This window comes from Arvicola amphibius, chromosome 1 (genome assembly GCF_903992535.2).
Source record: "Arvicola amphibius chromosome 1, mArvAmp1.2, whole genome shotgun sequence".
Lineage (NCBI taxonomy): Eukaryota > Metazoa > Chordata > Mammalia > Rodentia > Cricetidae > Arvicola > Arvicola amphibius.
Genome location: NC_052047.1, coordinates 192255911 through 192326231, shown reverse-complemented (window position 1 = coordinate 192326231; position 70321 = coordinate 192255911). Strand labels below are relative to the sequence as shown.

At 47.9% G+C, this 70321-nt stretch overlaps 1 protein-coding gene across 4 annotated transcripts; it reads left to right on the top strand.

The window, feature by feature from the left end:
• Positions 1-16523: 16523 nt before the first annotated feature.
• Positions 16524-65857, top strand: Xpnpep1 (X-prolyl aminopeptidase 1). Of its 4 annotated transcripts, none has more exons than XM_038331432.2 (22): positions 16524-16652; positions 20903-21029; positions 23266-23354; positions 30395-30519; positions 42271-42334; positions 43454-43558; positions 44682-44774; positions 45054-45197; positions 46832-46927; positions 49118-49199; positions 51087-51297; positions 52472-52561; positions 53496-53546; positions 54681-54739; positions 54827-54904; positions 56650-56721; positions 57961-58021; positions 59253-59322; positions 60135-60308; positions 60887-60963; positions 61738-61836; positions 65323-65857. In XM_038331432.2, the coding sequence occupies exons 4-22, from the start codon at positions 30403-30405 to the stop codon at positions 65449-65451; spliced, it is 1872 nt and encodes a 623-aa protein (XP_038187360.1). In that variant the 5' UTR covers positions 16524-16652; positions 20903-21029; positions 23266-23354; positions 30395-30402; the 3' UTR covers positions 65452-65857. The 4 variants fall into 4 exon arrangements, with proteins under 4 accessions (XP_038187360.1, XP_038187370.1, XP_038187355.1 ...); XM_038331437.2 differs by having other exon boundaries at positions 16575-16652; positions 20899-21029; XM_038331427.2 differs by lacking the exon at positions 20903-21029 and having other exon boundaries at positions 16544-16652.
• Positions 65858-70321: the final 4464 nt, after the last annotated feature.

The following is a 70321-nucleotide window of genomic DNA, read 5'->3' as shown; positions in this document are numbered from 1 at the left end:
GCTGAGCCGCTGGTGACTGACATAGCAACTTAAGATTTGTCTCATGTGATCAGAGAACACTGCAGATGCTCGATAAAGACAGATCCAGACAGGAAAAAGCCTGTAAACAGGATACAATGTCTTTAAAAAATGTACATAGGCTTATAAAAGAAAATAGGTATAGACAGTCATAGAAAAAATAGTTTAAACATAATATAAAGTCTTTAAGGAAAAATAATATAAAAAGGATAAGCTGCATGAAGATGAAAAGGACTCCTGGGAACCATACTAGTACCTGTGGATTCAGAACAAGGGATAGAGGGATGTGGCCCACCGACCCTGTGTGAGAACATACAGGCATGGGATGTTGGCACAGAACGCAATGTCACTGGGATAGCAGGGACATTTCACCAGAATGCTAAAGAAGAGAAGTCACACAAGGGTTGGGATGGAAGTACCGCTGTGGGTTCATTATGAGGAGAGTGTGCAAAGGTCCTGAGGCACAAATGAAGGTGAGGCTAGAGCCTAGAGAGGGCACATGGTTAGGTGGAAGGTGGGTCGGAGCCTTGTCCGGCACAACTGTGTAAGGTGAGCCATGGTTTAGATGGATATTTCCCAAAGGTCTCTGCATAAGAGCTCGGTTCTTGGGTTGTCAGAATGGGTATGTGTATCTATGTGTGTGTGCGTGCACCTGCGTGCGCGCATGCACACATGCATGCCGTGGGTCTTTCAGATGTGGTATTTACAAGACTGAGACCTTCAACATTCCATCATGGATTAGGGAGGAGCTCATAAGGCCCCATGAAGTGCTGCTTCCACGGAATTCCAAATCCATGAGGTCACCCAATTTTGTACTTGAACCCCTGGAACCAGAGCCAAAATAAAACTCTTTTTATTTCCTGAGTGTCCTCTAGCAGGTATGTTGTTACGGTGGTAGAAAACTGACTGAAGCAAGGTTTTAGACACCGAAATCCTGTCTCCAGATTTACTTAGCTGTATATATTTAAAATAAATGACTAAAGTTATTATTATTATTATTAGTAGTAGTATTAGTATTAGTATTAGTATGTAATTCTGGTGCGTGTGTGGAGGTCAGGGAACAAGGCTGTAGGATCAGTTTTTCCCCTGTAGGTTTTTCTTGGTTCTAAGAATAAAATTTAAATTTCCAGGCTTTTGAGGTAAGAACCTTTCCCACTGAGCTATCTTGCTGTCTCACATGATTTTAAAAATTATTTCAGATGTATGGGTGTTGCCTGGGTGTATGTCTGTATAGCACATGCATGCCTGGTTCCCATAGAGGCCAGAGAGGAGGTCAGAGCTGAAACTGGAGTTACACATGCTTGTGAGCTGCCATGTGGGTGCTGGAACTCAAAACTGGGTCTCCTGGAAGAGCAACAAGTGCTCTTAGCCATGAAACCATCTCCCCAGCACCACCCCCAATGGTGTCTTGTTATAACTGAGCAACTAACATACCTGTTATTTCACCTAGTTACCCTTTACGTGTGTGGTAAAAATGTCTAAAGCAAGTTGGCTGGTGCCACACACCTTTAATCCCAGCACTCAAGAGGCAGAGGCAGGTGAATTTAGAAAAGTTTCTGTAGCCCGATAAGCCTCTCTGCTGATGCAACAATCCAAATCAGACCAAATCAAACTGAATTAGAAAAATCCCATTTTAATGGACACAACGCTCCTGGATGATTTTCCAGCTCCCCAGAGAAGAGATGGGAAAAGAATACTGGAAAACCACGTGTCTGTTTTCTGGGGGGCAGATTAAGTACCCTGTTGGAGTGGTCTTGCGCATCTCTGGGAGAGGGATCTGGTGAACTTTCTGTTCTGCACCAGGGTTTGGAGAGAGGTGGGGGAGGGGTCTTGGAGTGGAACAGCCACCCGAATAGATTTCTGTGGTCTACAGAGCGAGTTCCAGGATAGACTTCAAAGCTACAGAGAAACCCTATCTTGAAAAACAAAAACAAAAGTCAAAAACAAACAAACAAACAAACAAACACCAAACCAAATCTATTCATTCAGAAAATCTATAGTAGGCAGTACATTGTATGTATTGTCCTTGTGGTTGGGAGGCTTGGGGGCGTGACCTTGCTAGAGGAAGTATGTCACTGGCGTGGGCTTTGGGGTTTCAGAACCTCACATCAGTCCCAGGGTGCTCTCCCTGTGTGTAGTTGGAGGTGTGAGTTCTCAGGTGTCCTGCTGCCGTGCCTAGTCCGCCCCCCTTCCTGTCTGTGCCGAGATGCAGTCACATCCCTTTGGAACCAGAAGGCCCAAACAGACGCTTCCTTCTGTAACCTGCCTTGGTCACGGTATTTTATCACAGCAATAGAACTGTCTCTAAGACAGTCCCCAGGCTGCAGATTGCATCTTTGATTTACTCATCCCAAAGACCTGCTTTGCAATACCTTTGACATACATTTCCCTATTTTCCTTCCTACCTGCTCCCCACCCTGCCCCCATAACTGCCATTGTATTGCTTCTATGTGTCTTTTTCTTCCAGATTCTGGACATTAATGAGTATGTAGTATTTTCTTTCATGTCTGGCCATGTCCTTTGAGTTCATCTATGTCGCCGCAAATGGAAAAATGTCCTTTTAAAAGACTGAATGATGTTATACTATGTGTGTACATAGTGCCACAATTCCTTTTTCCATTTATCTGTCAGTATTTCCTTAACTTATATTGAAAGTTTAAGACCAGATTCAGTTGCCGGATGGATGAGAAAACATTTTTTACATGTGTATGTGTGCATGTGCATATGCACATTCATGTGTGGGTGTACCTGTGTGTGTGCATGTGCACATTCATGTGTAGATGTACCCATGTGTGTGCACGTTCACGTGTGTGTGTGCATGTGTGCACATTCACGTGAGGGTGCACCTGTGTGTCCACGTGAGTGTGCATGTTCACATGTGGGTGCACCCGTGTGTGGAGGTGGGAACTGATGTGGAGAATCTTTCTTGGTCACTCTCCATCTTATTTATTGAGTTCGAGGCTTTCATTTGGACCCAGAACGCATCCTTATGACTAGTCTAGTTAGCTAGCTTGCTCTAGGGGTCCTTCATCTCTGTCTCTAGAGCACTGGGATTATTGGTCCGTCACCATGCGCACCTGTGGGTTCTGGGCATTTGAACTCTGGTTCTCAGGCTTTTGTGGCAAATGTGTTATCCACCGAATCATCTGCCCAGCCCCAAGAAAAATCTTCCCCACATTACTTTACACCCACATGATTTCTATTCCACTTAACTTCAAAGGAAGGAGCAATGACCTGATTGTGCTGAGGTCACACACAACAGCCGCTGCGTTTGTTTTGCTCTCTCTGTTTAGGCTGGGAGTTCCTCCCTGGCGAGAAGCCACTGGGGCCTCTTTGTGACAGAGCTGGGTGAAGCCTGGGACAGGTTGTTTTCACAGCTGTCCTGTGCTCCAAGCCCAGAGCTGTGGGTCCTGCACCTCACATACGCAGCTTCCTGGTGAAGAGAAAGAGTGTAGAGTGTAGGTCTGGCTTTGCTCTCCCACGTGTGTTGTGTGTTCCGATCTCATGCGCCCCCCAGTCTCACCCAGGGGCCTCTGAAGCTGGTTGGAATAGTGAGCCCACACTGCGGGAAAGGTGACTGCTTAGCATAATAGCAGGGCCTCCCGCCCCCGGGGTGAGGGGCACATCTACTCTGCTATGTGCAGGTGTGCCTTGCTTTCTACAATGAGGGCATTGACAGAGCCTCAGACTGATGGGACCACACACTGATCAGGGCCGTCACCTCATGTCATGGGAGAGCAAACTGCTTGTCTCATAAGTTTGGTGAAATAGACGGTCTCCAAAGACTCTTCCTGCTGTGACAGCATTTGATTTACAAAGATGGAAAGACTTGGGATTTTTAAAATGCCTTGTGGGAACAGAGTTCTTTCTGTAGCTAGTGCAAAGTGATTTTCTTTCTTTCTTTTTCTTTTTTCTTTTGGTTTTTCAAGACAGGATTTCTCTGTAGTTTTGGATCCTGTCCTGGAACTAGGTCTTGTAGACCAGACTGGTCTCAAACTCAAGCACCACCACCGAATTCTTTTCCTTGCTTCCCTGAGAGAAGAAATAAAGTTACCAAAGCATCCACAGACAGTAAGAAGCCGTTCAGGCATTATGGTGCTCTGAACTCTTCTCAGTGCGTGTGACCCCACTGAAGGCTCAGCCTTGGTCACTTCCTAGGACCAAAAGAAAGCTGAAGATGGGCAGCTTCCCTTTCGCACTCCCAGCCAGCAGCAATCTGGTGTGCACACTGCCCACAGCACTCTGCCTGCGGCACTCCACAGGATCCGGCGTCCTCAGGGGCTGTGGGCTAGCATGGCCTAGGTCACCGGCTAGCGATGGTGAGAGCTGATGTGCTTGCTGCACAGCAGAGCACGTTCTGGAAACACGGCCAGCTTCTTGCAGGAGAGGAGGCGAAGGGTTTCTGTTCAAAGAATGCACACTGTTCCCAGACCTTCCCTTGAGGGAACTTGGGCAACACGCTGTCTTTATTTCTCTGCAGAAGTCTTGCTGTGTCTGCTGCTCGTTCTGTGAATGTAGGCCAAAAGGAGAGCCCCCTCCCCCACTGTTTCTCTGTCAGGCCTGCAACCCAGGCAGAGATCTGTTGCTCATGGTGTTTGTCCAAATCTTTCTTCTTTCTGTCTCCCTTTCTCTTGTTTTCCTTTCTTCTCTCGGTCTCCCCCTCTCTTCCTAAGCTCCGTATGGTAGAGTACTGCAGTCAACACATGTCCCAGTCATCTGGGATAAGTGTCCTGAGTTCAGATCCTTTCAGGAAACGGTGGGCATAGAGGACAATGCACGATCCCATCCGGCAAACACTGGACTGAATTACTCCTCTCTAGCTGATTTTTCCTTTTGAAACAGAATCTCATAAAGCCCAGATCAGCCTCAGACTCACTGTGCAACTGTAGATGACCTTGACCTCATGATCGTTCTGCCTCCAACCTCTAAGGATAGAGTTGCAGAAATGCACCATCATGTCTGGGCGCTGTAAAATTTGAACACTAGCCTTAGGCTTGATGTCAGCGGATGTGTGTATAAAATCTCTGTTCTATGAATTGGCAAGCTATATTAGCCAAATTTTCATTTCTATGATGAAATATACAAAGCCATGTTTTTCAATAAAGAATAAGAGTTTTATTTTTCTTATAGTCCCAGAGGCTGGAGGACATGGTGATCTCTTCTCAGGTATCGTGAAGGCCTGTGGGTGATGGATCACATCAACAGGAGGGTGTGCAAGATTTGACTGTGTGGTGAGACAGCAAGCAAGAAAGTACAGACAGTCAGGATCCCTCTTATAGAAACTGGCTGTTATAAGAACTCCCCAGGGTCCCGGAGAGTCATCTGCATCCCTAGGAACACAGGTATATCCAATAAGCTATCAAATTTCTAAAGGTCGCACAACCTCTTAACACTTAACGAATAGCACACAATCTCTGAGCATCTCTGGGGGAATAAATTATACTCAAACCATAGCAGCAACTATTTATGCAAAGTCCTTTTAAAGAATGAGTTTTAAATTATGCGTATGTATTTGTGAATATGTATAACATATTACTGTGGTTGCAGCACCAGAGGTGGCCAGAAGAGGGCAATGGTTTTCCTGGAGCTGATTTTACAGACCATGGTTGGTGGCCATGTGGGTGCTGGGAATTGAACTCAGGTCCTCTGCAAGAGAGGTAAGTGCTCCTAAACACAGAGCTAACTCTCTAACCCCCAGCAAAATCTTAAAATGCCGCATAAAATGCATTCAATTCAACAGTTGGCTAGAATCAGCTCCTAACTTTCCTTTTGGGTTTTAGAATATGTTATGCCCCGATATTTATGAACTTTGTTGTGTGTGGGTATGTGTGCTACCTTTACTCTGGAGATCATTACTGCTCCTATGTTTGCTGACTCAAGCTGTCTGGGACTTCAGTGTGGACTGATCAGGTTTCAGTCTTATTCTATAATAAATGGCTGTGTAGCCTTGCTCACATGAGTCTCTTGGTTTGATTTAAGAATCTTCATCTACGGAAGGAAACTGTTGGCGAATGAATCCTTAGGACTTCTACTTCTAAAATTCCGCATCCTTGGCTTGAGTTTAGCTCTATTTTGTTTGTATTTAACATGCCCAGACTAGGTACTTAGAATTGCAGGCTTATGCTGCACTGTGGAAACATAATTGGTTGTAAATTGTCCCTGGAGGCCTTTTTTTTTTCTCCAATAGATTTCCTAGAAGAAGAGGCTAAATAAGGGTCACCCTACAATTAAATGCCACTATGATTTCCCAATGGCAAATGCCACGAGGGATTTCATCTGAACCCTAGAAGGCTGGAATCCATGTTAACAAAGCTTGACACGAGCAGCAATGATGCGGAAGAGACTGGACCCTGGGCCATCAGCACTGGGAACACAAAGCGGAGCCGTCGCTTTAAAAAAGTTTGTCAGTTCTTCAAAATATTAAGCACGGCACTACCACACAACCCAGCAAGTCTATCCCTAGTGAGATATATGGTTTTAGGATGCGTTACGCCCAGATGTTTATAGCAGCATTATTCATGGTGCCCCCAAAGTAGAAAACCCCTAAGGTTTGCTTGAATGAATAGACAAATGTAAACACTTTTGTTTCCCCGGCCACCCAGACCTCAGTAATCACACAGAACTATATTAATTACAACATTGTTTGTCCAACGGATCAGGCGGATTCCCAGCTAGCTCTTGCATCTTAACTTAACCCATATCTATTATTTTATATCTTACCACGAGGCTTGTGGTTTATTACCTCACATCTTGCTTCCTGGGTGGCTACATGGCATCTGCCTAACTGTGTCTTCTTTCTCCCTGCATTCAGTTTAGTTTTCCTGCCTAGCTATATTCTGCCATAGGCCAAAGTAGCTTCTTTATTAACCAATGGTAATAAAACATATTCACAGCTTACAGAGGGAAATCTCCCATCACATAAAATGTAGCGTGGTAGGATGGTGTACATCTGTAATCCCAGCATGTGGGAGGCTGAGGCAGGATTGTGAGTCTGAGGCTAGCTTCAGCTGCACAGCAAGGTTCTGTCTCCAAAAACATAATCTAATGAGGACTGCTGAGGTGACTCGGTGGGTAAAAGCACTTGCTGCGTACGCTTGAAGACCAATTTCCATACCCAGCACCCACCACAGGAGGAGAAAATTGACTCCAAAAGTTGTCCCTTGACATTCATACACAGCACACGCACAACAGAAACACCAGTAAACACAACTGACGTGGGATTTTCCTCTGTATGCTGTGAATACCATCGGTTAGTAAAGAAACTGTTTTGGGCCTATAGCAGAGCTATAGGGGAACAGAGCTAGGTTGGGGAAACAAATTTGAATTCTGGGAGGAAGGAGGCAGAGTCAGGGAGAAGCCATGTAGCCCCGCTGGAGCCAGACACTGGAACCTTAGCCCGTAAGAATGATGGAACAGGACATTCAGCATCCTCCTCTGGCTTCCATGTATGTACGGGTGTACCCTGCCATGTATCATGTGGCGATACACAGATTAATAGAAATGGGTTAAATTAATATGTAAGAGTTAGCCAATAAGAAGCTAGAGCTAATGGGCCAAGCAGTGATTTAATTAATACAGTCTCTGTGTGATTATTTCAGGGTTAAACAGCCAGGAATCAACAAACGGTTCCCTCCTTATATACAGTAAAACAAAACCTCTCAAAAAAAGTAGCATTCTTATTTAATAGAGTATTCTACAATAAAAAAAGTTCTGGCCCATGCTACATCGTTCATTGATCCTGAGAACACTGTGCTAAGTGAAAGAAGCTGGCCAGAGCAGCATATGACGTGATTCTATTCATGATGTGGTCAAGGTAGCAACAAAGAAAGAGAACACAGTACGGGAGGGCACTCAAGGCTGGGATGGGTGAAGGCAATGAGTTATGTTAAGAATATGATGTTTCTTTCATGCTGATGAAATGTCCAAAGTGGGCTGTGGTGATGAGTGTGCAGCTCTGCACACCCACAAACCCCCCACTGAAGTGCAATCTTCTAGTGAATGCATTGTAAGGCATCTTAACTATATCCTATATTTAAGATAAGCAAGAGAGAAAAAAGAAGATAAATGTTAGTGAGAAACAGGAGTAGGAATGTTACTCATAAGGAACCTGGGCAGAGGTTCAGGGATGAGAGTGTTTGATGTTCAAATTCCCAGCACCCAAATACAGAACTGGGCATGACTGTAACCCAATGCTGTGAGCAGCAGAGACAGGAGATCATGTGGGTTTGTAGCTGTCAGTTTAGCTCTAGGTTCAGGGAGACTCTGTCTCTAGGGGATAAGGGGGAGTGTGATGGAACAGGATGCTCAACATCCTCCTCTGGCGTCCATGTATGTGTATGGGTGTACCCTGCCATGTGCTAACACCCACATGCTCACATACCACACACACTCACGACCATTTCAGCAGCATATATTTAGGGGTACCTAGCTTATTTCAAGAGGGACTTTTGTCAGGCAAACTGTGACCAGGGCAAGTGATGGTTAATAATGAGAAATAGTGGTTTTCATCCTTGGATGTAGGCCTAAGCACTAAACTGTTTTATTTTTTTTCCTGAGTATTTTAATGTAGTTTTGAAGCCCAGGCAACCCGTTGGTCTGTTTTCTCGGCTCCATTTGTTTGTTTGGCTGGTTTGAGTTAGTAATGACAATGCATATGGCCGGGGACACTCATGACATCAGTACTAGCAGAACTGCCAAAATTCTGCCAAGTTCCAGTGTCTTGCCCTAGGACTTGAAAAACCAAAATTGCAAAATAGCAGGAGTGGAGGACTTGCTAGCTGGTGTGAAGTGGGGAGGAAGTTTGTTCGGGTGCCAGAGGTGACAACATTCTGGCAAGGAGCTGTTTACTCCAATTGCAAGGATGATTTCAGTGGGGTTGAAACCCAGGCCATGCTTTGTTAGGCTTTCTGGGAAGAGGGGTCACAAATCAGATGTTGGACAGGTAAAGAATGGCAGATGGAGGGCTGCCGGCCTCATCCTTGGGGGGAGGGGCTGCTCCCTGGGAGCTGCCTGGTACTGAACAGAAAGAAGGGCAAAGTCTCCAAAGCAGCGTGAGTTTTCAGAGGAAACTGAACATAACAATGCTTACATACTAAAGTCTTCTTTTAAAGTGCTGACGTTTAATCAGAATTTCAAGATTTATTATTAATTTTATTTTATGTATGTGTTCCGTGTGTGTGTAGGTGTCTGTGAGGCCAGAAGGGGGCATTAGATTCCCTGGAACTGGAGTCATAGGTAGCTGTGCACAAGCCATCTCAGGTGGGTGCTAGGAGCCACACCCATTTTTTCTGCAAGAATAGCAAGTGCTCTTAACCACTGAGTCATCTTTGGCTCCTCTAATCCGAATTTAAAGTGCAATGACCTATAGCAATTTATGGGAGCTAATTATTTGCAAATCACACACTTGATAAGAGATTTGCATGTGAAATATATAAAGAGTGCTTATAGTTCAACAATACTGACGACAATAACAATGATAAAGAACCTGAATTTAGCCGGGCGGTGGTGGCGCACGCCTTTAATCCCAGCACTCGGGAGGCAGAGGCAGGTGGATCTCTGAGTTCGAGGCCAGCCTGGTCTACAAGAGCTAGTTCCAGGACAGGCTCCAAAGCCACAGAGAAACCCTGTCTCGAAAAAAAAAAAATTAAAAGAACCTGAATTTAAAATTGGAAAAGGGTCTGAAAAGACACATCATCCTGCAGAGACACGCAATTGTCATTAGTGTCAGGAAGAGAGAAACACAGTGAGGTACGACTTCACACTCACTAGGATGACTAGTGAAGAAAGACAATGAGTGTAGAGAGGAAAGGGACCGGAGCCCTCGCGGTGATGCTGGCAACGAGAAATGACTTAGTCTTCCTTGAAAACAGAGTAGCGGTTCTGCAAAGGGCTAAATGGAATGGTGTGTGATTAACACTTTACCTCCTAGCTATCTTCTCAAAACAAGCAAAATATATGTGCAGAGAAGAAGCCGTGAATGAATTTCAGTACCAGCCTTGTTCACTGTAGTAGTCCCTTTTCTATTGCTGTGTTAAAGCATCACAGCCAAGGCAACTGAGCGAAGAAAGAGTTTATTTGGGGTAAGGGTATCAGATGGACTGGAGTGGCTGCCATGGTGGCTGGAGCAGGAAGCAGAAGGGAAGCACTGGAAATGGTGTGAGGCTTTGAGATCCTAAAGCCTGCCACCGCCCCCCCCCCCCCCCCCCCGAGCATTTGAACATCCGAGCTTATGGGGAAACGCGCTCATCCACACGACTACATTCATGTACCCTGAAGTGGGAACACCACAAACATCCATTCAGTGGTGAAAGATACCCCCCCCCCCCGTTAAATGGGATGATGTTATTTAGTGCATTTGGAAATCGAAAGGAAACAAGTGCTGGTCCATGCTGCAGCGTGGATAAACTTTAAAATGCCATTTTAGGGTGTTCCCAGGCACCTGAAAGTCTAGCTTCATGGGATCGGATGCCCTCTTCCCCTCTTCTGGTTTTCAAGGGCACTTGCACTCATCTATACATACCCCGCCACAGACTCACAACACAAGCAATTAAAAATAAAAAAACCTAGCTGTGCCTGGCGGTGCATGCCTTTAATCCCAGCACTCAGGAGGCAGAGGCAGGCGGATCTCTGAGTTTGAGGCCAGCCTGGTCTACAGAGTGAGTTCCAATATAGTCAGAGCTATACAGAGAAACCCTGTCATGAAAAACCAAACAACAAACAAAATCCGAAAACAAAACAAAAAACCAAACTACAACAACAACGAAACCCACACAAAACAAAACAAAACCCCCCAAATCTTAAAAATGACATAATAAATTATAAGGGCCAGTCAAAACTCTATCAAATATTATTTATCTACAGCTCCTAGATAAGACAAATTTACGCAGATAGATTAGCAGTTCCTTAGGGTGTGGAAGATGTGGGTATACAGCAGAGAGTGAGTACAAACGGTATAGATTTCTTTCTGAGATGAAGAAAATTGCCTAAAATTGATTGTGGTGATGGCTGTGAATATCCCATACCCACCAAGCTGCACACTGTAAACAGGCTAACTGCATGGTATGTGACTATTTCCCCAATAAAACGGTTACAGGAGAATCCAGTGGCGGCCACACACAGCCTGTCCCCCAACTCCAGATTCTCTGCACAGAAGGTCTAGAAGGATTCCAGGAACAGACTGCTTAGGGAATTGGGGAAGAGAAGGGCTATGCCTGCTTCAAAACTCTCCTTCCGTACAGCGGTAGAGCCAGGGCTGGAGATCATCTCCCGACCTCCGCTCTTGCCGTACTAACTGTGCACAGCCATGTGTTTAAGGGTAACCAGGAAGGGATTGTGAGAATTCAGCATCATGAACAGATGGACATGCTTGATTCCCTCTCTTTTTGGCAAAAGCTTTCCTCCCTCCACTCGAAGGCCTCTTGAGGAGAGGATAAAATATTGTAAAGAAGGATACTCCTTAATGGTAAGAGACGGGCAACATACCTCCCCTAGCCTTATCCCTCCAGCAGCATAGGACGGTCTGTGTGCTCCAGAAAATACTTACCCTGTATGTTTGGGATTCAATCACACTTAGCTCATCAAAATGCTGTTTTCGCAACAGCCATTTGATGTCCAAGAAACCCTGTGGGCCTCATAAGGTTTAAGAGATTTTTTTTATTTGAACCAGAGAACTGAACTTTGCCAAGAGCAAATGGAACTCAGATATCAAAAGGTCCGAGTTCAGTTTCCACTGAAGACAAAAGGCGAGCAGATTGTGCACTGAGCCAAGTGTGCTCTCCCACCCTTAATTTACAGTGCATCGTGTTGGCAGACTCTACCATTCTGAAAGTTGGCTTTCTTTTCCCATTCCTCTCTCGGGTGTAACCATAAGCCTATCTTTTAGTTAAGTTTACAACAAAAAAAAGAGCATATTATATCAATTTGCGAGGGCCTTGCTCATCCTGGCTCCTACGACTATCAATTTCACTAGAGCACATAGAAACAGTTGGAAAAGTTGAAAATATTCTCAGAAGCTGTATTTTCATTTGATCTACTGCAAGGATTACATTTTTCAGAGTCCCTTCATGGGGGAGTTTATTGGAGGAATTTTGCCGTAGCCCCCATCAGCACACAGTCAGGATACTGACCTCTTAGCAACAGGACACCTGGAGAATCACTATTGGAATGCTTAAGATTGGAAGATGCAAATCTCTCCCACTTTGCCTTCCAAAGAGAAAGGCAGATGGGGAGTTCTTATATTTTCTTCTTCTTCTTTCTTCTTTTTTTGACATCACTGGAGATTGAACTCAGGGTCAGCAATGAGATAAATTCCCAATTTTTTACTTTCCAAAAGAAAAAAAAATAGAAGAAAAAAGAAAAGAAAGGAAAGTCTATGTACATGTGAGCATGTGCATTTGCCACTGGGTGTGCGCAGAGGTCAGAGAACAGCTAAGAAGGGGTCATTTTTTTCCTTCCATCTGGTTGGACCTTGGGATCAAACACAAGTGTCTGGCTTTAAAGTAGATTTCTTCACTTTATGAACTCTCTCTCTAGCCAGATATAAGGGGAAGAAAGAGGAAACAAAAGAGAAAAATAACAACAAAACAAACAAAAAAGAAAGAAAACAGGGAAAATAGAAACTGCTTCAGTTTCTTGCTGTCCCCCCAAGACAAGCTCCAAGACGCTATCGATCACTGTAGGTTGATTCTGAAAAAGCATTAATGCTTTTGCAGCTTGAATCTAAATTTATAGCTATGTATTGTAAAAATGGGACACCATGTTTTGTAATCTTTTTTAATTTGTTAGTTCACAATTATTAATAAAGCTGAAACTACTCACGCATAAAATCCAACTGTGCAAGTGATTATTTAAATGATTCAGTAAGGAGTCTTAATTAAAAGTGACAGAAAACCCTTGTCAAAATGACTTAAGATCAAAGAAAATTTTTTGGCTGACATCTGAAAGGTGAAATGGGAGACGTGGTCCAAGGCCCAGCAAGAAGCAGGGCTCAGGTGCTGTTATGAGGTCTGTTTCTCTCCTCTGTCCTTGCTTCCTTCTGCTGCCTTTGTACCTTTGGAAGGTTGCGTGCAGAGCCAGCAGCTCAGAAGTACAGTCTCTGCTGTTGCTTGGCAGAGGAGAGCAAGGTCCCATTCCAGCCCTATCATGCAAACCTTACTAGGTTGCCCGGACCCTTAGCAATCTCTGCGCCTATTCTTGTGGGTTCTGGGTCTGGGTTACACAGTGCTCCCTGGGATTCGATGTCTCACCTGGACCACACAGACTGAGAACAAGAGGGAGGCAGGGGTGACAGATGGGCTCCATGGATGGTATGGTTACGGAGCGAATGCTGGGCTGCCAAAACAGCCTACAGAACACACACTTGCAGTTTTAGAACTTGCGTTATGTTAGTTTTCTAGAACTTTTACAACAGACTACCATAAACAGGTGGCTCAAAATCCAGAAACTTATTGTCTCAAAGTTTTGAAATCTGGACATGCAAGATCAAGGTATCACCAGGTGGTGGTGCACACCTTTAATCCTGCACTTGGGAAGCAGAGGCAGGTGGATATCTGTGCGTTCAAGGCCAGCCTGGTCTACAGAGGGAGTTCCAGGACAGCCAAGGCTATATTGAGAAACTCTGTCTTGAAAAAGAAAAACAAACACAAACAAGCCAAAAAGATCAAGGTATCTATGGGGTCACTTAATTTTTTTCTTAGGAAGAATCTGGTCGCACTTCTCTCTTGGTTCTGTGTGGCTCCTGGCAATCTCCGTGCTTGGCTTTCAGAGCATGACTCTGGTTCCCCCTTCTCGTTCACATGGCATTCTTCCCGTAGGAACCATGTGTCCAGATTCCTTTTTTTAATCAGTCATATCAGAGTAGGAACCTGTCTGTTCTGAAAGGATTCATTTTAATTAGTTACAGGCCCAAATAAGATAAGAACTGGAAATAATCTATGATTTCTTTTGGGGTGGGGATGGGCACAATTCAGTTTACAATGTTTCTGTGCCCTTATTGTTTCTGCTTGCATTTAAGGCCCATCTGATCTGCACTCAATGCTACAACCAGTGGCTTCCCTCTTTCCACTGAGTGCACTAGCAGTTTCGATGAGGTCACTTCCAGGCCCCCCTTACCTAGAAACTGTTGGTTTTGTGTGTGGGAGCTAAGAACATCCTACTGCCAGAAAGTACACTGTAATTTTCATCATGTATGAGCTCAAGGGCTTTAGGCAATGAACTTGACTGCTGAAAACCTCCGTCTTTGAAAACAGTAAAAGGAACACAGAGAACCCTCCTGGTTCATAGGGTTGCATGGGCCAGACAGATAGCGATCAGTTCGTGGTCGCGTGTCTACCTACAAAGACGTGAGGTCTACAGACCCAAGCCACTCTTAACCCTTCCTGCTCTCATCCTCTGGCAATTATTCTCAGAGTCTTCTTCCTGGGATTTCCCCAGAGAACTTCAAGACCACGAAGGTGGCTTTTCTGTCTTACAAACAAGAATTCAAGTCTAATTCAGGGAATAGTGCTTCTTTCTCTAGCCCTGAAAGCCAATGGCATAAATTCTGAGGCAGCTCCTTTCTCCTTGGCAAGAAGACTACGAAACTGCTCACCGCCTTGGGGTTTCACTTACAACCCCTACCGGTACCTCTGGTTTTCTTTCTAGCTATTCTTTTGGTGTGGGCAGGAGCCAGGCACTTTGTTTACAGTCTTTTCTGGCTTGTCCAGGCGCTCACTCAGCCTGGCCTGGAACCTTCAGTACTGGAGGAGAGCGGAACCTATTTGACACACGTGTGTCAGGACTTGGGGTACCGATCAGCTTTGAAAAAAATGTGGCCAATTTCATTTAGTGCCAAGTGTTGTTATAAGCACTGGGAACGTAACAACGAAGAAGAGAGCCACTGTCCCTGCTCCTGAGAAGTGTGCAATCAGGGGACATTCATTTCTGCAGAAAACACGAGAATTTACCCAATGCCAGCTATTGCTCATTTTAAAAGAACAGAAACAATTTCTGCATTGATGGCTATGGCACGTGTGTAGAGTAGAGAAAGGGGGCAGAATATTCTTTGAAAAGATAAAGTCATATGAACAACGGTAAAAAGCTGTGTGAAGAACAGCAGGCGTTGGGAGACTGCATGTGTCAGAGGACTTTCCTGCTTTCAGCAGCTTTCACTGAGAAAGTGACACTTGTGACACTGGAGGAAGGGGTCCTAGTTGTGCTCAGCCCTTTCAAGGATGGCGAAGGCCAGCAGGGAGCCAGCTGTGAGCTGTGATTTCATCCTGAACAGAATGGGGAAATGTTCTGACAGAGGAAAATATTCTGACAAAGGAATTTGAGGGACAGAGGGTTTACTTGGCTTTCAGTTCCAGGTTATAGTTCATCATGGCAGGGACGTCGCAGTGGACAGAAGCAAGAGAGCACGGGTGCCGTTACATCCATAGTCAAGAGCAGAGAGCTGTTTCCACTGACTTATATTGTCTGGGATCCCTTGCCTAGAGAGTGGTTCTGCCCACAATTAAGATGGGCCTTCACTTATTAATTAACACATTAATTAACAACTGAAAACAATCCTCATATTCAGGCTTAGAGGTGTTTCTCCCAGGAAATTCTAGAGCAGGACAAGTTGACTACAGTAAACACTGCAGGGAACCTTGGGATAGTATCGTTCTGGCTTGCTGTGCCATGTCACACAGGAGCGCTGGAAGTGACATCATCAGATAGGGGACAGAAAGAGATGATGAAAAGTGGGTGGGTTTGGGATCTAATTTTTTTTTTTTTTTTTTTTTTTTTGGTTTTTCGAGACAGGGTTTCTCTGTAGCTTTGGAGCCTGTCCTGGAACTAGCTCTTGTAGACCAGGCTGGTCTCGAACTCACAGAGATCCGCCTGCCTCTGCCTCCCGAGTGCTGGGATTAAAGGCGTGCGCCACCGCCACCCGGCTGGGATCTAATTTTGAAGCCAGGACCAAGCGGATTTTGGGCAGATGGGACATGGGCTGGGTAGAAGGCAGACATCATGTCAAGATTTTAGCCCTTTGAGGTCATGGAATAGCTACTGATTGAAATGAAAAAGCTCTCTTTGGAGAACGCTTTTATGTATGGGGTTAGGGGCTAGATTTGGACGCTTTAACGTTGAAGGGCTCAGTAGTTACCCAAGTGAAGTGAGCAGCAGGACTTGAAGCTGTCTGAAAAAAATCATTTGGGTGACATCTCTAAGGTCTCAGCAAGTTATATTCTGATCCAGTGTCTTCAGGACTCTAAAAGGCTGGCCACAACCCCACTCGTCTTAGCTGACCAGAGGGCTGGAGCACACCGGGAAACACTGCAGCCTCATTAGCGGGAAAACTCTTCTCCTTCCTCTTAGGGGGAGGACTGCGACGCGCAGGAGAACTGCGCCCTCTTTCCCACTGGTTGCACAGGGCACCACCCTCTCCAAGCAACAGCCTGCAGGGGTTCTGACTTCTGAAATGTGGCCACGCCTCCTCCCGCAAATGGGCGGAGCCTACAGCTGGGCGGGGTCCTGCGTGAGCACGCCACGGAGGGGGCGTGGCTATTCCGGTGCGCGCGCCTGGCCGCCGGTGATCAGCTGGTCTGCGCTCCCCTGACGTGGGCTGGGGCACGTCACCGCCGAATGGCAGCCTCCAGAAAGGCACCGCGAGTAAGGTGAGGGGACTGTGCCGGCTGGCCGGGCGCGCGAGCTGCACACCCGGGAGGGTAGGGAAGAGAGGGCGAGGAGCGGCGGGCCCGCGGCCGTCGGGAATTGGCCGAGACTGGCGGGAGCCTTTCGAACTGGAGCCGGGGATCGATCCGTGCAGCCCGACTGGACTCAGCTCGCTTCCGGCGGGGCCGCGGGCACCTCCGGGGGTCGGAGTCCTTCCTGGGACCAGTGTGCAGGAGGAACTGCCTCTCCCGACCCGGGCTGGCCGCGATCTTCACCAACCCCGACCCGGGGGGAAGGCCCTGCTGTTGCAGGAAGTTGGTCCCTCTTGAATCTACGCCGGGTACCCAGAGGTGTTTCTGTCCCTGTTCGTATCTTTCCTCCCCAGCAGCAATTTAAAGTTACAATCCTGACCATTCTGATGTCTGCATTTTTACCTCTCGATCCAATCCCTTCACAGAGACAGGCAGCCGAGGGGCCCTCCCCACACAAATGGTCTCTGGGGCTGTATCAGGAAATAGATTAGCATCTTCCGGAAAATCCCACCAGGAACCTGCTCTGGGTTCTCCTTGGACATGGAAGTGCGAAGATATTCCTCAGCCTCCTCATGTTGAACATGTTTTAGTTTATACTCACCCCAAGACCGGGCACACTTAGCTATTAAAAGCGGGAAATGATAAGTACACAAAGGCCAGAATGAAACTGTGGCGATCCACATAGGGTTACCCATCCTCTAAGACCAGCTGAGGCTAGCTAGAGTGAACTCAAGAGACCCCGCAGCCTGACTTATTCGTGGAATTCTGACCATATTATGCTTGTCTTTTTGTGAGTGGACAGATCTCAATTCTACCTTGAGCTGGACCTGGTCTTGTGGCAGCATGCTAAGTGTGACCAGAGATTCACATGTGTCCTGTGGGTAACTGTCCACATGGATAGAGACCTTCTGGAAGCTTTCTGCTGGAAATAGGGTCAGGCAGGTGGATAATGATGTAATGCCAGAGGCTGAGAGGAGCCGCTGAGGACCAGACCTTAGTCATTGCTCGATCCATAGAGTGACAGTGTTGGGGGTGGCCTTTGAACCTCAGTTGGCAGACTGAGAGAAGGAGGCCTTTTGTTCCAGGGTGCTTTCCTTAAATGGTAGCATTCCAGTGCCATCCAAGTACAAACGAGGACTCCTTTCAGTTTAGAAGGTAAAGCTGAACTCATAGAAGGAGGTAAATAGAGCTGGGCTGGTGTTAAGCTGAAGTCAGAAGAGCCAATAGTGGCATCACACTTAGCCAGAAGCGCCAATACTGGTGTCACACTTAGCCAGAAGAGCCAACAGTGGCATCACACTTAGCCAGAAGAGCCAACAGTGGCATCACACTTAGCCAGAAGAGCCAACAGTGGCATCACACTTAGCCAGAAGAGCCAACAGTGGCATCACACTTAGCCAGAAGAGCCAACAGTGACGTCACACTTAGCCAGAAGAGCCAACAGTGGCATCACACTTAGCCAGAAGAGCCAACAGTGACGTCACACTTAGCCAGAAGAGCCAACAGTGGCGTCACACTTAGCCAGAAGAGCGAACAGTGGCATCACACTTAGCCAGAAGAGCCAACAGTGGCATCACACTTAGCCAGAAGAGCCAACAGTGGCATCACACTTGTCCTCCCCTTTTCACTTCCAGCTCCAGTTTGCCCAGCTCTTGCCTGGGCAGACTTTTTCCTTATTGCAGGCGATGAGGCTTCCAGGCTGACTGTCACGTAGAGAGTCTTATTTCAGCATGGTGCGATGTCTAGGCCAACATTCACATAGAGAGTCTTATTTCGGCATGGTGCGATGTCTAGGCTGACCGGCACGTAGAAGCAGTCCTATTTCAGCATGGTTGGAGCGGCACTCTTAGGTCTTATTCTCCCCTGATTCACTTGATTTTCACTGTTATCTGAACGAGCCATCATGACCAGAGAACTTGCATCCAGGATATGGCGCATTAGTGAACTATTCCAAACGTTGGACCCAAATGGAGAAGGCGGCCCTCCAATCAGGAGGGCGGGCTGTGTGTGGCGGAGGATAGCGTGGTCTCGTTTGTTTCAGTTCACTGGGTAAACTGAGCACTTGGTTATTTGGCCTCAGCACCAGCTTTAGAGCTGTGTGATTCTTCCCACAGACTGGGGATGGAGTTGGGATGCATCCCTAGAACTCTGTTGGAATTTCTTTTTAGCAGGAGAAAGGGAGGCAAATGTATGGTTTTAAGTGGTCCTGGCCATAACCACTGTCTACGAAGATGCAGCAGGGAGAGCTCTCACACTGTTTCCCATGTAGGTCCTTTTTGGCTTGTGATCTGTAGATGGTCCGGGCTTCACGAGTTCTTAGCCGGGTAGAACACCGAGGAGGGAGGCGTTGAGAGCCTGGACTCTGACTCTGTACCACTTTGACCGAATAGTCGGACGGCTTTAGTAATCACTGAGTTGTGTAACTGCCACTGGTGTTTGGGACATTTTTACCCCCAAATAAATTTTTTTTAGGTTTACTTTTTTTTTTTAATATTGTGTATGTGTGTGCATGCATGAGTTTTCTGTGCACCGCATGTGTGCAGGAGCCCTTGGAGGCCAGGAGAAGGCGCCAGATCCCCTGGAACTGAAATAATAGACAGTTGTGTGCTGCCATGTGGGTGCTGAGAACCCAATCCAGGTCCTCTGCAAAGAGCAGCCAGTGGCTCCCAGTCTTATCGTGTCCTCAGGACTCAGTCCTCATTCCCCCCAACGTCCCATTCCCTTCAGCCCTTGGCAACTAAAAGCTCACTTTGTAGGTTGCCCATTCTATCATTCATATAAATAGAGTCATACACATTTTTTTTAGGTACCTGTGACAGCTTTTCCCTTAGCATAATTTTGTCTTCATTTTTTTTTTTTCTAACAGCACTGGGGGTTGAATCCAGTGTCTTACGTATACTGCGTGCAGGACAAGTGCTCTACCCCTGAGCTATACATACAGTTCTGTGAACAAGTTTTTATGACGATGTGTTTTCAGTTTGCTTGAGTATATGCCTACCAGTGGAATTGCATGGGTTGGATAACCATATTTAATTTTTAATTTTTTTCTTTACTTTTTTTTTTTTTTTTGTTCTGTGTAGCTCTGGCTGTTCTGGAACTCATTCTGTAGTTCAGGCTGGCCTTGTACTCACAGAGACCTAGCCGTCTCTGCCTCCTGGGTGCTGGGATCAAAGGCATGTGCCACTATCTTCCGGTTCATATTTAATTTTAAAAGGAGCTAGCAAATTGTTTCCAAAGCCACAGCACCAGCTTCCATGTCCACTAGCGATGCCCGGTGGGTCCAGCTTTCTACATCCACTCCCATACTTGTTGGTGTTTTTTTAGTGGTCCATCCTTTAATCCCATCCTAGTACTCAGGACATGCAGACAGGTGGATCCTGTGAGTTTGATATCAGCCTGGTCTATGCAGTGAGTTCCAGGCTAATCAGCTACCTAGGGAAACCCTGCCTCAGGCAAAGTATATTTTATGTGTGTGTTTGCATGTGTGCAAAGTATATTTTGGTGTGTGTGTGTGTGTGTGTGTGTGTGTGTGAGTGTCTGTATATGCAGGAGCTGGCAGAGACCAAAAGAGGGTGTTGAACCCTCTGGAACTGGAATTACAGGCAGTTGTGAGCCACTGTGTGGGTGCTGGGCCTGAACCTGGGTCCTCTGCAAGAACAGTAAGCACTCTGCACTTTGTGGGTGGGAAGGGATATCTTGTGGCCTCTTTTTCCTTTCTTTCTCCAGTGCTAGGGGTGAAACCAGGCCCTCAAGCATGCTGGGAGAGTCACTTGCTTTTCCTGAGCTACAGCCCTACCATCATTGTTCTAGAGACTTATGGTGCTGAATGATGTTGAGCATCTTTTCTTCTCCGTCTGCCCTCGATTTTTGAGGTTGAGTTGCACAGTCAAGTCTAGGCTGGACTCAAATTCATGGTGGCTCTCTCCCTCAGCCACCTGAGTGTTGGGACCTCATGTGTGATCCACCACATTCAGTAGTGCTGAACATCGTGTGTATCTTTGATCATCTGAAGAAAAGTCTGTTCATATTCTTTGACTTTTCAAATTATGATTATGCTTTTATTGGTGAGTTGAGATAATTGGGGCCCTTTTGTCTAATCTCGGTCCCTTGTATTCCTATATTTTAGGATATGCTTATCAGCTTATGCATAGAAGCCAGCTGAGATTTTGATAGAGAATGTTTAATCTTATATTAACATTTTTTTTTTCTTTTTGAGACAGGGATTCTGCGTATAGCCCTGACTGTCCTGGGACTTGCTGTGTAGACAAGGCTGGCCTCTAACTCACGGAGATTGGGCTCTGCCTCTGAGTGTATCACTACACCCAGCGAGTATTATCTTAATGATAAGTAAGTCTTCAAATCCATAAATCTATATATTCAGATTTTATTTAACTTATGTCACCAATCTTTTGTATGTTTTACAGTATACATGGTACACTTCATTTGCTAAGTGTATTAAATATTTTATTGTTTTTGATGCTATTGAACATGGATTTTTCTTTATTTTTTCATGTTGAAAGCAAGGGTATGGTAATTTTTACGTAGTATGTCTTTGGTGAGTTTAGTTACTCTAGTTTATTTTTCTTTAGGGTTTTGTCTAGTCAAAGCAGTGGCATTGCAAATAGAGTTTTGCTTGTTTTCTGATCTGGAGACATTTGTTTCACTTTCTTGCCTAATTGCTCAGGCCAGAATCACAAATGCGCATAGAGAGTAGTAATTTCTAGTTGTTAGGTTGGGAAATTTTCACTTATTTGTCTGTGTGTGTGCATAAATGGAGGTGACAGGACAACTTGGGGAGCCATGCCTGTCCTTCCACTGAGTGAGCTGTGGAGAGCTATCTGTGGGCTCCTTGACCTGCCGAGCCGGCTTGACTCCAGCTTATGGAATTTCTTTCTAGTTTCATTGGGGGTTGCAGTTGTCAAATGATTTTTCCATGTCTTGAGATGTTGATTTTGCTCTTTATTCTATTGATCTGGTGTCCTCCATTACATTTCCTATGTTGGCCAACCTTATATTTCTGGAATGAAACCTGTGTTTGCTCTTTTCTGGCCTTTTGTTGGGTCGTACACTCTAACACCTATGAGATCCCTGGCATGGTTTACTTTGGACAGCAAATTCAAGGCCTCATTCTGTCGCAGTAGAGGCTTCATGGCCTTTGTATTTGCTAGACTCCCTTCCTGGCATGTTCTTCCTGCATGTGGCTGGCTTTGTCACTTCTTCTTTTTAAACTCATCCTTGGCTAACTTGACCTCCTGAGCGGTCTCACATGGAAGCGGCCTTCCTCCTACCTCCGGGAGGCCATTTCTCCCTTGCCTGACCTTCCTTTCCCCGCTTTGCAGAACAGCGTCTATTGCTTTCTCTCCCCTGTCTGTCTCTCTTGCCCCACATCACAAGTCAGATGTCTCATCCCCCGCAAGGTCTACACCAACATCTAGGTACTGGAGGTTCTCAGCCAATCCCGGAGCGAACGTGATAGAGAATTCTCAGGTGCCACAGATTTAGAGGGACTTAAAGCTTGCCTGGGATGCTGGTGAACTTTCCCCGGAAAGTATCAGATTCAGATGGAGGCCTTTATGCCTGAGCTCCAGGGTCCCCATGGAGGCTTTGCCTAAGAAGTTAATGTGGAAATTGGTAAACTGTGGCAGAAGTGCTTGCATGAACGAGGACCGAGCTTTTCATAGACAGTTTCTGGTCGAGAAAAGTTTACATCCCCTCCTTTTTTTTTTTTTTTTTTTTGAGATAGCTGTTCACTTTGTAGGCCTGGGTATACTCGAACTCTCCCCTCCTGTTGCTTCAGCCTCCTAAGGAGAGCTGGGATCACAGGATCAGGTGGTACCACATGCCTGGCTGAAGATAAACTTCAGTTCCTTGAGACAGACGCTCACATATCCCCGGCTGACCTTGAACTAAGTAGTGTAGGGTAACTTTGAAGTTCCAGTTTTGAGCATGTTCTGCTGTGCCTGGTTTGTGCAATTGCTGGGGACTGAGCCCATGACTTCCTGCATGCTTGGCAAGGATTCTGTCAACTGAGCTGCATCCTCAGCCCATGAAGGTAAACTCTCCAGGGCCACCAACAGGGAGGGAGAAGCAGCACAGCCAGCAAACGAACAAGAGTCACTATCCAAGGTGGGAAGTGAGGTATATGCCTGAAATGATCAAGCTGCCAGGAGGAGCCACTGAAACTGGAGACTAGGAGACCACGGGAAAGGGGAACGGAGCTAAGTAGAACCTTGTCCAAGTGAGAAATTGTCATTGAGGGCCTAGTTACGGGAAAGAAATCTTCATCTAGTATGGGATTAGATGGAATTGAAGAGAATTCACGATTTGGTGGTGAGCTGAGAGGTCAGGCTGTGGTGGGTGTTTGACACTGGCAATCTGACATGCCCCGTGGGGAAGTGCTCCCTGCTCTGGGGTGCACAGAGCGGAGGGTGGTTTATCCGAAACTGGTGTGCCCTCACTGATACGAGGGTAGGAGTTGTGACTCACGTGGGAGACTGCTCAGCCAAGCTGACGCCGCCTTTGACTGAGCCTTGCCACGTTTCCTGGGGCCAAAGTCTGCAGCATTCTGCTCTTTCTCTTTAAGGGCGAATCACCAGGATTTCCAGCTGAGAAATTTAAGAATAATTGAACCTAACGAGGCGACACCCTCAGGAGACAAGAGTGTGGAAAGAGGTAACAACAAACAATAATTTAATTTATAAATTAGATGGAGTATCACAAGAGTTCCTGTCCCAGCCTCAGGTTGACTGAGAAGAGAGGTCAAGGGATTTGTCACTGAGTGAGGCTAAGATGAGGGTCTGGAAATTGAAAATCACAGTGTCCTCTAGCTTTCTGGGTGATCAGTTACTGTTTCTATATACTTACCACTTAAATTTATCATACTGTATTTGTTTATTGTTTATATGTAAGAGTGTAAATGTCATGGCTCATGTATGGGGGTCAAGCGACAACTTAGTGGGGTTGATTTTTCTTCTTCTACCATGTGGATCCTGGGACTGGAACTCGTCAGGCTTGGTGGCAAGCATCCACCCACTGGGCCATCTTGCTGGCCCCAATTTTTTTTTTTTAAACTTGGTAAACCAGAAAATGATGGTGATAGATGGGGGAGATTGCTTTTGAAATGTCTTTTGCTTTTTCTAGTATCAACCTTTATCTCTAATATAGTTCCTATTGATGATCTTAGAAACCAGCTTTCAACCTTTCAGATTCTAAGATGAGAAAATATATTATTGTGCTGTATAAATTGAGTATGCAATTAGGAAAAGTTTTTTTTTTCTTTGAAAATTTCCAAGGTCAGCCTTTTTCTCTTCGAACTTGTTAGTTCCTCATCCAGTGGTTGCTGGGAAGCTGAGTTCTGACAAGGAGTTTCTCACCATACCCCTGTCTAGGGCAGCCTCGCTTTGCTGTGGGAATCGTGTGGTTTTACATCTAAAAATACAGATTGTCCAGCTCCTTTTGAGCTCTATTAGGAAGAAGAGAGGAAAGAAGACGGCAAGAAAGGAGGACATAAGGGGCTCAAATGGTCAAATTTGGAGTTGGAAGAAAGCTTCTAGCTGTATGAGGGAACTAGAGTTCCTGGGAGCTAAGGTGGTAGGTGCCAGCTGGAGATCAGCCCAGGTATGGGTTCTACTAGTCAGAGGCTCATTTAGTCCTCCAGTAAGTCTCCTAGCAATGCTGGTAATGGAGCATGAACTAGAGAATCGCATAGACCTTGGATTCTGGCTCTCAATGGTTCAGCTGACTTGGGCAACTCCTTAACTGCTTCTTACTCCTGTTCCTTTAAATGGAAATAATAGAATCTTCCTTGGAGGAACGATTGTGAGAAACAAGCATTAATCCATACAAAGCCCTCTGCTGTCTCAGCCATGCAGGCAGAAACACAGACTGCAGTTTCTAGATGTTTGCAGGAACATCTGGGCATGATCTAGGATGCTGAAGTTGGAGGGTGTCAGTTGTGGTTCCCCCCGCCCCCCGTTGTTACAACAGGATGGGTGGGAGTCGCAGTTGGAGCCCAGGTCCAGGTTCACGTGTTTGGTGAGTTCCTTCATGTGGCACTTTCACATTTGTTCTCGTGTTCAGTGCTCGCCACCCCCTAAGGGAAATGAGCTGAGCCTTCAGTGTGAGCAGGGAAAGCTTTTGTGATAAAGGCTTCAGGTTTAAGAACTGATTTCATATGCAGGAGACTTTTCAATGAGTCATTCTCTTTAAGGCATGATTTAAAAATACCTGGCAGTGTAGGCTAATGTTACATCATGGCCTGGTCTGTTGCTCTTGGCTTTCCACTTCCCTGCACACTGCTCAGCTCTTGGCAGCTGCTAACATTTCTAAAAATTAAAAGGATGTGGAGTGAGATGCTATAATATGGCATCTTCAAGTTCCTAGGTTTTCCTTTCACGGTTAGAAAGCTTTTTCTGAGAAGATCATAGACACAACATTGAGATATTCAGCCGTCTAAATGTGCATAGTTATGCACGGATGCAGAGATGATCTGGCATCCGCTTTAGAGAAAATCAGGATCCATACCCGTTACACGATTCAGCCCATTGCATTTCTTCTTAATTTATTCTGCATCAGACTCTAATGATTGCAGATTCTCATAATGCTTCTAGAATAACTGGTTTTCATCAGAACTACCCTTTGAGGCTTTCCAGCCATGAGTGTCACGTCCTTGCTGCCTGTCCTGCTGCTACACCGTAGTGGCTGGGGTACACAGTTGTGGCAGTCTTGTCCTTGAGCGTCACCTCTTCAGCCATCAGTCTCTTCCATAGGGTGTTGTTTTACATGGCTAAGGCTATCCAGCCATTTTCCTGGTGTCCTTACCCCAGTCTAAGTAGTCTCTGACCGAGTTGACTTCAACCATTGTCTGATGTTGTGGTCTCTGCCTTTACTGCCCTTTACCTTATCTGTTGGTTGTACTGTCGGGAGTTTTTCATCATGTTCAAGGATGCAGATGACAGAGAAGTGGCTGTGTTTGACCCTAAACAGCCACCCATGTGATGAACCTGAAGGATAAGAAGGGGGGATGTTGAGAATAGTGCTGGGGGCTGAGGTCAGGGGTCAGGGTGGATGGAAGGAAACTCACCGTTGTAATAAACTGTGGTGCTTATGGTTCTAAGAAGGCCTGATGTGCCGGTCAAAGAGAGCGAGCGGCAGCAGTGCTGAGGCAGGAAGTAGTGTCGAAGTCCAGGGTGTGGCACGGAGGAGATGGAAGCTGAAGGTGACTTTGACCACACCCACTTGGTCTTGAAGTTCGCTGCTGTGTTACATCTGTCCACGAGGCTCATAGCCGCCAGTGCTGCTGCAGCTGGTGCTGTGCTGTCAGCTCCCAGGTGGGGCCAACAAAGCCTTACACTGGAATGTGCCCGAATTAGCTAAACTCTGGTCTCGAAAGAAAGTGCTGTGAACTCTTTCAGGGTTTGCTCTTCAAGGTTTCAGACGCCCAAGCTGCACTGCAGGCCAGTGAAATCCCAAGTTCCCAAGGTAGTTCTAGTGTACAGCCAAGGGTGAGCCAGTGCTCCAGAAGAAGTCTTTATGTCAGCCTGGTGTGAAAATGTTAACATAGACCAGGGATGGGAGGGTCCGGAAGTCGGGGGAATGGGTGGGTGGGCAGGCGTAGGCCAGGGGTGGGTGGGGATTGTGCCTGCCCGCAGTCCCAACTGTTCAGAAAGCTGCACTGGGTGGTGCTCTTGAGTTCAATGAGTTGGACTAGCATAGGCAACAGAGAGAGACACCCCTCCCCTGACCACATGGGAAGGGGTTTAGTTTGCTCCAGAATATAGTTTAGAGGCATAATAATCTGTTCTGAAACTCAGGAAAGTGTCATGGCCAAGTTTTCAGGCATTCTGAATCCACGGTGGGTTTTACTTTGGCTCCAGGAGAGGTGTTAGCATCTGCACAGGGGAGTTTGACTTCTAGGGAGTGGAGCAATGCTGGGGAATGAACATAGTGCTTCCTGGTGCTAGGCAAGTGCCTAATACTGAGTGACTCTCCTAGTTCTAGACAAATCCATAACAGTTCAGATACTTCCTGTGTGTGTCTGTGGTACTGGGCATCGAATCCAGAGCCTAGCGCATTCTAGGCATGCTTGCCCACCACTGGACTGTGCCCCCACCCTGAGCTGCACCCCCCTGAGCTACACCCCCTGAGCGCTCTAGAGCCTTCTTTTTGTGTTGAAGCTGTGTATCATATCACTAATTTGCCCAGACTGGCCAGGAGCTCGTGGTTCTTTTTTGCCTTATTCTCCTTTAGACTTACAGGTCTGGGCCTCCAGGCTTGGCTTCAGACCAGATATTCTGATCACTCTTTCTCTGAGATGAGCTGATATCGGCTAACTAGATTTGAGAACAGGAAGGGAAGGCCCTTGGAAGACAGTGTTCGGAAGCAGCAGTAACGTAAGGAGCAGGGACATGAGTGACGAGTAGGACAGTCTCCGGCAAGTCTTCTGGGTATCTGCTCTGAGACTCCTCTGAGTTGGAAGTGCAGCTGGTAAAGGTGTCCTTGTGCAGATGATGAACTGCTCACTTTCTCAGTGACACACAACTGGCTTGAGCTTGTAGGGAAGTTTATTGAGAGCGCTGTAAGAACTGAAGTGTGAGAACCCAAGGCGCTGGTGGGGATGAAGAGAAAGACACACATGGATAAGTTAGAGTGTAATCAGATGTTTCTCTCCCACCCACCTGTTCCCTAATATACAGCGGCCGCTTCCCAAATAATTGACGCGGAGGTTTAATATTACTTATAAATGCTCCACTAATAGCTCAGGCTTGTTACTAGCTAACTCTTACATTTTAAGTTAATCCATATTCCTTATTTATGCGTTGCCACGTGGTGGTACCTTTATTAGCATGGCACATTTATCTCCTGCTCCCTCTATGTCTGGCTGGTGACTCATGACTCTGGCCTTCTCCTTCCCAGCATTCTCAGTTTGACTCTCCTGCCTAATCTTTTTCTATTCAGCTATTGGCCAGTCAGCTCCTTTATTAAACTAATCACAATGACAAATCTTTGGTGTGTACGAGGGGATTAGTTTACAGAATCAGAGTGTGTATAGGCTGTAGCAATCATGTCGGTCCTTGAAAGGCCCCAATATAGTGGCCTCATTGGAACCCCCCCATTGTTGCACAACTCTGCATCAGGCTGTGTCTTGATAAATATATCTTTCATTACTTGCTTAAAATGAGTTGCAAAATTCCAAGCACCAACAATGTCTAATGCTGTCAAGGATATGAAGCAACAGGAAGTCTTGTTCATTGCTGGTGAACCATGGCCAAGCCACTTTGGAAAGCAGTTTGACAGTTATTTACATGCTAATAAATGCCTGTCGTGTAACTGAACTATCACATCCCTTGGTATTTACCCTCATAAGCTGAAGCAGTATATCCACACAAGAGCTCTGCACATGATTGTTTAGGCAGCTTCATTACCCAAACTCGGAAGCAACCTAGATGTCTTTCAACAGCTGAATGACAGCTAGTTACTAGAATATCCCTCAAAAGTAAAGGGTTGAGATAGCACCCCCTAAGAAGATATGGGGTACTCTTCATCTTGCTGTGTGAGAGAGGCCAAAAGGCTACCTACCATATAACTCTGGCTGAATAATATTCTGAGAAAGTCTAAACTGGAGATGGTGAGAAAGATCAGAGATTGCCAGGGCCTGAGGGAGAGCGAGGGATGGGTAGGTTGAGCACAGATGTTTGGGGGGTCAGTGAAAATACTGTGTGTACAGACATGGTGGGACTTGCCTGCAATGCCAGCCCTCGGGGACTTGAGGGAGGACTTGTGAATGTGAGCCAGCCTGAGTTACATAGTGAATTCTAGATCAGCCTGAGATCTAGAGAGATCCAAGCACCGGTGCTCTAGTTCTCTTGTCTGTTGCTGGGGAAACGCTGCACCAAACACAACTTGGGGAAGAAAGGATTCATTTCCGTTCACACTTCCAGGTCACAGTCAGTCATCCAGGGAAGTCAGGGCAGGGACTGAAACAGGAACTTGGAGGGGCACTGCTTACTGTCTTGCTCCTTCCAGCTCTTGCCCAGCCAGCCAGCTTATTCACATGCATGTGTGTGCACACACACAAACACACAAATAAATGTAATTTAGAAATTAAAAGGACGATTTTGAACTGGGTATGGTGGTACTTGTCATTCCCAGCACTCAGAAGGCCGAGCAGAATTGTGAGTTCCAGGTGAGACCGTGTCTCCAGCAGCAGCAGCAGCAACAACAACTCCAAGAAACGAATCCCCTCTCATTCCACTTTGACCTCTACCATTCCAGGCATGTTTTATGCTAGTAGCGCATGGGCTGAGGACCATGTGCTCAACCACAACTCTGCTGGCTTTTTGTGACGTCATTGGTTCGGTTGCCACAGGACTCTGACTAAGGCTTATCTAGTGGATGATGTCAGCATCTGTTGAGTAAGGATCTTTTTGAAGAACCTTAACTAAGCAGGGCCTGGAGAGATGGTTTAGCAGTTAAGAGCTCGGGCTGCTCGTTCAGAGGACCTATGTTTGATTTCCAATATGCACATGGTCTCTCACAGCCTACTTAAGTCCCATTTCAGGGGTTTTGCCACCTTCTTTTGACTTCCAAGAGCATCAGGCATGTATATATTGCACATACATACATGTAGGCAAAACATTCATATACATAAATAAATCTAAAAAATTGACAGTTTTATACATTTATAAAATGAATTTTGGTTATTTTTACCACCATTACACTCACCCCCCCCTTCTCATTAAACCCTTTCTTCTCATTAAGTCACCTCCTTCTTTGTTACACGTGATCTACGCAGCTCAATTAGGAGTTGCTTGCACAAGTGTGGTTGAGTTACTTATCGAAGCATAGGCAACTATCAGTGGCTGCATCACTGAAGAAAACTATAGCCCCTCCCAGAAACTGGCGGTCCCCTCTCGGAGATGGGTGGGGCCTTGTTGAGGACGAACTGCTGGCTATGAGGAGCAAACCAGTAAACAGCACCCTCCATGGCCTCTGCATCAGCTCCCACCTCCAGGTTCCTGCCCTGACTTCCTTCAGTGATGGGCTGTGAGGTGGAACTCTAAGCAGAAATAAACCTCTACCCCAGGTTGCTTTTGGTAACAGTATTTTATTACAATAGAAACCTTAAAATTAAGTCTCAAAATTAAGACACTTCAAAGTAAAAACTCTTAGCACGTGTACATCTTAAAATACAGTTTTAAAGTAGAGCAATCTACATATGCCCTTGCAAAATGCTTTTAGTTACCCACCAGGCCTAGATATCTTTCCAATATACATTGCATACATACACCTATGTAACAATTTCCTAGGTCTACATAGTTCTTCGTGGTTGCTTAGTGTTCTGTGCATTATAGTTTATCTAACCAATAATTATTGTTTCTTCCACAGCTATAAACAAAGGTTGACACCTATACTTTTATATACCTGTTAATTATCTTCTTGGAATAATGTCCTAGAAGTGCAAGATAATCAGGAAACGTGTCTTAGTGGCACACTTTTTCTTGCCACCTAATGGCTGTTTAGAAGTAATATTTAATAACTATAAACATAAGTGTTGCTTCAGTCTTGGTCTGATGGTGGAGTCGTCAGTTTGAAGATGAAGACGCGGGAGGATGGGATGTGGGAGGTACCCTCATTTAGCTTGCTTTGAACCACTAGTCAATTCAGTTGCAGGGGCACAGACTGTTTTGGAACAAATTCTCCTGTTGTTGCAGACCACAGGATGGCGCCAAAGGTGACATCAGAGCTGCTGCGGCAGCTGCGACAAGCTATGAGGAACGCCGAGTATGTGGCAGAACCAATCCAGGCCTATATCATCCCGTCAGGAGATGCCCACCAGGTACCAAGTGGAGATGGCTGAAGCAAGGGCCAAGAAACCCTCCTTGCCTTTTCGTCTTCCCTCGGCTCTATCATGTTTACAGAATTCTAGTTGTGAGCCCATAGTAAGTGTGTCATCTGGGGCCTGACATAGGGCCTGATTGAGTCTCACTGAATGCATTGACCCTTGCTTCCTTGTTCTCAGGGAATTTAGCTTTTTCAGTAAATCAGTGGGCAAATTAAGGACATGCATTCTGGATGTCTTCTATCCACTGCTTCTGCTGTGCTCTGACCCCATCAGAATTGTCCTTTGCCTCCCTGTGTCTAAGGAGATGGTTCTGCCAGCTTCTGGCATTGCTAGAAGATAGGTAGAAAGCCGTCATGAGCTCCATCTTAGTGGTGATGAGTGACGTCTGGGACTAACTTGATGTAGGCAAGCCAGCAGGTGTGATGTGCACCCTGTGACTTGTGACTGAAAGGCTACAAAGATGGAAGGTTGATCCCCTGCCATCACCGTGGTTCTGGTTTTAATGAGAGAAGAAACGGTGCACAAAGTGCTTTAGTTTCCCAGTGAAGCCTCTGTGTGTTTGTTTTTTCCAGCCTCTGCTTGTGTGCAAGGCAACTACCTCAGCGGTTGTGTCTCACGCCAACAGGAGAATTGTTCTCTGCCTTGAGAATCAGTTAGCTGGGTGGTGGAGGCACACACCTTTAATCCCCGCACTTGAGGCAGAGGCAGTTGGCCTGGTCTACAGAGTGAGTCCAGGACAGCCAGACTACATGGAGAAAGCCTGTCTTGAAAGCCAAAGGAAAAGAATCATTTGAGTAGTGGTGTCAAGATGTCTCTGTATGGGGCAGGGGGCAGTGGCTCAGTGGTTAGGAACAGTAGCCCATCTTCCGGCAGAGTTAAGCTTGATCCTGGCTCCATGCTAGGTGGCTCCTAACTGCCTGTAACTCCAGCTCTAGGTTATCCAATGCCTCTATTGCCTCTGCAGGTACCCATGCATGTGTGCATAATCACTCACAGACACGCGCGCGTGCACGCGCACACACACGTGTCTCGTAAGACTGAGAGTGGGTAACTTCTGTGAGGAAAGCTAGATGAGGCTGTGGCCCCGGGAGGATGGGAGAGGAGGATCATGGGGGAGTCTCTGAGATGAAGGGTGCATACAGTGTGGGTTGTGGAAATAGGGAGGAGAAGGGCAGGGGGTCCAGGTAGGAGGGTTACTAGGAGCACAGCCAGGGAGGCAGACAGGGAAGTAGCAAGCATCCATGTGAGATAAGGCTGGGTTTAGGATTCCTCACATGCAAGTGGCTGAAGCTGCTTTGAGACACCATGGACACTAAAGATGCTTTGTTGGGGCAGCTGGCCCAATCCCTGCGTTCAGGGGCGTGGCTGCCCCAGCGGAGTAGGATACCCCTTAAATAGGATCGGGGGGCCGGGAGGAGCCCCGTTTGCTCTCCCCCGCGTTACCTTCTGCTCCACTGGACCCTTGGTTCTGTAAGTTCCCTTATTTCCCCTTTTATTAAAGCTGATTTATTATAAAAGGACTATCTTGGTTATTCCCTAACCCCTCCGACCGCCGGTACCGCCGGTACCCGCCGGTACATTTCCGCCGGTGCCCGCCGGTACAATGCTTTGCGAGAGTTTAGTCTGGTGGTTCTTGACGTGCGGGTCACAACCCCTTTGTTCTACGTTATTTTTCTGGGCGAACGGCAGGCTATGGAGTAGGGAGTATAAACTGTTGGTCCTTCATTTCCTTATCCCTCACTTCCAAGACTGAGCTGCAGCCTTCATCCCAGGTCAGAGTCCCAAGTGAGAGTGCCATTGCTGTGACTCTTTGGCCCCCTCTCCCCGTCATGTGATTGCTGTGACTCTTTGGTCCCCCTCTCCCCGTCATGTGGAACAAACAGTGAAGGGGTCTACCATGAAGGAGCAGGTGGCAAGCAAAGGTGTGATTGTAAACTGCTGAGATCCAGCACATACAGAGGTACGTGCTCTTTAGACGTGCTCTCCACGTGTTCTGAGGCATGTGTCTTGTCAGATGTGCCACAGACGCATGTTATGTGATCTAAACTGATCACGCAGAATCTACAGCATACACACTTAGAATGTGCATGCTATCATGTTAGCGACACACACACATTGTTTACACAGCAGATTGCTATAGGTTTTTCATCTTGCAAAGCAGATGAAAACTCTGCCCATCAGAGGACCCCTCCGTCCTGTTTCCCTTCTTCCCTGTGCCTGTAATCCACCATTATTCTTCGGGCTCTAGGAGTCTGACTGCTTCAGATGCTTCCTGTCCATGTTCTTGCCATTTGTGACTAGATTGCTTTCCCTAAATGCCCTCAGGGCTCCACTGCATATGACGGGAGGTGACCAATGATAAGGGCTTCCCCTCTCCCCTCTTGCTCTCATCCCCTTCTTTCCCTTTTCCATTCGCTCTCCTCCCCTTTTCTCTCTTCCTAACACGTCTACTTTATTTGTGACCCGTTAACTCCAAGGGTGGCCTAGTGCAGAAAGATTTGAGCCTCAGTATGCCTCCAGTTAAATTAGAAGGGCTTGGCTCAGGCTGTGCGTGCAGCCGTGTACATGTCTGGGCCTGGCTCAGGCTGTGCGTGCAACCGTGTGCATGTCTGGGCCTGGCTCAGGCTGTGCGTGCCACCGTGTGCATGTCTGGGCCTGGCTCAGGCTGTGTGTGCAGTCATGTGCATGTCTGGGTTTCTGTTTCTTTAACCCAGTGTTAGGCTGTACTCTGTTCTATCTGTAGAGAGCACTCTTGCAGCTAAGCCAACCCAAGTTTTTCTTGCTGTTTTCAGTCCTGGGTGCTGTTCACAAGAAACTATTACAAAGCTGGTCTTTTCTGAAACCCATTGAATTTTAGATGCCTTTGCCTCTGACTTTAGATGTGGCCTGATATGCCCTCCGGGAATGGTAGTAAGACTGCCCAAGGGACAGGCTGGTGCAGGCTTACTCAGCCTTCAGCTTTTACTGGAATGTCATTATTGAAGGCAGAGGCTTAAATCCCAGGAAAACACCCTAAGAACAATAAGTCAGGCTTGCTCAGTGCTAGTCACTAATTGAGGAAGTTGCTGTCTAGAGTTCATAAACTTAAATACTTATATTCCTTTTTTTTTCTTTTTATTGAGGTCAGGTTTCACTACACAGCTTTAGCTGGTCTGGAACTCACTATGTAGCCCAGGTTGGCCTTGAGTTAACTTTTCATTATTTTTCAGTGTGTGTGTGTGTGTGTGTGTGTGTGTGTGTGTGTGTGGCTTATGCCCGAGGTGCAGGTACCCACAGAAGCAGGAGGTGTCGGACCCCGCCCCTGGAGCTCAAGTTACAAGTGGTTATGGTTGTGAGCTGCCCAGCGTGGATGCTGGGATTGAACTCAGATCCTTTGCAAGGAGCTGTGAGCACTCACAACTGCTGAGCTGTCTGCCTAGTCCCTGGCCTTGAACTCTGATCTTCAGCTCTTGGCTTAGCCTTTGGACTGCTGGGATCACAGGGTGCGGCACCACGCCAGCTGTATCCCTGGCTCTTGCTGTCCTTCCGTCCTCCCACCCCTCTGCCGCTGCTGTTTTCCTTTTGCACTGGCTGTTTTTCTGTTGCTGTAGCTTAGCTACCTGTCAGGAATGTGTAGGGGAGGCTGAGTTGTTTGCCGTTTCTACCTGCCTGCCCAGGGACTGATTCTGGACAAATGCAGAGGCAGGTGACTCCCATGTGGGCCTGAGGGACTATCTGTTCAAATGCTTGGATGTCAGATTTGCCACTGAACCAATCACTTAGTGTTAGACTTTGGTCTCAGCTGAAGAAAGGGGATCTTTCTTGCCTGCAGAAAGGGGACTGTGACATGTGAGTCACAGGGCTGTTGTCAGCAAATGCTTAAAGCAGGTTTGTCCTTCAGGTTTCATCGTGTGAGCCGCTTCTGTTTTGGTCATCAACATTGTAGAAGCTAACGAGAGTCCCCTTTGAGTAAAGAAATAGACGAGCCGCAATTAGAGATGTGAAATCAAATATAAAATCCCACATGTCGTGGGGAAGGGTTTAGCCAGCACCACCCAGGAGAAATTTGTGAGGCGTGTGTAATTTTAACTCTGTAGACACACTGTAAGATAATAAAATATTAATAAATTATTTATTCTGGTGTATTGGAAGAATTAACATTTTCATATATCAGTATAAAGAGTATAGATTATTTTTTATAGAAACCATTCAAATATGGTAGTTTATAAAACACCTCAATTTGAATACATAGTTTTGAGTATTTGGTCTGTACTTACCTTTCTTTAAATTTATAGTTGACAAAGTAGACTCACAGATCCAAGTTGTTCTAAGCATATCTAAAGGTTTTCTAATAATTGAATATGTTTTAAAATTCATTGCAATTTGCCTGGTAGTGGTACATTTAATCCAAGCACTCGGGAGGCAGAGACAGGTGGATCTTTGTGAGTTTGAGGCCAGCCTGGTCTACAGAGTGAGTTCCAGGACAGCCAAGACCATGAAGAGAAACTGTCTCGAAAAAAAAAAAAATTACATTGCAATTGATAAAAGCAAAATAAAATTAAATACTTAAATTTTCAGGCAAGTTTTTTAAGTGCTTAGTAGCCACATGATGCTGGAAGCTGCTGCCATTCACGGTGTGAGCTTGTGTAAGTATGGAACGCATTCCGCGTGTGAGAGACCTTTAAGACATTAGGATTCAGGAAGGCTTCCTTGAAGAAGAACATTTAATTGGACTATGGGCAGTTGGAATTTGGATGCAAGGAGAGCGGTAGAGAGGGAAAAGAGTACGAGAGACAGAGCCATTCATAAAAGCACACATGGGCTCACGGAGGTCAAGGCTATCTGTCAGTCATTCTTTCCTCTTAATAGCCTTGATTCCCATAGTCAGCAGCTTTTACTTTTTTTTTTGAGATTCTCTTATAGCCCAGGCTAGTCTCAAACTTGGTATTGTAGTAGAGGATAGCTTTGAATGCTTGATCCTGCTGCCTGCGAGGGTTACAGTGTGCCACCATGTCTGGCTGTTTACAAGAAAGTAACGTGACCAGTAGGGGCGATATTGAGTATGGACTGGAGGAGGAAGACATGGGAAAACCTTTGGTAGGCCCAGGTGGAATCCCAGGGTCCGGCTGGGTAGAGAGCACTGGCCTTAGAGAACAGAGATTGGGAGGGGAAACAACAGGGCGTGCTTTCAGGGTGAGCATGAGGCGGGTGGCAGAGAGAATCTGCAGGTGCTGGGCTCCATGGGTGATGAAGATGGCAGCAGCAGAACCAGGCTCCTCGCTTCAGTTCCTGCGAGAGGCTGTACACTTGGGGTCACTCCACTAAATGGGGCTCTGGGTCCTTGCCAGGACTTTGAGGACAGGGAGGGAGGACTGTGACTTGTTCAGCAGCCTTCTCAGCAATAGAGAGCCTTTGTTCTCTGTGGCTCTTCCTGGCTGTTTCACTTCAGCCTGTGTCAAGGTTGATGGAATTCCTCCTCGGGTGGAGGCGGGAGGGCATTAGAACTGTGAAGGGCCATCTTGAGTTCTGTTGTGTGCTTCCCAAAATACAAACACATTGTTCCCTGTCAGAGATGAAATAGATAACACCAATGATTGTGCAAGGATTTGGCACTATGGTGGTCGGCCTCTCTCTGTCCTCTGTCTGGAACAAGGCCCAGGAGAACTTGTACAGTGGTAATCTGGACGCTTTCATGCACTGTCTCAGGCAGACACTGGGATTCCCGGGCGTCTCCTGCTTCAAACCAGGACAGTCTCTGAATGGGGCCAGGGCCTTCTTTCAGAAATCCTAATTCCTCAGCCTTTTCATCTGAAAGGTCCTGAGTTCTGCTTTTTGGTGTGGCTTGGTCAAAAGGCCACGTTTTGTCAGGGCGAATCTGCTAATGTGAGTGTTTGGCCGTGTGTGGTTCTCCTGAAGACATGAATCAGATTTTCCTAAACTCTGTATTTTTTTCCATTCCTCCTGAAATCACCCTCCTGTTTTGTTCTGTTTCTTAAATTTAATCCTGGGATAGAGTAGTGGTTTTTCCTACTAGTTTATTTGAGCCCATGCCTGTGGTGGTTATTGCATCGTGTAGCTTCAGGGGCCTGGTGCGGCTCCATTCTGTAGTACAGAGTTCCTGGTTGATGAGGGACTTGACTGGACTCCTTCGTCTGTGGTACCCCCTTTCTAGCCAGCAGAGGGAGGAAGAGTGTGGAGAGAGCCCAGCCATCCCTTCCTATCATGTGACAGTAGCAGGGGCACCTGGGAGATGAAGTTCTAGAACCCATCTACACTGCGGCAGGAGTGCTAGTCTCTGGGCAGCTCTACATCTTCCTCACGTTGACTCTGTTCCATTTAGGAGAGAAGGCCAGCCAACGCCAGGGCATTGAGTACTTCAGTGTTTGGGTGTAAGGAGCTTATGTCTTTGTTCTCAACAACGTGTGGTGTTTTCTGTGTATAGACATCCAAACACTCAGTTTCACTTCCCTTGAGAATTTTATGTTGTCTGAGGCATGTTCCAGATACGATGCTTATAGGCCTGCAGGGTGGGGTGGGGGGGAGATGTTTCAACGTGGCTCCAGTAACTTTAGTCTTGATGTCTTGGCGTTCGGACATTAGTTGTCCTTGCCCTGGTCTATGTGCACGTGGCCGTGTGACTGCTCTTCTTAAAACTCAGCACTAGCTACGACCCTGTCCTCAACCTTAGTGTTTCTTCAGAGCTTACAGGGTCGGGCCCGAGCCTTTCAGGGTGATGTCTTCAGACTGCTTCCAGAATTCTCTGCTGCTGCCTCTGTGGTGCTCTGACTGTGTCTTCAGACTGCTTCCAGAATTCTCTGCTGCTGCCTCTGTGGGGCTCTGACTGTGTCTTCAGACTGCTCCCAAAATTCTCTGCTGCTGCCTCTGTGGGGCTCTGACTGTGTCTTCAGACTGCTCCCAGAATTCTCTGCTGCTGCCTCTGTGGGGCTCTGACTGTGTCTTCAGACTGCTCCCAAAATTCTCTGCTGCTGCCTCTGTGGGGCTCTGTGTCTTCAGACTGCTCCCAGAATTCTCTGCTGTCGCCTCTGTTGTCAGGCCCGTGGGTTGGCAGCCCCAGCCCTTCTTCCTCTTGCTCCGGCTTTCTCTAGCTTCCCCTTGGATTGCCCTCCCCCTCCTCCTCACCTGCCCATGGTGGCCCAGGTTAATCTTTCCAGTATGGCCTGATGGGGTTGAAGGCAGATCCAACCAACCTTGAAGCCACAGCAAACTGTGCCCTGCATATTTGGCGTGCCCTGTGTGTCTGTAGCTCGTGTCTCCTGCGGCATCAGGAGGCCTGATTAAGTTTTCCGCGTCATTAGTGCTGATGCAGAGAAGCCAATGCTACACCTTATTAGTGCTGAGCACCAGCTCATGCTCAGCCAACCCTGTAGTGTGGGCACCATGTTCTCCTCATCTCACAGGTGATCAAGTGGAGCCCCAGGCTTACCCAGCTAGTAAACTGAGTTCCAGGCTTGGTCAAAGGCTTGAGTTGTCGATTGTGGTGGAGGTCTCTGGGGCATATCTGTAGTCCTTGTTCCTTCTGAGTTTATAATCCATTTGTACTGTACATATTATATGTAGTTCAGAATTGGAGAGGGCTTTTGAGTCAGGCCAGAGTTCAAATCTTCCCTCCTCCATTTGTCATGGCGAGTCCTCGGGTGGAAGGGAGTAATTGGCTTCTGTGAGCTTCAGTTCGGGTTTTCCCTCTGTAGCTGGGGGAGGTGGTTCCTTCTGGACCTGCTGTGGTATTTGGAGGAAATTAATACAGTCACTGGCAGCAAATAGGGATTGAGCCAAATCCTCAGCTAGTGTTCTCTGTCACCATCATTCAGGATCCACAGATACGGAGACCTCTGTAAGCTGGAGTCAGTAAGGAAGCGCTGTGTCAGAGGCTTCTGGAGCTGGGTTTTGAGAGATGACTAAGGTTCTGTCTGTGGTTTGTAGGTGTGCTTTGTTTATGTTGTTGGAGTTAGACGCCAGCATCTAGAAATTGGGGGTTTCTCATGGATACTCGCCGTTCTAGCTTTCCCAAATACTGAAGGCGGGCGTCGTGTGGCCTGCAGCCCAGTGTGGTGGCAGCGTGGGTGAGGAGGAGCAGCTCCATGTAGAGGATACCCCTGTCCTGCCTGCCTGCTGGCCTCCTGCGGAGCTGTAAGCGCTTGGGTTGGAAGCCTCAGCTATGAGAAGTCCCTCCAGCCCTCTTCCTGTTTCCTGACCCTGCTAGGACACATCAAAAGCACAGATGCATTCCCTCAGAGCTCCGGAGGGCTCCAGGTCTCCAGTGGGCCAGCAGGGCTGTGTTACTTCTGGAGGCTTCAGGAGGACCCACTTCCTTGGTGTTTTAGCTCCTCTGGTGACCTTTGTTTCCTGGCTCACGGTCTCTTCCTCCTTTTTGTAGAGCTGGGTAAGGTTCCCCGGGCAGAGGGAGAAAGCTCCTTCGTTCATTCTGCACTGTTATTTGGGGACCCATTCCATGGTACCCGTTCTGTGCGCAGGGACAGCTGTGAGCACTCTGACCTTGAGGGACAGTCTGGGGGACCAGTGCAGCATGAGTATAGAGTTTTCCCTGAGAAGAAGCTACTTCTGTGCAGAGCGTTCAGAGTGACTGGGTGGCTGTGTTGTTTGGTAGCTCAGGCAGTCTCGCTGTGGAGATGACATTCAGCCCAAATACGCCGATGAGAAGGCACTGGCTGGGGTGGTTAGGGAGCCCAGGGGACAGCAGGGCTTGGTCAGGTGGTAACTTGGGGACTGGACTAGGATTTGCATTTGATCTTCAACATGGCAGGCAGCCATTAGAGAATTTGAAGGAGAGTGATAATTAGGTGTGTTAATATTAAAAACGTACATGTGCTGAAGTGCTCAGTGTGTTTGAAGTGTGGGTTTCGGGGCAGTGGTCAGGTGGAAATGATGAGGCTTGGGCCTGAGTCCTGTTATGAGAAATGCAGAGCAGCGGGAAATTTCAGAGGAAAAGCCAGCGGCTGTGTCTGCTTCTGTGCGTCTTTTCCTTAGCCTGTTCTGGTAAGAATGTGCCTGGGCGCTGCCAGCTTCATGACGGGGAAGAGCACACGCCAGGACTCTGCTCTCTGGCCTCCTAAGCCTTCATTTTGAGGTAATGCTGCTGCCAGCCCCGCTAGCCGTGTCCTTCTGGCTTGTTGACCACTTAGGTCATGTCTGGTTCTCGCCCCAGGCCTTGTCTGGGTCCCAGACGAGACATCTGCTGGAGAAATCTGCCCCCCCCCCCACCTTTCTGGTGGGGACTGGATGGGACCTGTGGTCTCCTACACTCACTCACCCTCAGGCTCGCCCACAGAATAATGGGGTCACATTGGATCCCTATGTCTCTGAGAGAGATCTAGAGTCATTAGCATTGTCAGGGCAAGGTGGGGGGGCTCCATCCAGGGAGCTATGATGTCAGCGGAGAGCATCCTTGCTGAGAGGATGGGTTATTTCTGTTAGCTTTGTTGCCCTGGTTCCTCAGATGCTTCCTAAGATGGGCTAGCAGTCTCTGTTCACATGCATGGGTTCTGGGCCTGCTGAGGCTAACCCAGTATTCTGTCTGTCCTTCCCAGTGGGCCTAGGGAAGATGTTGTTTTGCCCTCTCCAGTGCCACTTTCTCCTTAACTGTTTTTTACAGGCTTTTTAAAAATTTTTTTTTCTAAATTAAGATGCCACTGCTATCCTTGGACTTGCTCTGTAGTCCAGGCAGGCTTGAACTTAAGATCTTCCTGCCTCGACCTCCTGAGCATCTGACGGAGGCCTGTGTCACTAGGCCGGGTACTCCCATGCCTCTCTTTTAACAGCTTTTTACCCCGCAGTCACTGGGTTAATAAATAAGCATTCTGCCATCCCTAAACCACTGGTGGCCATGTCTTCTGTCTCTGTAGGCCTAGTGATTGATGGTCTTTATGCTTTGTTGGCTGTGTGCTCTTTTGAGTTTGATAAGGGAATGACACACTTCAGAGATGAGCTGGGTGAGACAGAGAGCTCGGACCTGGGCTGGGCCGGGTGTGGTCTGCTGCTTCTGCTTCCCGTCTCACAGCAGGCCCTCTGAGCAGCTCCCTGCATCCTAGCAATGGTGACAGCAGCTTTGGTGAGAGGGCAGACAGCAGGAGAGGAACACGGTAATTTCTCTGAAGTTGTCCTGACTGTCCCCAAAGACTCTGGGCTCTGGCCAGCGGCCCCGTTCTCTACCCTGAGCTTCCACTGGGGTCTGCCATTCCTGTAAGCCTTACTGTTTCTTGACTCATAATTCTCCTGCCTCAGCCTCTTCAGTGCTGACATTGCAAGCGTGTGCTTCCATGCCCAACATTGTTTACCATGTTGAGTCCTTCAGCATGGGAAAAATCAGCTGATGGTGGAAGGAGACTCAGTTCTGGACACAAGCGGAGCTGACCTTGGATCCTGGTCTACTCACTACCAGCCGGGCAGAGGGCAAGCTACTGACAGATTATCCTTTTGAACCTTAGTATATTAGTTAGTTGTCTTGCTGCAAAAAATACCTGACAAAGGCTACTTACGGAAGGAAGGGCTTGATATACTCCTTCATGGCAGGAAAGGCGTGGCCATAGAAACAGGGTTCATAGAGAGATACAGCTGTTTAAGGAAGGACTTGAGAATACACTCCTGCCATGGCAGGAAAGGCGTGGCCACTGGAGCATGAGGCGGCTGCTCACATTGCATCCACAGCTGGAGGCAAAGAGAGATGAATGTGGATGTTGAGCATACTTGCCCCTTTTTATTCAGCCTGGGACTCCAGCCTATGGAATGGTGCCGCCCACAGTTAGGGTGGGTGGGTCAGTCTACCGTAATTAGCCTAATCTTAGTCCTCCCTCACACACATGCCCAGGGTTTGCCCGCTAGGTAGTTCTAGAGCCTATCAGGTGACAGCATCAGCCATCACGCTCTGTTTTCTTGCTTGTCTTTGATCTGTTCCTAGAGAGTCCGAGGATGAGAGATACTGTGTGGTTAGAAGGTAGCCTAGCATAAGCTTCAAAGTTGAGGTTCTGGGGCTGACTGCCCAGGTTCAAATCCTGCCTCTGCTATGTACTTTGTGCCAGTTACATGAACACTGCTTCTCTGGCTGCCACATGGTGGTTTCTCATACCCCCAGTACCCTCCACCCCCTTTCCTCACAGAGGCAGGGGCATTCTCAGCAGAGGGGCCTGATTTTGCTGGAGCCCCTTGGATTAGAGGAGGTGCTTCCTCTGATTGCCTGACAGGAAGGGGTGGGCCTGTGTGGGAGCCTGACACCACCGCGGAGGGGACACAGGATGTTCAAGGAGTGACTTATTAAAACAGAAATGCAGCTCCACTTTCCAGAAAAATAACAGATGCCCAAATGTCAGAGGCAAGGGAGGGAGAAAGCGATCAGTGTTTGTAAGATCTTATTGAGGGAAGCAGTTTTGAGCCAGTTCTCTGTACTTGCTTTGTTTCTCAAAGGGCGCTGTGCAGCCAAAGGCTATAGCTCTGTAGCCTTCAGTCCGTCTCTCACAGTGTGAGCGTTAACTTTTGTTGTTTTGGTTTTTGAGACAGGAGTTTGCTGTGTAACCCAGGCTGGCATCAAACTTGAGATCCCTTTGCATCAGTGTTGGCATTACAAATATGTGCCACCATGCCTGGCTAGTTTTGAAAAGATGTTTGGTTTGGGTTTCTATGTGTACCTTTGGCTCTATGAGTGGACGTACCGAGAACCCTCCCACTTTGTGATACCCACAAGCTTTAGCACATGGCATGAGCAGCCAAGGTCCAACTCTCACCTTTTTTTTCCAGAGTGAGTACATTGCACCCTGTGACTGCCGGAGGGCTTTTGTCTCTGGATTCGATGGCTCTGCAGGTGAGTCCCTTAATTTTCTGTTTTTACTTTGTCGTTTTTTGCTTTTGTTCCCCTCCCAAAGTAACTGAATTGTGTTTCAGCCTATGCTATAGAACCAAAAATAAGATACAAATTGGACATTCCCCAACTGAGCCTGTGCAGGATGGCGTAGATTCCAGTTTCCCTGGCTTGTCAGTGTCACCTTTTAGTGACCGTCTGTTCTTTTCTATGTCTTTGCTTTTTCAAACAAAGCAAAACAACCTTCTATTATAAGGAGCGGTTTTAAACTTTGTATTGCTTCTGACAATACACACAGAGACGAGTATTAATTAAACTGAGCATGGCTGCCTAGGTAGTGCCCCAAACATGAACTGCAAGCTTCTAGCTTCCTGGCCCTGTGAAGTTCTTTGAGTAAGTCCTCCACTGCTGAGTCTCCGTGTTCAGTGGCGTTAGATCACAGTGGATAATGTCGAGCTCCCTTGGTGTTAGGCCCTAACTTTCCCAAAGCTGTTTCACTTTTGACTTTTTGAGTGATTTCCCCTTTGGGCTCCTATCCCTTAAGCAAACTAGATGAGGTGGGAGCCCCTCTCAACTTGTGGTTCACCTCTGCTTCCTTTGGCTTAAGTGCTTGTGTTGGTTGGCACATCTGGGTTGGTTTTGGCTGTCACCTCTGCTGAAAGCTCCCAGGGCTGCCAGGTCTGCGGGAACTGAGGATGAAGAGGTGGGAGGCATGGACTTTCAGCTGGTGCCTGCTGAGTCACCGTGGACATGTACGGTCTGGGTTGCTGCTTCTGGGGGAAGTGCAGCAGCTCTCTGAGGGTTTCTGTTGGAGCAGAACCTTTCCCACCCTGTCTTGTTGGTTATGAGATTTGGCTGCATGGTCCTCTGTTCCAGCCTTGACTCAGGCCACACGTGTGCAGAGACCAGCATCCCGGTAGTCCCGGCCTCACGACTGCTTCCCACAGAGCCTGACCCGCATTCGCCATGGCGTCATTCTCTTACCCGGATGTTGCCTTGGCGTCTAGGGCCCCTCTGCCCCAGTGAGAGCAGGTGCTCCTCGCTTTCCTGGCTGCCTTCCGCCATGTTCTGTATAGATTCTCAGGCGGTCAGAGCTGGTCTTTTCTCGGTGCTTTCCTCTAGGCACAGCCATTATCACAGAGGAGCATGCGGCCATGTGGACCGACGGGCGCTACTTTCTCCAAGCGGCCAAGCAGATGGACAACAACTGGACTCTCATGAAGATGGGTGGGTAAACCATAGACTTACTAACCTGCCTTTTGTGATTGGCCTGCTCTGGGCAGGGGCGGAGTGCATCTAGGATCTTAATGTTTTTCCTGACATTTTGGATCCTTTGAAAAGCCAAGGAAAACCAAAAAGTGATATGCCTCTGTGTACATGTGTCTCTGTGTTGCATGTGCCTCTGTGTCTCTGTGTGCATGTGCCTCTGTGTCTCTGTGTGCATGTGCCTGTGTGTGCATGTGTGCATGTGCCTGTGTGTGCATGTGTGCATGTGCCTGTGTGTGCATGTGCCTCTGTGTACATGTGTGCATGTGCCTCTGTGTGCATGTGTACACGTGCCTGTGTGCATGTGCCTCTGTGTACATGTGTGCATGTGCCTCTGTGTGCACGTGTACACGTGCCTCTGTGTGCATGTGTGCATGTGCCTCTGTGTGCATGTATACACGTGCCTCTGTGTGCATGTGCCTCTGTGTACACGGGCATGTGCCTCTGTGTACATGTGTACACGTGCCTCTGTGTGCATGTGCCTGTGTACATGTGTACATGTGCCTGTGTACATGTGCCTCTGTATGGGTACATGTGGTACATGTGCCTCTGTGTGCATGTGTGCATGTGCCTCTGTGTGCACACTAGTGCATGCTCAGTTTTGAGGAATCCCAGTTTCATTTTGCCGACAGCAAACTGACTCTGGGCTCCCTGAGCTACAGCTGTAAGGTCTGGTAGCACTGAGGGGTCAGAGCAGCAGAAGAGTGAATCCTGTCTGTCTGTTAAAATGGGATTATGTCAGCTGCATGGCATGGAGAGATCCTTATCCCTCCTGGGCGCTCAAAAAACTGTATCCCAAAGATAGAGCTTGATTACAGAAACACTGGCTTATTGAAATAATTCTGTTTCCTCATGGAATGGTTTAGTTCCTTATCATAGTGTTGTAGAAGTGAGAGGCCGTCCAGTGTTGTGCTTGGGCGTTCAAGGGCTGTAGCAGGCTCCTGTGTGCCCATCCCACTTGGGCTCTTCCCTCAGAAAGATTTCTTTGTGGCTAAGACTTAGGCTTGGCTATGGGCAGAGGGCTTTGCTCTTTGGTCGTGGCCTTGTAGGTGAAGAGAGGAACTTAGCAGTTCTGTCCTCGTAGGTTTGAAGGACACACCAACGCAGGAGGACTGGCTGGTGAGTGTGCTTCCAGAAGGATCCAGGGTTGGTGTAGACCCGCTCATCATTCCCACAGGTGAGTGACCTGCTTCCTTCCAGCTTTCTAGACTTTCCTGTGTCCTCCTTTCTGCTACTTGGATCTGGGGCATTTGGGGCTCAATATGACTTGATGTTCCAATCAAGACTCAGCTGGCAGACATTTCTGGGACAGAGGTAGGGGAGGCCATGGTGGCAAAGTTCTTCATTTTGCGTGCCTGGCACTCAGGAATACCTTCCAGAAGGGCCTGGCCAAGGCCCTGCTGTTTGCCTTAGAAGAGACAGGTGCTTGTTTCATGGCTGGCTGTGATCTCTTCAGATTACTGGAAGAAGATGGCCAAGGTACTTCGAAGTGCTGGTCACCACCTTGTACCTGTGAAGGAAAACCTTGTGGACAAAATCTGGACAGATCGGCCAGAGCGCCCTTGCAAGCCCCTGCTCACACTGGGCCTGGATTATACAGGTCAGAGCTATAACTGTGACCCTGAGACCCTGGCCTGCCAACCCGTCTTGTCCAAGGTCATATTAAAGACCCTGTCATCATGGAGTTGGGAGGCCACATTGTGTGTAGTCATGTCTGCAACACAGGCCGTTAGTGTGAGCACAGGATTGTTCCTCACCCGGTGGAGAGGGCCATTGACAAGGCTGGGGCTTTGCTGCCTGCCACATGCGCACCTGCTTGTCTGGTTAGCCTGTCTTTGCAGTGCTCCTCTGGGCATCTTTGTAGGACCCGGGAGGTGACTGAAGCTTTTCCATGGCTGCCCACTGCCACTCTTCTGGGTCTGGTACCCGGAGCAGCATCTAGTGACGCCAGCTTCATTTCCTCCATGCTGGCATTCGCAGGGTGGCCTGCAGCCTCACTGACTACCTATGCTGTGAAGCTTAGATGTGCGGCAGTGGGGAGCCGCGTAGCCTGTGAACTGTTTAGGAGAAGGGAGTGTGGGTTGGTGGAGACACGAAGGACTGAGAGAGAAGGCTGGAGGTGAGGCTGCAGGGGAGGGAGCCCTGCAGTAGAAACAGGGAGGTGGACAGGGTTGGGGGGGGGCATCTGGAATGTAGGCAAATTGCCAGAGGGGTCCTGGGAAGAAAGTATCACTGCTCAGACATGGGCCAAGTTTTAAACAGCATTCCTGGGCTAATCTTCAAAGCAGCCGTTGGTTGTGGGCAGCCCCAGGCTTGCTTTCCTGCGGGACACCCTCATTGGGTGTGGTTTATTGGGGAGGATGGGTACAGTGAGTGACCCACGGTTAGCTTAATATTTTCCATCAACACAGTTGAAATTGTTTATTAACTGAAACAGAGCCTCTGACCTATTACCGTAGGAGAAGAGATCTCAGATATGCTGCCAAAGTTTCTGTTTTGCAAACAATTGCGTGCCTGCTATGGGCAGGACACTGCTAGGTACCACACAGGTGTGTCCATGCTGTTCATAGGGAGCTTGTGAGGAGCCAAGTTACAGATGCTACCATGGTGAGCTGACTTCCTCTGGTGCCACATTGCATTCTGGGGGGCAGCAGGAAGGCCTTGGCTGTGCCTAACTGGGCCAGTATGATTTGGAAGTAATATCCACAGTAAGTTAGGTTGCAGGAGGCTCTTTGGTCATAGCACCAAGTCTCAGGGCCAAAGAAATGTAAAGTGAGTTCCACAGGCAAGATCTCTGTGCCAGAGAAATTTGTATGTATTCCTATGGCTCAGTAAACCAGCACTGAAATAATAGAGCACTTAGTTATTGATCTACCTGCATGCATCGCCTTGAAGCTCCTAAGTCCAAAGAGAGTAAGGCCTGGGTCTTTTCAGAGCCATAACTGCATTGAGCAGCAGGACCCCTGGTAGATGCCTTTGCCTGGCAAGTGTAGGTGCTTCACAGACGCCGTGGGACACACTGTACAGGGGAGTCAGTCAGGGCTCATGATAGGCAAGGTGCTTTGCAGAGGCATTTATTTCTCTTCTGTGGGATTCAATCTCGGCTGCCTGCTGTGCAGGTCGCATGCTCGCTGTAAGAAGTGGTACTGCCTAAGTGTCTGGCACAGGCCCTCCCTGCAGCCTCTGTCTTCACGGGATCCCAGCCTGAGTCACAAGCATATTTGTTTCCTGCAGGCATCTCCTGGAAGGAGAAGGTTGCAGACCTTCGGTTGAAAATGGCCGAGAGAAGCATCGTGTGGTTTGTGGTCACTGCCCTAGATGAGATTGCGTGTGAGTTCTCTGGTTTCAGTGCTTGGGAGTTACCTGATCTCGTCCCTGGGCCTCTGGGAATCTGTGTGCTTTCTGAATGGTGAGGGAATTTGTAACAGACTGTGTCTCCAAACGAGAGAGCAGATGCCAGTTAGCCAGTGGAGAACGCATTACCGTGAGGTGGGCAGGGGGTCACAGACACCACAATCAGCTGTGGTGAATCCAGGTGTGCTGCCTACCTCTGGCCTGTCTCTGAGGAAGACTATTTCTTCTGAACGTTTCCTGTGTCGTTCTTTCTTTATGCTTAGGTAGTTTTCTAATGTATTCAGAGAAGGAAACTTCTAGTAAAGTTTTTACCTCAGAAAACTCAAGAACTGAAAATTCTTCTCAAGGCCCTTCCCCTTAATCTTCAGAGCTTCCCCTTCTGATGGAAATGCTCCCTCCTGTCTCATTTTGACTGGATTTGATTCAGGGAAGCTCGGATGAGGCCCCTGCACTGCATCTTCCCACTGGAGGAAGAAAGCCCACCCCATATGCCCTGCCTCTTCAGTCTGTCAGACTTTGTCAGATGTCAGTGATTGCTGTCTCTAATTAACCCCAGCACCAGAGGAAACACACACACACACACACACACACACACACACACACACACACACACACACACACACGGTTTCTCTCCTTGAATTTAAGAAAAACACATCCCATTATGGAAACTACCGAGGGTAGAAGAAAGCCCAAATCACTCATGATCCTGTTACCTAGTGACAACCATTGTTGATGTTTCTGTGTGCTTGTCATTCAGCCTGCTGTTCTAAATGTGTCAGTATGCTAGAGCAAATATAATCGTAATTTAAGCTTTAAAAATTCCATCAAATGGTTATACGACAGTCTGCCTAACAGTTTCCATATGGAGGGCCTTTGGGCTATTTCCAGTTTCTCTGTAATTTATTATGATCCTTCCATCACGATCACGGCTCATACGTTACGTCTTAAGTTTTTGATCATTTCGTCTTGTATTTCTGGTTACTTTTTAGGGATAGTCTGGTGAGTTTAAGGGTGACGATGTGGGAGGACATCCATCCTCTCACACCTCAGCAGCTCCAAGTACCTTCATTTAGAAAGGAGCTGGTAAGCCCAGTTTGGGGTGCACTTGGGAGGCAGAGGCAAGTGATCCTCTGTGAGATTGAGACCAGCCTGGTCTACAGAGCAAGTTCCACGTCAGCCAGGGCTGTACAGTGAGACCTTGTCTCCAAAAAAATAAAAAAAAAAAAACAAAAAGGAGTCAGTATGAGAAGTTAGTAGGATGCTTTTCTACTTTGCTTTGAGAAATGATTTTTTTTATTTTTTATTTTTATTTTTTTTTTGAGAAAGGGTTTCTCTGTAGCTTTGGAGCATTTTCTGGAACTAGCTCTTGTAGACTAGACTGGCCTCGAACTTACAGAGATCCACCTGCCTCTGCCTCCCAAGTGCTGGGATTAAAGGTGTGCACCACCATCGCCCAGCTGAGAAATGATTATTTTAAAATGGAGGTAGCAACATTTTGTACGCGGCCCTTTTTGCTCTCATGCCTTCCCGAGAACAAGCATTAGAGCTGGCAGCCAGGACCAGAGCTATACTGTGTACTTGTCTATCAGGCTTCTCAAATGTGCTGTGACCTCATCAGACTCTGGCCCCTGGCTCAAAGCAGGTCCTCCACCCAGCCTGGGAACGGCTCGCTGTAGCTAAGCTACAGGCTTGTGACTCACTGCTTTTCCTCTGCCTCTAATGAGAAGCTCTACATCCCTCCGGTTCTCTGCTCAGTGGAGCACCCCATTCCCTCCCATTTCAGTTTTCTGTTCTAGGTCATTTGCCTTGGAATAGAGAGAATGCTTGTATCCTGGTTTTATTTTTGGAGTGGGGAGTTGCCAGAGTTTGTATGCAGCAGAGCTGAGCTTGGCAGGTCCCAACAACTCTGTTAGCTATTTCGGAGCTTTGGGGAGAACACTGCTCATGGTTTTTGATCCTACTTCCTCCTCTGTCTTGCAATGTAGCCAATAGAAAACAGTTCTGGTGCCATCAGGTGGCAGGCTCCAGCAGTTGCAGATCAGTCTTGTTGAGAGATGTGGGATCCTTTGATAGGAGCCGAATTCTAAGCAGAAACTCTTTCCTCCCCCCACAGCTACCTGAGACAGCTGACCGAAACAATTCTTAAGAAAATGCTTTCCTTTTTAGGGCTGTTCAATCTCCGAGGGTCAGACGTGGAGCACAATCCGGTCTTTTTCTCCTATGCGATTGTAGGACTAGAGACCATCATGTAAGTGTTTGACTCCCACCTGAACTTCCTCCCCAGGCTCCGCTTTCTGTTCTTCACCCCACTGTTCTGGTAGTCTCCTTTCTCTGGAGCTCCCCTTTCATCCTGGCCTGCCTTAACAGGTGTTTGTTTTTATCCTGCCTTCCCTCTGAACCTCCAAATGTCTTGGAATCCACAAAGTATTTATAGTAAAGGAGACTGAGAAGTGAGTAGATGAGGCCAGCAGAACAAAGCCGCATGAGGCTCTTTGGGGGGTTCCTGTTGCACAGTCTCCCCAGGCCACGTTTGATCTCAGGTTTTCTGGAGGCAGTGCAGAGGGAGCTGTGTAGACTCAGCTGTGCAGCTCTCGACCCCAGTTACTCTGAGGGTCAGCAGGGATATGGGAAACCTCGTGCTTTGCTCCGTTGACTTGTCAGTTTATCTCTTCAGAGCTTACTTGTAGGCTTCCTGGCGTTGCTTTTCTACTGTATGGGGTTCTAGTTCTTCTCTCTTGTGCTGAGTTACTTATGGGAGGACAGGACTTGTACTTCCATGCCACAGCCCATCATTGAGGGGAATCAGGGCAGGGACTCAAGGAGCTTGAGGTAGGCTCTGGCTTAGCTGACTTTCTTACACTGCACAGGACCACTGCCCAGGGAGTGGTGCCTCCTGCAGAGGGCTGGGCCCTCCTGTATCCTTTGAAAACCAAGACAGTCCCCCAGAGACTTGCCACCGGCAATCCTTGTGTACAGTAGTCCCTCAGCTTAGATGCATGTCTCGGATGGTAATAGGCTGTGTCAGGTGAGAGCTAAAACAGCTAGGGCAGGACCAGGCATGCTGGCCCACATCTTTAATTCCAGTTCAGAGCAGAGGCTCTGAGTTTGAGGTCATCGTCGTTTACATATTCCCAGGACTGCCCAGGCTACAAAGTGAGATCCTGTCCCCCAAAACCCACCCACCAACCAACTAACCAGCCAGCAACAATAGCAACCAACAACCACAAAACCATACTTACCTCTTTTCTTTTTTACTTAATTGTTTAAAATAATGGGCTTCATTAAAATATTCTTACACATTTATCATTGTACCCTGCTCAGATTTGGGCATCCCATTTATTGGGTGCAAACTGTGTTATGGGCTGGTGTTAGGTGCTAGTATGAATGACAGGGTCCTGGGTTATAGTTGAGAAGTTGAGCTCTCCTTTTCTTGAAGGACTCAGGCGCATAAATGGGACCACCCCTCTAGGAGCCGATAGAAATGCATATGAACAGCCTAGTTTAGACGTGTAAGAGGGGATGGTTGGCGAAAATTATGTTGAATTGAAAATGAAGGGTAGGTGAGCTGTCTTGGTGAATGTTGGGGTGAGGAGGATTGGACAATAAGAGGAACACACAGAGGGAGCGGTATTGAGAGGCTGTGTCAAGGAGCAGTGTGTGGGGATGTGGAGTCGTTCAGCTGGTCCCTGTGTAAAGTAAGGCCAGAAGATGAGCAGGAAGCACAGAAAAAGAAGTTAATCAGTGACCTGATGAGAAGGGACCGCACAGTCATGAAGCTAAATTGAAAAACGGGGTAGCTGTAGAATAGGATGGAATTTGGAGGCTGAGAGGTGGTGGTGGCCCATTTCTGGGTGGTGATGGGCAAGATTGCAGAGAGCTGGACAGATGTGATGTGGAGGTCTCAGCATGTTAATGGAGGTGGGGAGTGCGAAGAAGGGGCATCAAAGCCATGGGCCAGTTGCTGGCCTAGAGAGTTGGCTGGATGATGACAGCATTTACAGGGAAGGAAATGCAGATGGGACAGCAGGGTTCGGGGAGGCAGCAGAGAAAGAGGAGAAGCTGTTTGGTGCTGAGTACAGAGGTGTGAGCCTACTCATGTGTGGCCCTTCTCTGTGGTCTTCCCTGGCCCCGGCAGGCTCTTCATTGATGGGGACCGCATCGATGCACCTGCTGTGAAGCAGCACCTGCTCCTTGACGTGGGCCTGGAGGCCGAATATAAAATCCAGGTGCTTCCTTACAAGTCCATCCTGAGTGAGCTCAGGACCCTGTGTTCTGATCTCTCCCCACGGGAGAAAGTGTGGCTCAGTGACAAAGCCAGCTATGCTGTCAGCGACGCCATCCCCAAGGTAAGTGGCCTCGCTCAGGGCCATCTCAGCCTGGTGGCCCCCTTGTGGTTCTGATGTCATACACAGCTGGAGCAGAGGCATGGGCTCTGGGCTGTGGTCTCTGGATGAGCCCAGAGCTGGAGCCTAGAGTGGAGAGTGTGAGCCCTTTAAACTCGTCCAGGGTGTGGCATGAAAGGTGATCTGAGGTGGCACACATTGGTACTTAGGCTTACTTAGAAATAGCTGTGTTCGCAGCAGTTACTCTAAGTAGTGCAGACGATGCTGTCGTGAAAATTTTTTCACATAAAGTACAGAAAGAGTGAGGTGTGCAGGTGGTAAGTGGCAAGGGTGAAGGCAGCATAGGAACCTGAATTTTGGGGTATACTTCCCAGCACATACCTCTTTCTTCCCCATGTTTTAGATACAGATTCAAGGCCCAGAGAGGCTGGGGAGTGGAGGGTTTGTCTTAAGAACAACACATGGTAGTGGCAGCTCTGCCCTTCACTGGGTCCTTGCTGGGGACCGGCCAGGACCTGTTGTTTCACTTTGGTTAGAATCTGGAGCAGGACTGGAACCCACACCCCTTCAGCTGCTCGTTCTACTGTTGGGCCCCGGACCCTTGATAGATAAGAGGGCTTGGACACGCTCAGCCGAGGGCTCTTGGCAGGAGCCCAGATCTGTCATAAGCAGGCCTGCCACTGCGCCACTGAGTCTCTGTCCTGCCACTCACCTCCTCAGAGCTGAACGTTTGTTTCCTGAGGAGTGTGTGAGAACGGTGGTGTGGGCAGAATGTGCAAGCTGAGAGAAAGCACAGTGATGAGCCGGAGAGCAGGAGTCCTTTTGCAGATGTCCCCTCCACCCCCAAAACAGCAAGGTTCCTTTTCCCAGCTCTGAGAAGATGGTGAGCTCCAGCCACAGCTACGAGGCTTGGACAGCAATCCTCTGCTGTGACAGGCCGGCAGCCGCAAAGAGTGAGGAGTGGTGGGAGATGCCCCATTTGATGTATTTAACTTATTTTGGGTGAGCTCAAGCTGTGCTGAGCATGCTCAGGGCATCAAACAAAGTGGCAGGCCTCCAGGCTCCAGAGGACAGCTGCCGGGTCCCAAGTGGAGCTCTTCAGATGATTTCCCTCCAAGTGTGTGCTGTTCTGGCTGTTGAGCAGACTCTGTGTCTCACTTCCTGTGCTGTGCCCCAGGATCATCGCTGCTGTATGCCTTACACACCCATCTGCATTGCCAAAGCAGTGAAGAACGCCACTGAGTCTGAAGGCATGCGGCGCGCTCATGTAAGTAGAGCAGCTGGTCCAGGAAATAGGATGGGGGTGGACAGAAGGGTCCTGCTCCCTCCCCATCTGTGAGGCCCCGGGCCTGGCACAGGTTCAGAATCTCTCTGGACCTCTGGTCTTCCAGAGTCAGTGGGAGAATGAAATAAACTATTACGTTGGGCATGCAGGCCTATAATCCTAACTACTTGTGAGGAGGATTATGAATTTGACACCAGTGTCAGATGTATGGTGGACTGTCTCAAAAAACAAAAACAATAAAATTGGATGTGTTAAATTCTTATGAAGTTTAATACAAAATACAAAGGAAGAAGGATGAAGAGATGGTTCAGTGGCTAAAGAGCACTGACTGTTCTTTTGGAGGGCCTAGGTTTGATTGCCAGTACCGAACCTACATGCCATCCCCATAACTGTCAGTAATTGCATTTCTAGGGGTTCCGATACCCTCTTTTCAACTCTGGGCACTAGGCACACATGGTGCATAGCCATACATGAGGCAAAACAACTATAAACATTAAACACACAATGTGCATGTGTATGTGCACATGCGCGCGCGCACACACACACACACACACACACTGTGAGGGGGCCCTGATGATAGTGTGGGTAATGAGGCTGTGGTGTATTGATAAAGAAACAGATTGTGTGTAGGCAGGTCAGGGAAGCAAGATCTGAGGTTGGCAGAGGCTGGCCACAGCTCATCGCTCCTGGCCCATGCAGGGTGGATTTCACTGGTTAGAGGAGCTGCCTGTGTGCTCAGGCAGGGCCACTCCTGACTGTTCCTCAGTTTTTTTCTCCCAGTAGTGGGAAGGGCTTCCTGCAGAGGGCTTCCGGGAACCTGAGTGCCCCTGGATTGTTTGGCTGTGGGACGCAGTCCTGGGAGGGTGGCCACAGGACTGGGCTCTGAGTCTGATCACTGACTCTATTGTTTGCACAGATTAAGGATGCCATTGCCCTCTGTGAACTCTTCAACTGGCTGGAGAAAGAGGTTGGTTTTTATCCTTGTTGAGCACATGGCACTAGAACACTCCTAGATATCAACACTTCTTGATACAACACAGTGGCCTCCCCTGGGCTCTTGTGGCCGAAGGCCTTAGTTGGCGTTAGTGTTCTCCTATAGTGTTCTGTAACTTTGTGCATACACATGTTGATAAATTCTGTGAAAAAGAAAGAATTCTACCACTGTGGTGTTGTAGAGAGGAGCTCCTTTGTGTAGACAGTGATAATTAAGTGGAATTTCACTGGGAGGAAAAGTGGCCTTTCCTGAATTACAGGCCACCTACTTACACTGGGCGTAAAGCTGTCTTAGTGTGTACATTTTGAACTTTAAGCCATGAAACTTTTCATAATTAAATTGACTCCTGCCATTAATTTCTTGCCCAACCATGCATGGAGCTGAGAAAAGGTTGCTTTCTTTGTGCTGTTGCTAAACAGCACCATGCTCCAGTGAATGACAGGAGCCAGCAGACCTGCAACGGGGACTCTACTGAGTTCTAGTGTGACCGTTTACGGCCAGCTAGTCATCAGCAGGGACTATATTGAGTTCTTCCATGCTGCCAGCTAGTCTTCTTTGGAAATCATATTTTTTCTTGTAGTATATAGCTAGATTTTTGTGTTTTGTTTATTTTACTCTTAGAACCATGTACTGTGAGCATTGTCTGTGTGTTTTGCTGCCTTAAGAAAAACTCCACGTGGTGCCTGCATTGCATCCAGTGCCAGATTGTTTTACTTACATATCCTTCTTGCTTTTGATTGTTATAACCTGTAGTATCTTTGCACTTATCCCTTTTCTTCCTCCAGGATAATTGGCCTTAGGATAGTTGCCTAGTAGGGAATGCTTTTGAGATTTTAAATTTAGATGTATGGCATTTGGGGAGATTTGGGGATATAATGCTGTCACAAAATTGTTCAGGGGGAAGTTAACTAGGGACCCTTCTTCAGATAGCTTTGTCGAGAGCCTGCCAACGTTCCCTCCTTATTAGAGAGGAGACACAGTATATCCTGAAGTGTGGGCCTTTGGGCTGTGGGAACTGAGGAAAAGCCAAGCATCGAATGTACGCTCTTTTTATGACTGAAGCACGGGGCTCCCTCAGTGATGATTCATAAGCACGCTTTCTTGTAGGTTCCCAAAGGTGGCGTAACTGAGATCTCCGCTGCTGACAAAGCCGAGGAATTTCGAAGGTGAGTATTTGTGGAGAAGACCTGTGGACCGTGTGCTGGATGAGCACAGTGAAAGCCCTGACTGACCCTGCTCTGTGTCTGCTCCAGGCAACAGGCTGACTTTGTGGACCTGAGCTTCCCAACGATCTCCAGTACGGGACCCAACGGCGCCATCATCCACTATGCGTAAGGCATGCAGACGGCCAGAAGCACAGGCCTGGCTTTGTACAGCAGCCTGAGCAGGGGAGGCTCGTGCCCACTGCTGTGTCTGTGGAGGTTGAAGGAGGGGAGATAAGATCCCAGAGGCTGTGTTTCCTGAGTCCTCAAGCCTCTGCCTTTTCGGGTTTCTTCTTACTTGTTTGCTGTTAACGTTAACAGTTTTTGAGATAGGTTCTCACCCTGTAGCTCAGGCTGGTCTGGAACTTACTACGTAATCTAGGCTGCCCTCCACCTCATGGTGATCCTCCTGCATCAGCTTGAGATGACAGGGATGAGCTACCACACCTAACCAGATTTCCATTCTGAGGCCCAGAAATTGTCTCTATAACCCTTGTATCTTGACTGAATTCTTGAGCTTCTTTTCTGGTAGTAGCAGGCTTCTTGATGTTCTTGTCTATCCTGTGTGAGCACCACAGCCAATGTCCAAAGTGCACTGCTAACTGTGGGGCCAGCCTGTTGTGGGTTGTGAGATGCTGGGTAGCAGAGCCATCTCTCCCTGACTCTGGCCTTGAAGCCAGCATCCCAATCTCGTTTCCCCTCCCTCTCTCCCTCCCTCCCTCCCTCCCTTCCTTCCTTTCCTCTCTAGCATATGATCTGTGAGAGTCCATGGACCCACAGAGCTGAGGCTCCCTGAACTCTGAGGCAGGAGCATTGCTGTACTCCCGATCTGGGCTCTGCTGGTGATGTAGGAAATGTAATTAGGTGTAGACATCAGCTTACCCATCTCAGTGCTTTCGCTCCATGTAGGGCATTTGGCACTGGTCCTTCTCTGTCTTCATGTGCAGTCGGCTCTGGGCTATAGCTGGGTTAGACTCTTCTCCCTTTTAAATGATTGCTTTTAGAGCTGTTAGTCTTGGGATAGAGTTCAAAGCTGTGCGCGGGAGATACTCGCAGATGTGACCACCACTCTCTCACCAAGCGCTCCAGCTCCAGCTCCAGATACCAAAGGGATTTCGCTTTGACTGAAATGATGAATTTCATGGTGGATTTTTTCCCCCATGTGATTAGAGCAATAAAAATTTCAAAACCATTTGCTCCTCTTTCAGTGTTTCTTCATTGCAGGCTGTCTGCCTGGAGACTGGGCTGGTGTCGCTTATCTTGTTATTGCTGGAGAGGGATTGGTGGTGCCTGCAGAGTGGGGGCCTGGAATGCTGTCTTCTCTTTGGACGTTTCCCAGCACAGTGGTACTGTCTGGTCACTTTTCACAAAGAACCTCCTGATCTTTGAAGAGTGTAGAAGTTTCCCCATCCGCTCCTTTCCCCTCAGGGGAAGGTAGGGTCTCTTAGCAAAGAGATTCCTGGGCGGGGTATGGAGTCCTAAGAGTAGTGAGCCCATCATGGACCTTGGCTCTTGCTTCCCATCCCTGGAATCCAAGCTTAGACTCATTGCTTCCTCTGTCAGGTTTTGTATGTTGTCTGTTTGTTGTTTGGGGTAGGGACTCACTGTAGCTCAGGCTTGTCTTAATTTATAGTCCTTCTGCCTCAGCCTTCTGAGGATTGCAGCCACATGGGTTCTATTGATTCTTCTCTTAAAGTCATCTCTCACTTATTGTTCTAGACATAAATAGAACTGTTCTTCTTCTGTTCCTCTTTAAACACCAAAAAAAAAAAAAAAAAGAAAGAAAAGAAAAAAGTAGTAGCTTACAATGTTCATACCCTCTCAGATTTACCAAGTGATTATGTTTTTGGAATAACTAATTTTTTGATTATTAGGCCTGTTCCTGAGACAAACAGGACCCTGTCCCTGGATGAGGTGTACCTCATTGACTCGGGTGCTCAATACAAGTAAGTAAACCAAGGCTGCTGTCAAACTTGAGACTCAGTTCCTCAGTTCAGGGCCAAATTGTGAGGAGGTGGACAAGCTGTGCTCTGGCTGAGTACACCCAGCTGCTCACCCATCCCTCGCCGGTCACTGATGGATGGGTTCTGTCGTGTTTCTTTGTTTCTTGACCTTTCATTGAGAAAGCCCAGTTGTGGCTGTTTCTATGAAGGATGATGGCGCTATGTAGTCCTTGGCAATAACTTGGTAGATTATGAAATCAGCACGCGGACTAACATGCTCCTTGGGAGCGATTGTGGAGTTTTCTGCTCTACTCCAGAGAGCGGCCTGCCAGCTCCTGCTCGGAGCAGCCTTGGGGCCCGAGGAAGTAAGACTAATTCTGAATGTCAGACTTTGAAAAGGGGACCTGCCCCCCACCTCTAAACTTGTCTGGCCACCTTTACACCCATCCACTTCAGCATCTTTTCTTTTTCCCAGAAGAAAGCTGAACTTTGCTCGCATCTCATGCTGAATCCCGAGAGCAGCCAGAGTAGACACTGCACTGTGTGCTTAGAAAGGCCTTTCCCCACCGCAGCTGGAAGCCAGTTCCGGGGGACTGCGACTGGTCTTGGAACATGTTGGGATCCTTTGGTCATAGCAGAAATTCCTGATTTTTCTGAATTTCATGGGAAGATTCTGGAAATTATATTTTTGGTGTGATTAATGTGAGCTAGTGGGCATTTTTAGGGTCTTGGTTCAATAATCCCTTTGCTCTCCAGTAGCAGGATATGGATTTTGGCTTTCTTGCTACAAGTACTTGCTACAAGCCTCGGTGTACTTGGTCTCTTCCCTTTTTGTCATTACCCGGTGATGGCTGTCTCATGGAGTGCCTCACTGTGTGACTAAGAATAGTGTCTATCAGGGCCCATTTTTTTGCCTTCACACTTTGTCTTATTTTTATAACAATTTTATTGAGATATAATTCATCCATTCAAATCTGTAAGGTTGTCCAGCCATTGCCCAGACAATCCGTGTATGAGTACAGGCACACCTTTCCGGTTCTCCTGAGGTATGTCTAGGAGTCGGGCTGTGACTCAGATGGTGCCTGCTTAACCTTTCAGCTAAGCGGTTTTCCAGAGTGGGTTTTCCTGTGCGGTTCCCACCAGTGCTGTGTGTATGGCTTCTCCATGCACCCGTCTGTTTCACGGTTGAGAAAAGCTTGCTTTGACTGAAAAAACTTTCTTTTTTCCTTCTACTTTTGAAAGGGACGGAACCACAGATGTGACCCGGACCATGCACTTTGGGACCCCTACGGCCTATGAGAAGGTGATGTGAAGGAGAAGCTCCAGGCCTCCGCCTTCCTAAAAACACATCGCTTTTATCAAAGGGGCTGCATAAATAAATAAAAATTATAACCGGGTAGTAAAGCACTCATTTTTGTGGAGTCAGGCTTATCGGTTTTATGAGATCTGTGTAATTAATTATTGGCGGGTAGGACATTTGGAGGGAATTTAAAAGCATGCTGCTAAGGTCAAAGCAGTCAAGTTCAGCTTCAGACAGCTCTGGCCTTCTCTTCCGGGGGAGGGGTATCAGCAGTGTCCGCGACTGGGTTCTGAAAGCCACTTCTAATTTTTTTCAAGGTCAGCATTCTTGTTTACAGCTCCCCTCTCAAGGGACTTTGTGGACTGGTGGACACTGTTCCGTTTCTGCTTTGACCAGTTAGGAAGGCAGCATAGAACTGAGGTGGAGAGATTCCTGCCAGGGCTCTGGACCTTGCTTGGACCTCCTGTTACCAACTCAGACTCAGTGGCCTTGAACAACTTGTTCATTGTCTCTAAATGTGAGCACAGCAGTGGCCACTTCCTGGCTGCAATGAGGCCCTGGGAGCCTTGACCGTGTGCTCAGGCAGCACAGGCTGAGTCTCGGCGGGCTAGGTCTGTCTGACGAGAAGGGTTTTACACGGCGTGCTGGATAGCTTTCTTGGTCTTGGTGCCTTGGTTTGCCATTTGCAGCCACCCCGACCCGGAGGATTCTGGGCCTTGTTTGCTGTGATCAGATGGAGGAGGCTTGGGTACCAGTCCTCCTTTGTACCCTCTGGCAAACCCTTGGTCTTCCAGGCAGTGCTTTCCTTGTCTGGGCACCTGAGGATAGCGTGGTGGTGAGAAGCCCAGAGACCTGGCTGCCAGGCCAGTGCTGCCACCTGCGAGTGGTAGCTTGCATGGTGCTGCAGTGCCTCTATCCTGCAGGGTGTGCTGACTGCTGTGACTATTATTACTGTCTCGCGTCTTCCCGATAGTGTGTGTCAGAGGCTTCAGGGGAAGGCTAGGTCTTTCTCCTGCTTTAAGTTTGATTTTATGAATTTTCTGGCAAATTGGCCTGAGACTGGGCCGTTAAAGTGGTGTTTTTGAAATCACTCTGATGTTCTCTGTAGTATTGCTAGACACTAGCAGGCAAGGCGTTCTGAAGTGCTGGAAGACTTTCAGGGTTTCAACCTGTCTCCTGCAGCTGCCTTCTGGGGTTTCAGTTTTTTTTCTTTTTTTTTTTTTTTTTCTGGCAGGAATGCTTCACATATGTCCTCAAAGGTCACATAGCTGTGAGCGCAGCCGTTTTCCCCACGGGAACCAAAGGTAGGTGGTTCGTTCTCTGACACGGCAGGCACAGGGCTCAAACATGTCTAAATTTGTGTAGAGAAAAATGTATCCTTCATTTTGTTTCGTTAGTGCAGTTCTGGCCCAGCTAGGATATGCAGGATACTCCATGGAGTGAGTGCCCCCGCCCCCACCCCTGGTCCCCAAGAGCCAGGCTTAGGGTGGTTCCCCATGTTAGTTATGACCAGTAACAGAAGTGGTTGACACCTGGGGGCAAGCCTGGCCCAGAGGCCTCAGGGCTGGCGTGGGGAGCCTCCTGTCTGTCTTCACTTTGGGGCCAACACCTCCTTTGATGGCCCTTGTTGGATTTATGTTGCTAAGATCCTGACTTGAGGTGTATTCTGCTCTAGTTACTGGTGGGTGGGGCCTTGGACTGCAGTTGCAGGACCCAGACCTGGACTCTGGCGGGTGGGCACACACTTATCTACCTCCCTTAGACTTGGTCTTTTCATTGTTCATGCCTGCCATGCTTGTAGTCTGGGAAGACTCTTGTGTCTGTAATTCTGACACCCTGAGCTCCCAGAAAGGATTGGCCACGTCACCCATTACAGCCTTAATCTGTAAGAATGTGTCCATCCCCCAGCCTGCTGGTGCAAACGATCCTCTGGCTTTAGACTGAGCTCTGACTGGCTTTTCAGTATTTTCTGTTGTTAGAAAGTTCTTCCTTGTGCTGAGCTTAAACCGGAACTCTTCAGTAACTTTTGGTTTCTGTTTCACCTTCGTGAAGTCAAACATAGTACATCTAATCTCTAAAGTGCTTTGCAAATATCAGGTGACCCTTTGTCTTCCAGGTCACCTGCTAGACTCCTTTGCACGGTCAGCTCTGTGGGACTCTGGCCTGGATTACCTGCACGGGACAGGACACGGCGTTGGGTCGTTTTTGAATGTTCATGAGGGTCCTTGTGGCATTAGTTATAAAACATTCTCTGATGAGCCCTTGGAAGCCGGCATGATTGTCACTGATGGTAGGTGCCCCTCGTGCACAGGGCATATGCTTCTCAGTTATTTTAAAGAAAATTGGTAATAGGTTTCCCTCAGCTCCCCCGCCCCAGATCATCTTGAATTAATACAGCCTTTTTCAATTATCAGAGTAATTTGGGTTCATTTTAGAAAGATTGAGGTCTGGATAAGAATTTAAGCAGTATGGTCTTTTATAGGTGTAGACATTTTGTTTGCCTTGAAGGTCATACTGGATATGCCCTATTCTGCTAGCTCCTGTTTCCCAGTGTTTGTAAAGCGAGCTTAGGGCTGCATCACTGTGTCCTGTGGATACACAGTGTGTATCTTGTAGCAGGTCCCCATTATTGTGCTCTGCCTGTGGTCACGGTTCAGGACTTGAGAACCCGTCTACTTGTACCTAAATGCCTGTAGGATGGGGCTAAGTGGGAGAAGATGGATGGGGTGGCCCCTTCCCCCTCTCTCCTTCAGAGTGGATGGGGTAGGCCCCTTCCCCCCTCTCCCTTAGTGTGCTGGGGTGGGCCCTTCCCCCTCTCTTCTCCTTGTGTCTCCTGTGGACTGCCTCTCACTGAGTTGTTTGTTCTAGAGCCAGGGTATTATGAAGATGGGGCTTTTGGGATCCGCATTGAGAATGTTGTTCTTGTGGTTCCTGTGAAGACCAAGGTGGGTGTTCATTTATTTGCTTAAAGATTTCCTGCTCTTTTTGTGGGGAGATAAATATTTTTGTCTTTGGAACCAAAAATGTACCATAATGGGTCCAAAATGGAGCTTCCTTTCACCTAGACCAGGGGATTTACCGGAAGCTTCTCTCCTCTGTGAAACCTGAAGGGGGCAGAGGCTGTAGCTCAGCAGCAGAGCCCTGGCCAGGCACAAGCGAGGTCCTAAGTCCACAGCACTGTCGAAGAATAATAATAAAATCAATAGTGAATGAGTGTGGGTGGAGGCCCCGTCACCAAGCCTGGCGACCTGAGTTTGATCCCTGGGACCTACACAGTGGGGAGTTGTCTTCTTATTCACACAGAACTGAAAAACAAAAACAAAAAGCTTAGTAAATAGGATAACATAGACCAGACGGCTAGCTTATTTGGATGGTTTATATCCCAGTAGACTCTCAAGAACCCAAACCAGAGATTCCCCAAGTCCAGACACTGTCATGTCCTGTTCCTGCCTTCTCCATCATAACACACAGTAGCTCTATGGGCCTGTCTAGCGGGAGCGCTCAGTACCGCTGTTTAAAACTCAGAGATGCGCCCACAGGGGCGGGTGGCAAGTGCTATTATCTGCACTGCGAGTATTGTGTGAAGGTGGTGCCCTGGCGTTCAGTGATCAGCTTCCACGAACACATTTCTCTGAGGGGCGCTGGGCTTGGTGGGGGAAGCTCAGCCATTCACTGCACTAAGGGGAGTGTAACCTGCTGTTTCCTCTCTGGTCCTACAGTATAATTTTAATAACCGAGGAAGCCTGACCTTTGAACCTCTAACTTTGGTTCCCATCCAGACCAAAATGATAGATGTGGATTCTCTTACTGATAAAGAGGTAATGGGGCATCTTGGGGTGCAAGTTTGGGGGAAATGTTAGTAGGAGGGGTGGTTTCCCATGGTACCATTTAGAGGTGAAGTATGTGTCAAGTCCTGCCGGTGTGTGCTGGGCTCTGCGCAGAGGTAGTCCTGCTCCGCCGACTGTGGGGCCCTAGTGCTCATGGGTAGGCACAGTGGGCTGTTGCCGTTCATGAGAAACAGCTCCACTCGTCCTGCTTAGGGGCACTGAGGCAGGGTACCAGCTACTTTCGTGTCCTCAAGAAAAGACAGAAACAGCTTTTGGAAAAGGTTTGCTTTGGCTCAGTTTCAGGAGATTTGAGGTCATCCTGTGGGGAGGGCATGGAGGAATGGTCCATGGGTGTGAGGAGCGGAGGCAGACCTCATGATGACGTCATGATGACCTCATGATGACGGGAATGTGTGGCAGAGTTTTCATTGTCACAGTGGACCAGGAAGTCGTGAGAAAGACTAGACCCAGGGACCAGCCATGACCTTTGAAGACCTGCCCGTAATGACCTGCACCTGCCAGCTAGTGGACCCCATCTTCTGAAGGGTCCGTAGCCTCAGAGTAACGCCACATACGGAGGAACAAACAGTCAGGGCAGGAGCCTGGAAGGGCAGAAACAATTAGCCAGACAGAGACAAACAGGTTTTCATCCAGGAAGTTGGAGAGCAGGACATAAACTCCATGGCAGGGGAGAAGTCCCAGCGAGAACCAGGTGACAGATGAGGCCTTGAGTCAGGAAAAGCATGAAGAGTCGCTGGAGGATATGACGGTTGGCTCCTGAGAGAAGCCACCGCCCTCCCCAGGGCACCGGTGCCCTTCTGGACGCAGGGCAGCTCTTCAGTGGGGTCTGCTTGGGCATCCTCAGCACTGAAGAGGAGGGAGCCTGAGGCTCAGGTGCTCGCTCTCCAGGGAGGCTGTAGAGTGGGGCTCACCCAGCTAGAAACCTGTTTTTCATTTAACATGTGCTTCACTGAGGAAGTTCATCCACTTCCTGTTTAGCTTAACTTTCCTGTGTGCTCGGGCTCCTCTTTCTGATCATGGTGCCTGTGGTTCAGCCAGCACTTGTGTTTACAGAACACTGAAGGGTCCTGGCGATCCTGGTTTATTCAGACTGTAGCTAGATTCAGAACAGGATGCTCAGCCAAACAGCAGCCTGTCGTCCTGTGCTCTTCATCTGCAGCTCAGGAGCCCTGTGCTCCCCAGTGATGCGGTGGGAGGAGGGAGCATGAGCGCTCAGTGGCCTGAGAGCCGCTTGCTTAGAAGCTTTGTGTCCCGTAGGGACCGTGTCTCTTGTAGCATCCTTTGGCTACACTTCCGGGGCCTTATTAAGGGACTCTCGAAGCCCAAGGCTGCACAGTTGCCCTGACCACATGTAACCAGGAGGTATTTGTCCCAGGTGATGCTCCACTTTATCCAGGGAAGTAATGGATGAGGAAAAGTGAAGCTAGGCTGTTTTATTCCGAAAGAGTTTTACTAATAAGACTCACAACCCACTTTGTGACACCGGACACAGATCACTGGGATCCACCGTGTCCAGTGGCTATTTATACAGCTTGCCTGGCCAAATCGCTACAGGATTATTGAGGACAGCTACTCTTTCTTTGGGTCTTATCAAGTTTCCGTGGCTATAGCCAACAGTGTTTGTCATAGCAGGCAGAGTACTGTCACTATTTTAGCAAAGGCCCCTTTCTTATATAGCACCTCACAGGCTAGGACACCATTTTTTTTTCTGAAGAAATGGTAATAGCTCAAAGCAAGGTTTGTTCTTTGTGCTTTTAAAATACCTGCTCATTGTACTTTGGTATCAGCCCGCCCTTGACTGTCCCTTTAGGGGTTTGTTGGAGTAGGTCTATCTTTTCACCAGATGGCAGCAGAGGACCATAATCTGATGAGAATTTGGTCTCCTGCAGACGACAGGGCCATGGGGTATTGCCCAGGTCCTGTTGAGTCAGTTTGCATTGTCTTGTCTCTCTCATCCCTCAACCAAATGGGCTCTGGAGTGTCCCTTTGTCCCCAAGGTTATAACAGGCCACCCCCTTCACTACTGAGCTGATCCACTGCCGGCAGCCTGTAGCTCTGTTTGACTTGCTGCAAACACAGACAGACACCCTCACTACTACTTCCCCAGCTTGTGGCAGGGCTAGTTTGCTTTTATCAGTGGGCATTATGGCCCTGGCTCTTGAGAGCCTGTTGATGACAGTACCCCATCTGTTCCCTTTGGTTTATATGTCCACCTTGGTCTCTCAGGCAGGTTTTGGTACCTGGTTCAGACCATTCCTGGAAGCCAGCTCCTTTGTAATAACACAGCCTCCCTGAACATCATGTTTCTCAGTTGCTTCAGCCAGACCAAAGGCAACGTTAGCCTCACGAGCCTTGGTCCAGTCAGGTGTATGGTCCACTCTGTCCTGTGGACATTGTCCTCACTTCCTTTATTTCCTTTTCCTTTTCCCACCAGTCCCAGCAGAGGGGGTTTCACCCTTTGTGCCTGCCACGGACCTTCTGATATCAGGTCCGGAGGTAGCAGTTTCCCGGCACCAAGTTCTGTCAGCATCTACTCTTTAATCCTTTAAAAAAATATTTGGCTATGGAGGCATATTCTACAGGGGCTGAAAGTAAAGGAAAGCGTGTTTCAAGCTCTGCTCTGAAGAACCATCGTCCTTGACCACCAGAGGCTTTGTATCCTCTAGACACTGTGCAGACCAGAGCTACCTGGGCTTGGCTGATGCTCCCTTGTTTAGCATTAGAAGGTGTAGGACAGGAAGCTGAGGAGCGCCTGGTCTCGGCGGGCATCTTTACAGTTGTCTGTCAGTACCCTGAGGTAGGTCAGGGTTAAGTCCGCATGGCTTGTTAAGGAGCACCTAGCTCGGTGACGTGGTCCCATCCCTTGTAAGTGTCTGTGCACATGGTTTCTAGCTCAGTGACGTGGTCCCATCCCTTGTGAGCGTCTGTGCACATGGTTTCTAGCTCAGTGACGTGGTCCCATCCCTTGTGAGCGTCTGTGCACATGGTTTCTAGCTCAGTGACGTGGTCCCATCCCTTGTGAGCGTCTGTGCACATGGTTTCTAGCTCAGTGACGTGGTCCCATCCCTTGTGAGCGTCTGTGCACATGGTTTCTAGCTCAGTGACGCGATCCCATCCCTTGTGAGCATCTGTGGACATGGCTTCCAGGTGTCCTGACAAGGGGAAGCCCCAGTTATGCATCGCTCTGCCAAGCCCAGTACCTTGGCTCACCGCCAGGTTATTTTTGGTTCCCTCACAGTCATTGCTAGTTCAGGCTGGCACACTATACTCTTGAGGGATCATTTCACCAGAAGCAATGCAGCCCATCTGTTCCCGGGGAAGCAGATGGACATGGGGAATCTAGGAGCAAAAGGACAAGGTTTTGTGTTTCTCCTCTCAGCTGTGACCATAGCACCTAGGCCTGTTGGCCTGTGTAGCTTCTTAGTGACAGTGTGGTGTCCTTCTTCTTCCCCGCAGTGTGACTGGCTCAACAGTTACCACCAGACCTGCAGGGATGTGATCGGGAAGGAGCTGCAGATACAGGGCCGCCAGGAAGCTCTCGAGTGGCTTCTCAGAGAGACAGAGCCTATCTCCAAGCAGCATTGAGACCGCCCTGGCCTGCAGTCGTTTCAAGGATGCTCTGGGGGAAGGAGGAAACACAGCAGACCCCGACTTCTTTCTCCTTACCTCTTCCTCCCGACTCCCCTTTTTACTTTTAGACACTAAGAAGAACTGAAACTCTTCTTACCCACTTTGATATTTTCTTGCAAACAGTCTTTTATGAATTTTTAATTGTTGAGAATGAGCCAAGAATAAAATTGCTACACCAGAAGGAGGGGCCCCACAAAGCGGAAGACTTGACAAGGGGGAGGCACCTGAACCCCCTGGCCAGTGATGGTGAACACTGAGTGCTCCATGATGGTCTCGTTCCAGGTGCTAGTGTATCAGTCATGGTCACCTTGATGTTCTTGAGACCCTCTTCCGGTCAGTGAATAAAAACATCTAAACTCTGCTTTGTTTTGTCCGTATTTCCCCAAGGTGCTTCTCCCAGTAAGTCAGGCAAGCTCATTTCCACAGCTGCTGGTCAGGATAAACTCACGGACCCCCACTCCACAAAAACACCAAAATGAAAATCAAACAAGCAAAAGACCAATAAGTCAAAAAATGCCCAAACAAGGAACAAGACACTGAAAGTCTGTAGAATGCCATTGAGTTCATTTTTGTGGGCCAGTGATTTAGGCCTTGGGGAATCTGCAGAATGTCATTGAGTTCACTTTCTGTTGGCCAGTGACTCAGGGCATGGGGCCTGCCCTGAGCTGTGGTTACTGTACTCAGGGAGATTTTGTTGGAGAAAGTGGATTTTCCCTTTCCCAGTGGGTATCAATGGCAGATAGCTTCTTGGTTAGGGGTGGGAGCCCATGTCCACTTCCTATTTTGGTGCTGAGACTTCATCTGGCTTGACCTTGTGCAAGCCCTCTGCATGCTGCTCTGGTATCTGAGTTCATATGTGCAACAGACTGATAACACAGTCTCCTCACATAGAAAACCATGATGTCAAGCCATTGTAGACCATTGGAGTAACACCAACTTTTACCGTCGCCCATGCTCTTTGCCGACTCCTTTGGTTTCTCACATGGCATCCGGTGCTCTTGTCACTCATTTTACCTGAAGGACCCCTTAAGCATTTCTTGCCAGGCAGGGGTAGTCTCTCTTTAAACCTGTGACTGCCTTAATTTCTCTCCTGCTTCTCAAGAACAGCTTTGCTTGATGGGAGTTTCATGGTCGACTCATTTTTTGTTTAGCATCTAGGATATGTTGGCCTACGGCCTTCTGGCTTTGAAAGTTTCTCGTGAGAAATGGACAGCTAATCTTAGGAAGGTTCCTCGTAGCTGATAGGTCAGTTTTCCGCTGATTGCAGGTATTTTTGGAAGTTACTAATAATGTGTCATAGTGAGAGTCTCTGAGTTAATCTTACTGAGAGTCTCTGAGTTAATCTTAATGAACTTAATAATTGACTTAGACTATAATAATAACCTTAGATTTATATTTATGTTTTTTTGTCAAGTTTAGGGATCTTCTAGACGCCACTTCTTCAGATATCCCCGTGTCTTCAGATATCCCCTCCGCTTCTGTTGTCTGGATGGATCGGTGTGTCTGTCGGTCTGTTCGAGGGTGTCCTGGAGGTTTCTCTTTCTGTTCCTCAGACTTCATAATGCCCACAGTTCTGTTATTTCGCTTTCTGCTTATTCAAATACGCCTTTGAGTCCTACCCGTTAAGTTTCATTTGGCTACCGTAATTTTCAGCTGTGGAATTTTTTTATGTTGCTGTTTGCATTTTGTCCACACATGCTCTTGACCTTCTATGCACTCCCCTCAGCTCTCCTGGCGTCTTAAGGCACTTAGTTTAAAGGGGTCTTGTAGGTCTGTCACCAGGCGTTTTTGTTCAGGTTTGTTAGTCCATGCAGTATTTTTTTCCCTTTGAGAGTATCCACTTTCTGTTCTGTGTCCTGTGACCTTTTTATTTATAAGTTAAGACTCTTCCTTGGGATGGCTTTTTTTTTTTGTTTGTTATTGCTGACTATTGTTTACCTTTGCAGCAGGCTTTAGGCCAAGGACCAGCTTGGGATATAAACTTACCAGTCTGTTCTGAAGGAACCTGAGCTTTCATATTTTCCCCATAGTGCTGCTGTTTTCCAATCTGCTTTTGAGACAAATGTATTTCTATCATTTCAGAATTTCTTACATGCATATCATGTGTTTTGGTATTTACGCTGTGATATTCCCTTCAAGGTCTCCCAGATTCCACCCCCCCTCCCAGGGTTTTAGTTTTTAGTGGGTGGTTCCCAAAGGGAAAAAGAAAAGCAAAGAAAATAATTCCTGGCTCTTCAAATCTCATAGAGATTACTTTGAAGGAGGTGGTCTTTCAGCTCTTGAGGGAGATGTGACGCAGCTGTCCACCTCTGCGCTCTTTTCAGAAGCAGCAGTTATTACCCATCGGCGCGCGCCTTCATCTAATCCAAAGTCTGTCTGCACACTGCAGCTCCCCCAGGCTCTGCAGTTTGCTCTAGGAACATGCATGCACAGCTGTCTGCCAATGGGGAGAGACATTTCTGCATGAGACAGGTCCGGCTGGCAACTGCTACAGGGCGCAAGGCTGAAATTGGCCAAAATTAACCTCAGTTTGCTGTCAAGCCCTCTGCAGGTTCCAAGCCTTCAGTTGACTTTGTAGATACCAAGTGGTCATGTCAGGCGGGTCCTGCCAGTGTAGGTGTTGTGTAGGTGAGGTGACCCTAACTTTGCACTGTCCCACAACTCTCTCGGGACTAAACCGTACCTTTCATCTGAATGGCTTTGACAGATGAACAAATATAAGTATACTTGCTGTTCTTCAAAGCATGGCTGGCAGTGTCCATTATTTTTGCCAACTAGGGGAGTGGAAAATAAAAGAACTAATTGATACTACCATTAGAACCAAGGCGGTATTGAGGACGAGTTTTACTGAAGCGTGAGCCCAGATCCACAGAGTGCTGACAGGCTTGCCAGCATGGCCTGCTTGCTTTTAGAGTTTCGGATTCCAACCGCCGTGTGGTGGGAGCAAGATCTGCTCCTCAGGATGTTTTTGTAACAGGATCAGAAAAGCAGAGAAGCGAGGCTTGCCAAGGAACAGCAGGATACGTTTTGACCCCCGAAGAGGAGCGCTTGACTGTCCTTCCCTCATACCTGATCATATTTCTAATATGTACCGTAAAGTGAGGCTCAGAGGAAAAATCTCTTCCCGAAGGATGGAACGGATTAGGCGTGTTTCTCATCTGTCATCCCTCCGGAAGGCAGGAGGCATCCCCTTAGGACTCTGTCTGTCGTCTCCTGATATCCTGAAAGCTGCCTTGTCTGTAGAAATGGGAACCGTGAATCACAGCTGATTCAGTTTAAACAGACCGTAGCTCAAGTGTGACGGCAGCTCCACCGTTCCTTCCCTCGCCAGGCTCTTCAGCCTGCCGCTTCCCAAGGCTGCCTCGGAGCAGTTGGGCTTAATTGGCTCCAGCGAAGCTGACAGGTGCCAGGGCCTGAAGCCTCGGCCCGGGCTGTACTGGCTTAGCATTAAGCCTCTGAGACCTAAACTAGGTGAGGCAGCTCCATAAAGACAGGACCGGATCCGGCTCGAAATGTGCCAGAGCTCGAGGGAAGAGATGAGAGGAAACTGCAGAACCAAAGATCAGTTTAAATAAGTGATAGATGCTGAGGGGGAAAACGGCATCGCTGCGACACTATAGAACCAGGGCACCCAGCCTCAGTTCTGTTCTGCCTGCTCTGTCCCCTGGTCAAGTTTCAAGTAAAAGGAGGTGAAGATCCAGGAATGGTGCAGATGCACGGGCCTCTGCATCGGACACCCCAGGGGCTGGCTTCCGGGTGCTTTTCAGTCTCTGGCGCTTCAGTGATGCTGGCACCTGGGAGACAGCCCACCCCCTCCCTAAGATCTCTAGACTAGGAGGTCGGCTAGTATCTAACTGCCAAGCAACAACCTTCAGTTGTTTCTTGTCATGGCAACTCTGGATTGTGTTAGTGATTTGGAGGCAGACCCACGACTACTGACCAGCTATGGTGGTGTCTGGGTGGCTGGGAGTTTATACCACTGATGACCTAGAGGCTCAGCGTAAAGTATCTTGTGTTTCTCAGTGTTCCGAGCACTTCCCTTCTGGGGAGATTAGTGTTCTGGAGGGTCTCAAGAGAGGAGGTAGTATGTGGCAATCTTCATTGTGTGTAAATGTTCATGTGTATGTGCATGTGTGTTACGTGGAGGTCAGAGGTCAGTGTTTTCCACAGTGGTCTTTGAGACAGAGTCTCACTAAGCCTGGAACTCACTGGTTTAGTTAGACTGGTGGCCAGCCAGCCCAAGAGATCCTCTGTTCCTGCTTCTTGGCACAGGGATGTAGGCATTTGCTGCCTTGCCTGGCTTTTTATGTGGTACTCAGAAATCCAAACTCAGGTCCTCGTGCTTGTAATGACAAACTTTTCACCAGTTGAGCTTCCTGCTTTTTCAAGCCCATGCTGTGGTCACTAGCTAGTCAGAATACAGATTAAGAAATTCAAGGAGTTCAAGGCCATCCTGGTCTATAGAGTGAGTTCTAGGACAGCCAGGGCTATGTAGAGAGATTGTGTCAAAACCAACTAATAAAACAAAACAAAACAAAAACAAGCAACCCCCAAAGTCTGAAAGAGAGAAGTTCACAGGATCTAGAGTTAAAAACGCAGCTTCTGACTTTTGCCATTGTTTTGTATCTCCCCCAATCACTATAAAAACAGAGAAGCTGGGATAGCAAATGCAGGGATGAGAGCTACAACAAACATGTGACAGGCTCAACAGGACCAGGACAGCTGTGCTCTCCACTTCTGTGGTGGAGGAAGGTGAAGGAGGTGGCCACGTGCTCAACAAGCCTGCGAATAGACCAGGAACTCGGTCTTCAAGAGCTGGCTGGAG

Bases quoted from the DNA above. Each gene is read 5' to 3' on its own strand.
- Xpnpep1 (XM_038331427.2), top strand. From the start codon at position 16,621: ATGGCAGCCTCCAGAAAGGCACCGCGAGTAAG. The intron at 45,198-46,831 runs GTCAGAGCTATA...TGTTTCCTGCAG, and splicing joins ACTGGGCCTGGATTATACAG to GCATCTCCTGGAAGGAGAAG. The intron at 59,323-60,134 runs GTAGGTGGTTCG...TTTGTCTTCCAG, and splicing joins TTTCCCCACGGGAACCAAAG to GTCACCTGCTAGACTCCTTT.